Genomic DNA, 62,901 nt, shown 5'->3' with positions numbered 1-62,901 from the left:
AATTAGTGTAAAATATAAACATTTACAAATAATTTCCAAATTACTACATTTTGGAGTTATCGTTCCCATGTTATGACTGTATGATATAGTAGCGTGCAAGTGTCTCATTTTCTACTTTGACCAATAATAACTATAATTTCACATAAAATAATATGTCTATAAAATCAACAAGATTTATGATTATATCATATACTAGGATAGACGGGCGACACAAGTACACAACAGACGTTCAACTATATAAGCAGAGGTATGTATTTTTACTTACGTACCTGTAAGTACATACAGAAACCCAAAATCTAATTTATCATTTACACTCTGTCCGGAAAACCCTTGTGAATAATTTATATCCATCAACGTTATATTTCGTATCACACATGTTTATATATTATATACGTGTACTATAAATATAGCATTTCGGTACCAATGTATACTCATATATATATATATTAACATATAGTTACAACACGATCTGCTTTGTTGGCGTGCATTTAAGTACTTTCACACTCTCATATATATTTACACAATTTCTTTTGTTCTTAAATTTGTATTATTAAATTAGGTAATGTTTGTAGGTAAGCACTTATAAGTGAAAAAAAAGCGAAAAATAACTATTCAAAAAAATAGATACATATAGAGAGAGAAATACAAACAAACTGTATACTCCATTTTTGTTGAACCGCGGCGGTGTTTGATAGCAGATAAATTTTTTATGACCACAATTTGAAATTGCGCGGAAACGCTTCCAGGCGCGTCATGCAAACCGCCGTCGTCGGTGGTGCTGCTGCAGTGTTACGAATCGACCGTAACAGCTTTTCGAGTATCGCAAATCGGACAGAGTGACACGATATTTTATATATAAACACTACAGTTTACTGGTTAATAGGTGGTAGGTATATTTATAGCTAGTATATAGTAAGCCGTGTGTCGGTTTTAGGTTGACATTAGATATGTTTATCACAGATAAAGTACCTATGTTCTATAGGTAATAGTACAGTAAATACGTAGTAAATAAATGGTATAATAAATAAAATAACAATGTGTTTAAAACCCGAAGACAAAGGACGAATTTTGTTGAAAGAGTGCATAAAATCATACCTGAAATCACAATAACCATGCAAATATGCCACATAATAATGAATGAGATGTATTTTTGTTTCAAGAAACTTCAAAGCATTAAAGTTATTTTTTCATTTTTAGGCAAATATAACCATTAGCCAGCATGATTGTCATGGACATACTAGCAAAATTAATTTACAATAGTTAGTTACGTTCAGCAGAACTACAGTACATATTCTACTTCAGAATATTATGAAATAAAAAACACCTACATATGAATAAGTACTAAAATCGTTAAAAAAAAAAAGATAAAATCTGACTAATCACTATGATAAGAAAAAATATTAAAATATATGGTTTTTGTACATTATAAACAGTTTAACTACTTTCATAACTTAAATAGAAAATTTTTTCAGAAACACAAAAAATAAATATTTTAATAATATGTGTGTGTTACTGTAAAAAAGACGATAAATATATTTTTTAAATAATACTTCTAAATCTGAGATTTTTACGTCTCCATAATTAGCTTAATTCAAATTCATATTTTAAAAAATAGAAATTTAATTAATGCATCTTTATATCGAGTAATTTAATTATTTTTGTACAATAAACACTAAATGTATATAGTGTATAGTAATAATATATTATAAATATTCCAATATTCTGTGTAATTGAAATGTAATGAAAGCATTGTGCCCAGAGGTGATCTCTGCCTTCTGGGTAGCTACATCACTCTTTATGGGATTGGTCAACTGGGATATTAGTCTTATCCCCTACGGCTCGAGTTCATTTTAGGGCCTTGCGGCCCACAATCAACTATTGTGAAAAATTATAATGTACAAATACACCAATGAAAGACTGTTAAGTCTAAGTATTTAGAACTATTATTTGGACATATTAACATTTATAAATGTAATAAAATTAATAACTAAATATATCACAATGATCAATAATAGTAATAAGTAGGTAATACCAATATTGTTAATTAATATAAGAAGTTATGACTAAAGTTACTCGATTACAAACAAAATCAAATTATTTTAAGTATTGGTTATTACCAATATTAGTCTTCAATGTAATAATATACATTATGCATTATTATTTATAATTTACATAATGATTTACTATATTATACATATTACACATATATTTACAGTTTTAATCTAATTCATTATATTATATTAATTTTTTTCTTTGATATTTTTTTTACAAAATATTAAATATAATTATATTTTATTTAAGGGGAAGTAATGCTCATTTTATTCCATCTATTCTAGCAGTATAACCGATTAAAAAAAAACTATATTTTACTGAACACAATAAAATAATAATATTATAACTATTATCATTAATTAAAATTATAATAATATGTTCCGTGATAAACACAATATAAAATATAAATTCATTAATACTTTATAATATCAAATTTATTATAGTTATACCACATAAAATAGTAAATAGTATGGAATAGTTTTAATGTGATAATAATATCCAATAAACGTCTTTTAAAATAATAAACGTATAAAAACTTCCAAAGTTTTTAAGGTTAAGTTTAATTTAATACTTCTTGAATACGGAGTGGGCAAACTGTGTACGTTCATATAGGCGTTGAGAATACATCGAGTTTCGTGTGGGATACCGGTATGCCATGTGTGTAGAGGTAATTTTATTTCCATGTAAATTAATATTTATTGTATTTTGTGGGTACTGTTGAATATTAATTTTTATCTAAAAAAAAAAAAACAATTTATCTAAAAGCTAAAAAAGTAGTTCATACATAAGTATATAACATGACATATTAAATTTAATATTTTTTAGCGTGTTTATTACATATTATTATTATACAATTAAATTATTTGTCAAATTTTTTTTATAACAGTATGATTGTTACAGTATATGTGCTTAAACGCTCAGTGTACATAATAATATTAATATAAACATCTCATAGTGGTGTTTATAATGTCATCCCACACGCTATTAAATACCCATTCTAAGTCAAAAATCAATAGTCTACTAGTAAGTTATTATAGGAACATACATAAAATTTATTAACATGGTGTGAACATCGAGCTACAGCAGAATTCTAGAAAATAACAATTGAACGCTTATTGATAATAATTCAGTGAAACTTCCGAGGTATACAAGATAAATAATTCGTACTTTAGAAAAATCCCTTAAATAGAATTTAATAAATTTGGTTATAATTCTCAAAACAGAAAATCGCCATATGAAAGTTTCACTATTAATACTCTACTTATTTATGATTTTAAAAATTTAAATCAACATATAATATAATAACTATATCATATTTTTGTGGTTAAAAGACTTATAAATTCTGAGAATAGAAATATAATAAGGCCTGAGAAGTAAGAGAAACATTATTACAATATTTACAATAAATAGTATAAATAACATAATATCAAGTGATTCATTTATCAGAGAAAACTTCTTTTTTTTTTTAAACTATTAAGGTTTAGGGAAATATTTTATTAAATTTTCTACTTTTTTAAATGAAAATATACATTTTTAATTTCATATTCCATAGGAAAACATTATCAGGAGTATATCGATACATCAAATTCAAAATCAAATTTTGAATAAGTAGTTAATTGTTTAAAAGTACATAACTAAAGTTTAAGTGAATATTCCACTGTGGACTAATAATTTGTAGGACGCCCTTATGCCAACCACTTTGTTCATCGAAATTTTAAATACTCATTAAACTAATAAACTACTCGTTCAAAATGTTTTTAAATTTAAGTACTCCAAAAAATATTTTGCTTTGGAATAAACAAAATAAAAATATATATTGTAATTAAAAATTTTCTTTTAGAAAATCTATCATTGAATGCATAATAGCCAATAGGTATTTATTTAAATTCGATTTTAAAATGCGAAATCAAAATACATAACAGTTTATTGAGAACAACACACACTTTTTATTATTTTTTTTTTTTTTTGCTAAATAACTTGATAAAAGTTTTCGTTGATAGGTGGTGATCAACTAGCTGTTAAAATTACAAGAATCTATAATAAATTAAAAAGAAAATATAACCCAATATTTTACCATTATGTAAGTATATTGGTACGTACATGATAGTATACTATAACATTATGTTTCAGTCACCAGTATAGGAACTAGGAATGCCTTGGGATTTGTATAATGTAAAATCAATAATAATTTTCATTAAAAATATATCTGATCTGGTATATAAAATATTGGCCGGTGATAATAAATTTGGGTCACTTCATTTTCCATGCTGCAGCGACGATTAGAGTCTGCGCGTGTTACAGATGGAATACTGCGCAAGTACACACGTTTAACTGCATGACGTCGTCTCAGGTTTAAACAAATCGTCGTCACTCCTGAACTCTTTACCCTATATTCTACAGCCGTGATTTCGTTTATTATTTTCTTCGTTATAATCAATAGTCATAAAACTTTAATGATTTCCTCGTCCGACTTCTTAATTCATAGGTATCTGTAAATTTAAAATGTCATCATTTATAACCACCATTAACAACGTAACATAAATAATAATATAATTTTTAATACTTATTGTTACGAAACGTAGAGTGCAATCGTATAATACGATTAGATGATTAGAATCATTTAAAAAAATATTACTAACGTCTTTGTCACTATGATTTTAGTTTCACAAAAAATTATTCAGGTAAAACGGTATAAAGTATTATTAAAACATATAATCGTCACTAAACACGACGAAAGTAGATTGTAAATATTGGAATATAATACCTATATAGTATATAGGTACCTTAGATAAGAGATAAATATTTCGTATAACTTGACGGTTATAATATCGCAGTATATGACAGTGACAAACCGGATGAAAAATTCACGTATTATAATTATTTATTTTACTGGGGATTTAAAAAAAAAATAACATTATTATAACAAATTCATATTGTACACAAATGGTTACAATAAGATGGCGATGGCATATCAATAATAATTGGACATTAGGTAAACCAATAAAACGTTCGTGCAAAATAAATGTTAGTACCAACACGCCGTGTAATAGTACCTGTGTAAATTGGATGCGTATATACCACAAGTTTGCGGCCATATTTCGTTTCACGTTTTTTTTAGACATCACGAAATGTGTGTGTACATAATATATATACTTAATATTATATATAAATATATTAAGTATATTGTACGTCATATTTATTCGTACCTATGCGATTATTACATTTAAATTGTGTTTAATAATACGATATGTTGATGCATATATAGAAAACACGACTTGCGGCCATTTCGTCTTTTCGATCTCTGCTATGTCAATTAAAGAAATCTTTTTATGCTATCATCGTTCCGCCTGTATAAATATATAACATAATATCATTATAATAGAAGGGGCTATACGATTTAGATGTACAACAATTTTTCCTCTAAAGCGGTTTCGATACAATGATCTTTCGTCTCAGTATAACCTATAATTTGTACAACAGCCAACAGAGACTTAATTTTTTAACGTTTTTTAGTGATATTTAGTATTTATTTTTTATTATTTTTTTTTTTTTAAATCACAGACAACTTTAGATGAAGTTTAATATTATTAGTCTTTTAAATATAATATTATCGTAATATTCATAAAAATCAACGAACAACGAATATTTTTATCGATAAACGCGGCTTTTTTAATATTATTAATTACACGCGCGCTATTTATTGATATTGAATATTATACAAAGTTAACAGGAGAACGAATCGGCATTTTGCTTAATTTATATTTTTAAATCAGAAATACAATATTCGTATTACAGTTGTTTAACACAATATTATACACGTGTTGCTTACAGATATTAGACAATCAGAATAAATTATTATTTGTACGCATTTTAAAGGCGTAAAATGTTATCATTATTTTCACATATTATTTAGACGTCTTTTTATTACTTTTATTACAGTATTACAGCAGGAGTCGCGTGCGGTCAGTTATTTACGCGCGCGTGTACCTCTATAAAAGTCGAAATACGTCGCGCGCGTGATCGACATCATCATTGCGCCTGGTCGTTCACCACGATACGGCGCATGTGCTCTCTATCACTCCCCTGCATATTATACGTTCGCCGCAGCGGTGCCCGTTTGTTTCCGTAATTCCTCCGAGACGAGGCGTCCGACGTTCGCCTCGGAGCTCTCTCGGTTTGTTTGTTTATTTATTTTTTTATTTTTTTTTTTTTTTTACATTTTTTCCCCCGCCGCCAAAAAATAAGTTTAAATAATTTCAAGAAATAAATTAAAAATTTAAACGATTCAAAAACCGTTCGATCGCCATACAGGAAACAAAAATATTTCGACTATTGTTTTACGCTTGTGATATCATAACGTTAATATTAGTACTGATAACTTAATAAAATTATAGAAAATTTACCGCCGGCGCGCGGGCGTGTGTGAGTGTTTTTTTTTTTAAACGCGGCTTGCACAAAGAAGTATATACAGGTAAGTCGGCCGGGGTATATCGATAAATATATACCATACATGCGATAACTTCGTATAGTCGTCGTCCAACACCTACACACATACACATCGCGATGTGATGATGACGACAGTGAAACAAAAAGCGCCATTATAACTTTAAGTGAGTAACATATTAATAAATTATTACATACGAAATATAATAATATATGTATATATATATATATATATATATATCATGCGATTGTGGAATTAATACATTATATTAATGTATAACACTGCAAACAGCAATAATTATTACCTATAGGTACGTTTAAGTATTATTTACTATGCAATTCTAATGTGATTTTTTTATGCAAAAATTGATTCTATGATGTGTTTTCTCCTCGTCCACCCGCAATCGTATTTAATATGAATTTATTGTGCTGCGGCGGACTGCGAGCGACAGCTTTTCCGCGAAATACAATATCGTTATTATCTCTGGGGCTCGGTCGATATCGCGGTGTACGGACTGCTATAACTGCCACTGCACCAGACGATATTACCGTGTGCGATGATAAAAATACGATCGAATCGACGCGGATTTCCGGGTGCGCCCAATACGATTCTTCTTTTCCCGTAACGTAAACAATATTATCGTGAAGGTTTCGGTTCGATCGTGAAAATCCGCGGGCCGTGGGGTCGGTCGTATCGCGTGCGACGGTCTGTCGGCGGCGGAGTACGCCGAAAATGTGTAAGCGTCCGCATCCGCGTATGACGGCGATAATAACAATATACCTAATGATATAACGACCGTACTTAACGTGACGTTTTGTAAATTAAAAAATTATATACATTTTATTACGGTGTAACAAGTTATTATTACGTAAGCGTTTCGTGGGCTGTATTTTAGAACACACACCGGCAGCGGGGGGGTGGACGGGTCGTGGCGGGTTCGCGTGCGAAGGGATTTCCGTCGTATCGGTTGTGTGTGTGAGACGGCGGGCTAGAGGAAGGGATCAATACGTGCGAAGAGGGGGCTAGCGGCGGTGACGTCAAGTCACGCGCTTCCCGTGACGTCATGATACCCACGCCGCCATGACCCGGTCACCGGGATGAATAATGATCGGCGCAGACGGCGGCCGTTTTACCGAGCGCGCGGTGTATTACCGCGTATACCTCACCTACAGACGCTTCGGATGTCGGGTAATCGTGGTGGTCGTTCGCCGACGCTGTCGCTCGGCCGTTCGCCTTTGCACAGCGCACGTACCTACCGAATATATGGTAATAACGGTATCATCTCGCCGCGCGCGGTTGCAGACGTGGTGGTTCGGTGGCGAGCCGGGCCGGGGCCATGGACAGGGCCGACCGCCTAGCCCGGAGCTTGGAGTTGGAGAAGGCCTACGTGCACGACACTTACCAGGAGATGTACCATCCCACGCATAAGACCAAACCGTGGCCGAAGGTGACGCAGTTCCTGCACGACTTGGAGCCCGGATCACTCGTGTGCGACATCGGTGAGTGAGATATCATGATAATAATAGTACGATGCCGTCGATACCTAACCGACAAAATCAATCGCCGTGTGAATTGTGCAGCCAAACGTTTATTGTAGATGATAGACGTATAAACGTTGTAAGATGCACCGAAATTCCGGAGCACATATAGGTACATACGTGCAACGGTGGTTTTTTCTTCTCCGACCAGTTCCGTGCGTATGTGTAATTATATTGTTTCGAGCGAGATAATATTATATGATGACGATTTGGAGATATCAACGTTAAATTGTTTAAAATGTGCTGTTGTGTTTAAACGTGCACAGAACCATACCTATTTACACTTAGCAGCGTGCATGTTGCCTGTGCGTATCGAGTCAAAAAGTTATCGAAATGTTTCTCTGATATTGTGCTCTTTTGAATTCAAATTTTATTCCGCCTGAACATTCGACTGGAAAAATAGTCACGCTCGTATGACCTACAAACATCATACTATACTATATACCTAGTTTAAGATTAATAGGATTAATATTGTATAAGCCGGCCGGGTTTGTTTTAACGATAAATTTAATTAACTTCTGAGATTAAATTAACTAGAATACTATGCAAATCCTAACATTTAAAAGTTATAATGTATTCGTATATGGCGGTATACACATTATAGGATCACGTGAATTGCGAGACGTGATTTTGCTAAACTTATGGTGTCAAAAACATTAAATTTTAAAACAACGTGTCTTTTAACTTGAAGTTAAAATATATTAATTATATTTAATAAACGAGAAAATATGATTTATTGTTATATAGAATTAGTAAATTTGAGTTACGGAGTATATAATAAAAAAAAAAAACTGCGCCATATACCTGCACAGTAAACAGATGAAATTATCTTCTGCGACGGTGGTGACCCTGGGCCTTGGTTGAGGACTTGGAAGAACGGTGAATTTTCAATATCTTTGTATATAAGTATGTTTATACATTGAAATATACAAAATTTGAATATTCAATAAAAAAAAATTTGATTGTTTTAATACATTGTTAATAGATAAATTATTTTTTCTAATCTATTTTTAATCAATCTTAATAATTCATAAATTTCGTTATTTTTCATATCGGGCAACTATTCAAAATAACAAATTAATAATTATAAAATAATAATAAATACTAAAATAAATAATGGCACATGTAGTAATATAAATAATATAATATTGTATAATATAAAATCACAGTATGTTATAATCTTTTTGAATTGGTGAGTTGTATATGATACATTATCCAGTATTAAGTTACGTAAATGGCCTCTTGGTTTGTCAGCATATGATTTAGAGCAAATGTACATACAGCCTGGACACTCAAGCTGCAGGTGACTGGCGGATCATTTGCTGTTGGCTAGATAAGAGTGTCGCGTTGTCATCACTCATCATCCAATATTTCCTGTTACTTCGTGTTAACTTTACAGTATTCTACATCAGTTATTAGTTTGTTCAGATTTCCAGATCTACTATAGATTCCTATATCCAGCTAGTAAAGTTTTTCTTAGTTTAGATATAGGTCTTCTGAATTCGTTTCCACTTTTCATTTCTCTTGTATTGATTCACTTATTTAGCTTAATAGTTCTTTTTAAGAAAATATTACGTAACTTTAGCCAAAAATCGATGTTTAAGGATTTGAAGTCCATGCATAACAATGAAAGGTGTCTATTTTAATATTTGTTTTTTCCCAATCTGTTTGAACTAGGTAATCGTTTAATGTAAATTGGAGGTTACTGAATAGTATTGACAATTTTTAATTGCAGGGTTTTTTAAGCAAATTATTTTACACACTTAATTTATTATCATATCCAGTCCGTTTGTAAAAACTGAGTGATACATACTTCACTCGCATATTCCATCATAGAAAAACATAAAGATATAGCGCCAGTCGTTCTTTCAAAATATTTTATTGTTAATACTGATTCTACAAGTTTTCATAGTATACCATTCTTTACGTTTATTTTTAACTTTGTTTTTTGCAATGTTTCTTACACGTAAATAATATATTTCAACTAACACTTAAATATTCAGGATTTTAATTATTTTCAAATTCAATGCAATCCCGCCGGACATTAATTTTTACTTGGCTTCTCTAATTTTAAATAGAATGCTCATACTTCAGTTTTTATCGGGTTTAGTCGTTAATTATTTCTGTAGTCATCGCCTATCTTATTGATCGCATCACAGTTTAGATTTAACTTTTTCGAATTTATTTTCCTGTTCAATCATAGCATAGTTATTAGAGTTATTAAAGTGCTTTATGTTATGGTCATTAAATATTGGGCGATCGTTGCTTTATATATTAAATATTATAAGAGCTAAGACACTTTCTATGATAATTTATTTTTTTTAATGTAATTCCACAAAATATCGTTAGTTGTTGAGAAATGTTTCTAAAATGTTTACAAATCTGTAGCCATTTATCATCATATACAATTTTGAAAGCATTATGATTTATACTGTGGTTAACTGTATTAGGATGCATTAAGCTTCAGTTAAATCTTTTTTTTAATATTACTAGTACATAAATTCCTGGGATTAAAACCAGCTTCTTCTTTTATTAGTTTTTTTTTTTTATTTTGTGACTTGTATATAAAGTGGTTGAGATCATTTTGTTCATACAATTTTTATGTATAAAAGAACTAAGTTCCTTACTAGTAATTTTTTAGTCTGAACGCCTCTTTCCGTGGTTTTAATAGGGTGACTGTCTTAGTTTTTTTTTCATATTCTTAGTACTCTTTAGGTGTTTTTCAAATTTCACTACTAATTGCTAGTAAATAATGAAATAGTCATAGATAAAAAACTGTACCAAACAACTTAATATTAGTACATTCTATACACCTATTCTATAGATACGTACTAAATCGTTAAAATAAATTTGTAACCTAAAATTTTGAAATACCATATAAATATTACTTTGATATTAATTATTAATTATAATTTCAATTACTATACAATTCAATATTTTTCATTAATATCAAACTAATAAATAATAAATAAGTTGTAAATATTATTTTAATTTTTAGGTTGTGGTACAGGAAAATATTTATCGACCAACCCACATGTGTTCAAAGTAGGCGTTGATCGTTGCCTAAGGTTAACTGAAATAGCTAGAAGTCAAGACAGTGAAGTAAATATTGTACTTTTACACGTCTTATATACATTTAAAAAAAATGTATTGAATCGTTGTAATATTTAATTTCATTTAGAAACAATAAATTCTAAATACTAAATTGTTAATAAATTCAAATCTAGGTATTGGTGTGTGACAATCTAACCTTGCCATTCAAAGACTGTAGTTTAGATGCGGTATTATCTATAGCTGTTATTCATCATTTTTCAACAACAGAAAGACGTGTGTGTGCTTTACGAGAACTAGCTAGGGTACTTAGAATTGGTGGTCGTATAATAATTACAGTGTGGGCCATGGAACGACGCCATAGAAAAGTATTAAAAATTAATATTGTAATTTAGATTATTGCAAAAAATAATATTTAATCTTCGTAGTTTGAATCTCAAGATGTTCTAATGCCCTGGCACAAGCCCTGTAGAAATTTAGACAGTGAATCGACAGAATTTTCTACAACCACAACTACGTCTGATGAAGAATACATTAGCACGAGAAAAAAATCTAATTCCGATTCAACAACGTTAGTATTTAATTATTAATATTGTACATATTATAATAGGAACATAATATATTTAAATACTATTAATGCATAGGAGTATCCAAATGTGCTGTGAAAGAAAAAATAAGCGTAAGGAACAATCAAATTGGAGAAAAGGAATAACGAGTTCCCCGAGTAGTTCTAGTTTATCGAGTCCAGGGACTGAAACTTGCTATAGTTTTGTTCGTAAAGCAATACAGGTTAATTGTTATTATGATGATTTTAAAATATCATGTATGCGTTTAACATGGACTGGCTTTGTTACAGAAGCTTGCCGGTTCAACTAAGCGAGGTAAAGTAACATCAAAACCTTGGTTTGTTAGTTCTTGGTCATCACTTTATGGTACTGAATTACCGTCAGTGCTGCGTTCAGATCCTGAAGGATGTGAGACTTGCAACGAAGACGTACTAAATGTTCCCATAGAACTTAGACGAATGGAAGATACACCAGACTCAACAACACTATTCAATCGAACCTCTACGCACAAATCTAAGAGTTTAAGCGATATAAAAAACACTGCGGAAAAACGGATGGTAAGATCGAGGTCAAGTATACCGGAATTGGAAAAATCAATGCCATTAGCGCATTCAAAACCTAAATTAGTAAAACAAAAACAATCTTTATGTGATGAAGATGCAGAAGAAGATAGAGATAAAGCTACTGACATGAAAGATTTGGTTAATAAGTTACCTCAATTTGATGTTTGCAGTGGTTCAAAAAGATATAGATATAAAAGTAATGAAATTAAACAAAGATCCATGAATGAAGAACTTATGTCAGTGGAAAGGCTCAAGGAAAAAGAAATTGTACAAAAGAACATTCAAAGACAAGCATCATTAAACGAAGAGCTAATGTATAGCACACGTACATTAGAATCCATTAAAGATACATTACAATTGCTCAAAACAGGATTTACAAAAACATTTAAAAATCCATCCAGTCAGGTATCTGACAACATTAAAAGTGGACTTAGTAGAATGCTAGGGTATAAGGAAGGTTGTGAAGAAAAGGTTAGTGATGAAAAAAAAATAGAAATGCCAGTTCCCGCATTGGTGACAACAACGTGTTGTGACGGACGTAGAAGTTCCCGTGAAGATGGTTCTTCAGAAGATTCGTCTAAAGACAGTTTACAGAGTGATGCTAGTGTTGATTCTGAAGACAGTTTGAGTAGTTTAGCATCTGTTATCTTTGTAAATGCGACCGGTGGATCTGACAAGACATGTTCACCACCATTAGTCGAACAACAAGCACGAACAGCTCCGTGCACACCCACTGCTAAATCTCAAAGTCAATACAGGTCATCTTCACATCCAAATACGCCAAAAACAGCACCTATTCACCCATCTCATTTTAAATTACCAACTAGGTTCAACTCTCAAAATGGAAATGAACAATATCAGTTAAATTTATCAACAGAACAACAAGTAGATGATATTTTGAAGCCTATTAAATTATCACCAGTAAAAACAGCTATAGAAATGAAGCTTAAAAGAGAACAAGAAAAGGATCAAGAATTAGAACGTAGAGATCATGTTTGTGAAGGTGGAGATCATAATGCGCGGCCTAAAGAAAGAATTAGTGCAGAAAAGCTTAAACAAATTCAAGATCTTCTTTTAAATAATAAACCAGGTATATTCTTATCAAATACATTTTGATCATAATTAATTTATAAAAAAACTGTTGTTTTTTAGTAACTGGGCGTAATCGTCTACCAAAAGCAGATCGAACTTTTTCTGGTTTACGAGGTAGACACTTCATTAAAACAGTTGAAGAAACATTTCATCCAGAAATAGACGATATAGATAGTGATGTGGAATCGTCTTCCTCTGATTCTGTAAGCAGTGTTATAAGTGTAGTGGTGGACGACGAACGCAAAATTACAGGTAATTAATGTACATTAAAATATTTTCTTTATTTTTATGATAGTATTTTCATACTTATTTTTAAAACTATTGAAATCAGCACCCCAATTAAATATACTCCCATCTATTTCTAATGCTAATTCTTTTTTTCTGCTCATATTTTTGGTTATAAAATATTTCGCCATGCAATTATCTTCCTATCAGAGCCATACCTTTCTTAGCGTATTTTTAGTATCAGTGTCTATCATATAATTTTTCTCCATGCTGTTTTCTAGCGTGTAAGAAGTTTGATATGTAAATATTATACATAATTACTTAACCTTGAACATTTTTTTGTAGATATTGAGTTTGATAAACCTTTCGATGCAGAAACTTCTGCGAGACCTGAGGATGGAATTTTAATGGAATATAATAATTTAGAACAAGCTTGTTCTTCAGAATCTATAGTAATTAAAATAAATTTGAACAATAAAGAAGACCTTAGCCCTAAAGATGATTCTAGCTCGAATGAAGAGCCTAGTTTAAAAGAAAATTCCAGTCCAAAAGAAGATCCCAGTCCGAAAAAAGATCTCAGTCCGAAAGAAGATCCCAGTCCGAAAGAAGATCTCAGTCCGAAAGAAGATCCCAGTCCGAAAGAAGATCCCAGTCCAAAAAAAGATCCCAGTCCAAAAAAATATCCCAGTCCGAAAGAAGACTTCAGTCCGAAAGAAGATTCCAGTCCGAAAGAAAATCCTAGTCCGAAAGAAGATCCCAGTCCGAAAAAAGACCCAAGTCCGAAAGAAAATCTCAGTCCAAAAAAAGATCACAACCTAAAAGAAGGTCCTATTCCAAATGAAGACCATAACCTTAAAGAAGATCAACCAAATCATACTAACCGATGGAGTCTGCAAGAACATCCAAACAAAGGGACGGCAGTTCGAAATAGTCCAAGTCTCGGTTCGATTCAAAAACATAAAAAGGCCAGTAAGTGTTCTAAGGACGAGCTTTCAGATTTGCCAGAAACGTGGGACGAGGAATGTCAAAAACATCTCGTGGACTTCGCTGAAAGGTAAGTTTTTATGGTTTTTTACTATTCTATAATATATTAAAGTAATTGCTTAAAACACAAACAATTTTTTTATGTTAAAAATAAAAGATTAAACAAAGAACTGCGGGCTGCAATAGGCATGGAGCCAACAGAAGATCCAAAGAAGGTATGTGATGATGTAGTAGACAAACCTGAAAAGGTTGAGCTAATGCAGTATCTGCACCAGCTGATGCGACCCGATGAAATATTATCGGACCCGTCGTCTTCCGACGGACAGCTAGAGGACGAACAATTGGACTACCATCGGATTGAAATACTAGCCGGGTCCGAGGCACCTCGCCGGCCCAGCATTTCCGTCGAAACACAAGACTCTGTGGACAAGGTCTTACGAAGCCGGGAGGGGTTCCGATCGCGGCTGTATCGTAAGTCAGTTGAATCAGCCGAAGACCGGCACGCGTCTTTAGAATTGGAATGCGACTCAAGACGCGACACGGTTTCCAGCAGCCAGGTATCGCTTCTCCGACCTGGTAACTCACTTGAATCTAATGACACTGCAGACACGCACACCACTACGCAAAGTACGACTTCGCTAACATCCTGGAGTGACTGTAGTAAGGACACGAGGTTCGCGGATCGGAGACAAGCGCGATGCGATGGCCGATCGTCATCGGAAGAGACAGATCCTAGAAGGGCCGCCGTCCTGGTCCGTCAACACGCAGCTGTTGAAATCCAAGAAACATCTAAGAGCGACGACATTAGCAGCTTATCCACTTCACAAGAATCTCTGTCTGAACACGGTGGCGGATCTATAACGTTCCACAGGTACTATCATGTATTTAGGGAAGGTGAACTCGACCAACTGATCGAGAAACATGCCGATAATTTACATATAATTTCTTCATATTACGACCAATCGAATTGGTGCGTTATCGCCGAAAAGGTACAAGTTTGGACTATTTAGTGATACATTAGAAAAAAATAAATATTTTAAGACTTTGGTTTTTAGAATAATTTTAAAACCATATAGGTGGATATTTAAACATCAAACCTATTTGGTTTTAGAACATGTAAGTCCAACTATAATTGTTCAATATTATTGTAGATTTATGTCAGTAGCATAGCTACCAAAAAGGCGACTAAGGTTATTAATAAGGTCGTCTTATGGGGCGTAAACATTTGTTGAAGGTAATAATTTTTATCAATTATGGTGCGAAAAAAATATTTTGCCCATGTGCGCTTTTATGTGTAACTATACCACTAATGTAATACATATAATATATATATATTGTTTTTTGATGAAAATTGTACGAAGATACATTTTTCATTTGATATTGTAAAGTTTTTAGCTCATTATTTACATATAATATATTATAATAATTAATTTTCAATATCCAACTATAATATCCCTATAACTACGTTACCTGCATAAATTGTTTAGCTTTATTTAAATAGATATTATTATACCTAGTTTCCATGTTAAAAATTAAATATACAATGTGCAAATAAAATGTTTATTTGGGCCTATATTGCAGATAAATTTAAAACAATTTTTCTAAGCCACTATTGCTTAACTATAACTATAATTATAATAGCAGTCTTATACTTGACCATTTTCGGAGGATATGAGGACATAGTATCCTCTCCGTCAATCGATTATGAGTCGTGGGCATTTATTGTAACATTATTATGGTTATTATGATTTTGTTTTTTTTAATTCGTCATAAGTGTTAGTGTTTATTGTCTATTATAACACCCTCTTAAAATAGTTGATATTCCGCTACTACAGTTAATTCTGGATGTATACCTAACAAGTAAACACTGTTACATTTTTTGTCTTTTCACTATTACAATCTTATATAACGCATAGTTTTATTACCTAGTATATACTTCCTAATAAATATATAGACAGACAAACAATTTACTTAATAGTTATTCAAACCATTTTTTTTACCATTAATTAGAAAAAATTGAAATTAAAATAAGTGCCTGTTTTAAATTTTTCTCAATTTTAAAATATATAATCAAATCATTACACATAAATAAGAATTAATAATGCCAATTTTATTTAAAAATATAAATTATTATATAGTACCTAATAATATAAAAGATCATATCATAAATCAAATTATGACAGAAAACAAGATAATACGAATAAAACATTTGTACTGAGCGTATATTTATTTATATTAAATCTATCAATAGATTAAAGTATTAAATAAAAATATTTCTAAATACTTTAAAACAATTATAAAATGTTTTAAATTTAATTTAATAATGTTTCTATTTTTTCATCTAATCACCCAAAAAAATTGAGTACATTGTACCCAAAAAATGTTCGACATCTCTATGTACCTACCTAATATTTATTAGGTATCTTAAAGTATAATACTTATAATAATTTAATTTAAAATAAAATATAAAATAAACACTACAAACACCATATTTTTAAAATTTACTACTCCAGCACCACTTTCTATGAAATTAATTTCTTATAACAATCAACATTGTATACACATACAAATAAATTTAATTAAGTATTTAATTAATATTGTCAAAGTTTAATTGCACTTATTAAACATTAAAAATGAATTAATTATTTATAATTTAATTCTTTGACAAATGACTGACAACAACGGTGTTATTAATTTATTGTTATTATCGTTATATTTTTATTGTCAATAAAACGGCCTAAATCATATTAATAATATCCATAATCTACATGTTAAACATTTTAATTTTATATCTGTCTTCCAGCTATAAAAATATTCATTTTATTCATATAGTGACAGTTATTATCTAAATAGTTAACGTACAAAAAAATATGCAAAACAAATTTGATCGTTTTACATATTTTATGCCTATAACATAGTTTGAGTTATGTTATTGTGAATTGAATACCGGGCTCTTTGATTCAGACTTATACTGCCATTAATTTATAGTTGTTACTAGGTGTAAGATATAAATTTATATTGTGACTAATAATTATTATGATATTATATTAAATATAAATATATTAATGTAAGAATATAGGTGTAGTAGATACAGGATGTATTAGACCTTCAAGGATTTAAAAAACAACAGTTAATTATCTAGCTGAATGTATAGTTTAAACATTGTACTTGAATTATTACAAGTTAAAAGTACATGGTATAAATGTTTGAATTTTTTCGAACATAAACTTATTCTCAAAACATTTCTTTATTAATTGTTTATCTACTGTGATTATGACTTAGGATTATTAATTTAATATATTTATTATTATTATTATTATTATTAATATCTATATGTGAACGAATTTATACCTTTGGACTGCATTTTAACTTTAAATCTATTGTAATATTGAATCATGTTTTTAATTTACAATAAACTAAAAGATAAAACGTATAGTGTCTGCATTATTTTCCTTTTGATTGTATTCTTAGTTATTTATTTATATTAAATTAATAAATTATTAATAATCAATGTATTTAATCTAATATTTTATTTGAAATTTTATTAGTGCTATATAATGTTTTTAGTATAGTTCGCTCAAAATGGATATCAGGTATATGAATTGAAATAATTTTAAAAACTTAAGTCAAACATTTGATGGAGAAATATTAATACACGTCTTTATAATCAACTATTTCTCTATATTATTAATTATCTTTATATTATTTCAAGATATATTATCATTGCCGATGACTACTTTGTTACAGAATATTGAGTGTTGAGTTGTGATTATTATTATTTATTCGTCATTTTTTGGCGTGTCATTTACATCGTCATTACTTGATATTTCTAATAACGAATGATAACGATACAAAAATAATATTATTATCATTGCAAATGAATAATAATAATCAAATTCAGTGAAACCTCTATATATTGGACAGCCATGAGGAATTAAAAACTTCCACTATAGGTAGTTGTCTACTATTGAGAAAACATCTAAATAGTGGACATTTGCGAGAAATTACTAAATGTCCACTATAGGGAGACATTATAGACTAAAGAAAATTGATTATACATATCTATATATATATATATATATAAATTGAAATTAGTTTATATTAAAATATTAATTTATTATTTAATATTTATTATATATATATATAATATTTATGTAGTAAAAAGTGGGTATAAAAATGTTTATAACAATTTTAACGTAGGTACATTAAATATCTATATTATTTATAATGCCTAAATAATTATTAAAATATATAATGTACCTACTCAAATTTTTAGTCAGGCCTAACTGGTCTGACCCGCAGTTTCGCCTATGAATATAACTAAAGTTCATTTAAATATGCATTAATACTAATACTGTTTAAAAAAAAATGCAGACATAATATTATCATTATTATACAATTGGTTTAAATCTATGGATTTCATTAGTTTTTAAAAGATTATTACTTTTAACTAACGATTTTTAATTTTTAATAAAATCTCATCTTTGATTAATTTATTTTTAAAACAAATGACTAGTTTTCCATTATCATGTTTTGGATTCATTTGGAAGACATTAGTAATTTCATCCACCAGGCAATTGCCATTTAAAATAGGTTATACTTCTTTTATAATATCAGCTTGATTTTCATCTTTCGTCATAGAAATTCCAATTATCGTAATATAATTACCCTACAATTTTTATTCAATTTAATTATTTTCAAATTTTAATACATCTAACTGTTTTTCAAGGATCAATTAAAAAAAAAAGCATTAATCAGTTATGTGTAGTCATTATTCATTACTACAGAAATATGAACATTGTACAACTATAATTATTTATATTATGATTTAAAATATTAACAATTCATAAAATTCATATTATAAAAACAATTTTGAAATTAAATTACTTTATTTAATTCATACAGTATATTTATTCTCAGTTACATTTCTTAGTGAATAATGAATAAAAAATTTAAAAAGAAACTATATTTTTTAGTCGAATTAGTTCATCAAGGTAAGTACACCTCAGAAAGATTGTTTTAAAACATTTTATTTCCCAGACAAAATAAAACGATTTAAAAACACCGACAACTCGTGTCTCGTTAGTCATTAACATTACGCGTTCAACTAAAATGGGCAAATAGAATAACTCAAAATATAACCGAATTATTGCCGACAAAAATTGTAACTTATATATAGTTTATACTCGAGTCAAATTATACGTGTATTTTATTGAAATGTTTGAGATAAATCTATCATTTCCTTGCATTAGATAATGCAATTTACAATATTAATCTAAATTGAGAATAAGATTTAATAGTTGTACGTAAACAAGTCGTCATTTTTCAGGTTAGTATTAGCGGGTTTTCACATTTTTCGTTGTACGCAAACGAGTTGTCAGTTTACAATAATCAAATTATGTGCTCTGCACAAACAAGTATCATCGGGTTCACCAGCACCGATTTGTTCGTAAACTGAGGTACGCTAAATCCTATATCCATGTGCGCCGTATTTTATATTTGTTCAGTTTTTTTCGAGTCAAGTTAAATTTTATAGATACCATTATATTAAATATATGTTGATGTACCTAAGCTTATTTTTTTTATAATTTTATTATAACACTATATATATTAATATTATGTATATATAAGTTAATTGATTTACTTAGTATAATTTAGTTTTTTAACAGTAAATTAATAATAACCCATTTATATTATAAATAAATTCAGTATATTATTATCATACAAACAAACGCTGATGGACTGTTTTCAGAATACATTCATGTTTTTCATACTTTCTATAGTTTCTATCTTGTTTACACCACTAGCTAATAATTTTTATTCCTGTACTTATCGATCTTAACATTGGTTTATTATACATAGACCCGTATAATAAGTATTGATGAATTTTTAAAATAAAGCTATTTTTGATTATAAAATAAAATGAACCATCGAAGTACAACATATAGAGTTAAATGATAAATTATTAAAAAAAAGAAGATTTTATAAGTGCGTAGAATTTAATGAAGTCAATTTTCAACACAAACTCCTAAAATTGTTTTATTTAAATTACTTATTTATCCTTAAATCATGCATTTTTTTATGACGTCTAGCGTGTAGCTAGATAGTATAATATTAAAGGAGCAATATATAGGCATTTTAAATACCTTTTATTTGTTATTAGTGTTAACACTATATTATGTTTTTCATTGACGATTATTCATTATATTACATTATTCATTAAATATTACTAGGACTCGGAAGTTATAAAAGCTAAAACAAAAAATATATGTATTCAAATACAAACAAAAGAAATTATAAAATATACATGAAAAAATGTTAAATATGCATACTGCATAAGTATTTTACTATTACGTGTATTATAGTTTTTATTTGGTATATTCAGTAGTATATTGCCCATTTAAGGTCACGTTATAACATTCAATTATCTATAAATACATATAAATAAAAATGATTACATCATTTGGAACAAAATTATAAATTATTTTGAATAATTGATATCACAGTCTTAAAATATTATTTAAAAAATGACTGATTTAAAAAGGCGAATATTAACATTCGTGAATAAGGCTTTCACACGTGTGGGTCTCTATACTCATCCCTTAACATTTTTATTTTAAACTAAATACATTGAAAATATAACGAGAAATGGTTCTATAAAAAAATTCGTTTAACCAAACCGACATGAAAAAAACACACCGAATGTTAGCACCATACCATTGATATGGTTTATAATCCAATGCGTTTATTTTTACATTGGTTTGACAAAATACATTTCTCGTATCTAATCATTCCAAAATTTATGTCAAGTGAACATTCATTTTGGGAATAAACTATTAACTAATAATAATATTATCATATAATTGTTTTCCAATAGCGTGTTAAATACGAATTGTAGTTGTTAATTATAATTTATAACCAATTTCCATAACACATAGTGTTCATAATCTTTTATTCCTTACCTTGTCCACAGACAAGATACTATATGTCTTTATCTTAATTTCGGCCTTGTTTAATCAAATAAAAGCCCAATAAAAACAAATACAAATAATTTTAATACTATTTTCCTTCTATAATATTGTTAAATAAATATCCTATTTTTACAATAAACTCCACAAAAACGTCTTAAATTACTCCAACTCCCTAATATTCAGACATTTCAAACTAATCTAAGTATCTGTGTCACAATATTAGACAACCCACCCCATTACCTTATATGAAAATGATCTCGAAATGTCATTAACATTTCCTAAAACATATACAAAATAACATTGAAAATTGAGTTCATATTTGGAAGTACCTAGTGTCAATAATGGACGCTCCCTTTTCACACGCCGTCACACTTGGTAAAAACTTATTAACTTATTTACCCATTGTATTATTATGCATACAAATTGTAAATATTTTATTTCTGTTTTAATAAAAAAATATTGTAAAAGAAATCCATAAAAAGTACTATTTATCTAAGAAGAATATTTTTTTAGTAGGTCTCTAGTGTCTACTTATATTAGTAAATAATTATTATTTACTAATATTATAAGATGACAAATTATTTGTCTAAAAAAAACGTCTTATTATCCTAATAAACTGTGTGAACTGTTAGATTAAAAATAAATTGTAAAAAATCACTTGCTTCTGCTGTACAGTCAGTTTGAATTCAATTCATCCATCGTCGAATCGAATAGTGTACCTACAATTTTATGCAATTAGTGTCTTCTAGATATTTTAAAATTGCTACAGTAAGAACAACTTCGTAGGAATAATGTACAGATGTTGTATTTTCAAATCTTTTTTTAATTTTCGGGTTTTGAATACACCATGGAAAACTAAATAGGTATTTTTATAACATTATCTATAAAAATTTTTGATAAAGACATTTCTAGTAAAGCCAGAAAAATGTTTTTATTGAATTTTAAGTAGGTAGCTATAACTAATATCTATTATCTAATATTAGTGCCACTTATACGTATTAATCATTAGATACCCGATTTTTTGTTATGCAGATAACTCCCATAGTCCTATTCCCGTCATACACTCATACCAAATACCGATCATAAAAAATTACCTATAACTACTTACTATATTATCGTCTGTTGACTGTTGTTATAGTGAAGTTTAGGCACACCAGACATTCAGAGACACGTCGTCATCGTAGGGAATTTTAACGCGTCCAAAAATGGTTAAACTGTGGTTGTCGTAATCGGCAAACAAACTATATACATAACACAGTCAGTATAGTTACTAGCTGTCCTTAAAAAAAAAACAGGTTATCATCGTTTCTCCGTCAGTCCGACCTCCGCAAGTTCTGTCATTCTGATTGTCATCGCTTTTACGTATTTTCTTGATGCACAAGACTAGCCCATCGTTCGTGGTCATTTTGCTGGTTCTTCTATGTGCGCTACATTAAAACATTTTTATAAATAATACTGAAAATCGTAATATCTGTTCTTTTTATCATCACTTTATCGATAACCTTTACAATTTATCGAATCACTAATCACAGTCGATCATTTTTTTTTTAAAAGTCTGCGATTCCACTTTCGTTGCTATTATTATAAAATTTTTATTTTTATATTGCTCCATAGTTTATTTTTCCACATAGCTTATTCAAGCCAGTAGAGGAAGGTAAGAACAATTTCAATGAATTAGAATTTTTCATGTATCATTGATAATAGTTTTATTTTTCAGTTTTTTTCCAATAATAGTTTTAACTTCATCCAATTAATCATGTCTGAAGGCGAAGCCGGAGCAGATGGTGAAACTAGACCAAAGGGTATTGAGGCTCTTAAAGAACATGTTATCTCACATAAAGTGGAAGTATCTCTTTGGTGTACAAGATTGGCAACAATAATCTTTACATTTGCATACATTCTGCCACTTTTCTGGTAAGATTCATTTTCTTTCCCCAGTTTATATGTACACATTAACTTTGCTGTCTGATTGTATTTCAGATATAAAAAACAAGTTACTTAAAAATTCACATTATTTAGGTTAGAAATTATAGTACCTAGGTCATAGATACCTACTAAACAAATAACTTTCTATTATAGGTATTATCGTTCTTAATTAATATTCTACTATATCAAATATGTATTTTGATTGATAAAAATTGCCTGTCTTTTAATATTTTGATTAAAATAGTAAAAACATATATTTTTGACTCAATTTTTGATACTTTTATTCATAAATATTTTTTTTTTTAATGTGCTTTAGATATTCAATTATATTCTTGCATACATTTATCTCTAAAAATGAAGCTTTCAAATATTATAGTAAATGATTGTATATTGATTACAAATCAGTTCAATTACATAATCATATAATTATACTATTGATTATTTAATTAATTGAGCATATTAAACCCAGAAGTAAATCTAAGAATGTAAAAAAGGACACAAAATGACAAAATATACATTTTACTTTATTAGTTGTAGTTATAATATAAAGTTTATACTCATAGTTAAAAGTAATAACCACTAACATAATATGAAATATTTTAATTATTGTCGTAGACAAATAAATATTGCATCTTAATAATATTTTTTAATCATTAATGACAAAAAAAAAATATATATATATATATATAAAAGGGATCTTTAAAATTATAAATAATGAGAGAAGTTCAGAGTCCTGTCACTCATTTGTGTCTGCTCTTATTTAAATTTTACGTTATTATTGTGACAAAATAAAATTATTTTTTATATTGAACAGTTAGTATATAATAGTAATGCAACTAAGATGTAATAGATTAATTAATACTTTAATTTCAGTCTATAAAAAGAATATTTAACTTAAAAATACTATTGGTGATTACATTGGTATTGATTCTTCTTAGTCTAAAGTATCTATATGTTGTATAAACTGTTTATTTATATTATTATGTTCAACTTATTGAAAATGTTTATCTATTTTTTCTATTGTAAATTCTAATATAGATAACAATTTAATTTTGGTAAAAATGTAAACTTTTTTTTGTAAATTTAAGTATATTTTATATTACTTATTAAGAAATACAAAACTGAAACATAATAATTATGTTAATTAGATTCTTACTAAACATGTCATAGCATTGAACAAGGCCATTATCATAATATGACCTTAAATTTAATTACTTATTCTAAAATATTATTATTTTACCTATTTATGCTATTTAGGTACCTATCTAATTGTAATTATCAATAGGTCTTATTAAATCTAAAATTATCAATGTAACTATGATAGATAATCTATTATTTATTAATATTCATTAATTTACAATTATTCTATAATATTGTTATCTTTAGTAAATATATTAATATTTTTAAGCATTAAAAAAAATTACCGTGAATGTTGGCAAGATGTGCACCTGCCAGCTACAATAACTTCATTCATCCTACTCATAACATCACCAAGCTGACTTTTTTTAGTTGTAATAATAATAAATTGTATTTATTATATCTACAAATTATAACACTCCTGATTTAAATAATAAACCTTAATTTAATTCATTTAAAACACATTTAAATATAAGATTTTTTTTATTTTTATTTTAATTGAATTGATGGAAAATACAATATTGAAAGTTACAAAATAAATAGAATAAGAATTGTTATAATAGTTAGATTACAAGAGTTGATATAAGATATAAAAAGTATAATTGATTTATTTTATTTTTTTTATACAAAACTAAAAAGATTTATGTAAATTTATAATTTTTAGGAACCCAGCAAGTGCATATTATAGAATTTTATTGGCAAATGCAGCTACAAGTGCATTGCGTCTTCACCAACGTTTGCCAGCCATGCAAATTTCTTTACAGTTCCTGACACAATTATTCAAAGAAGACAGCTGTCATTACCTATTGTATTCAGTGATATTTTTATATGTGTCACCTAATATTCGTATCCTTTAAATATTCAACATATTTTCAAGATCTATTAAATATAATATATAATATATAATATTGTTTTTTTTTTAATTTAAATTTACATTGCAATTTATTTTTTTCCTTAACTTAGATTTATTTCAGTTGTAATCTTGCCAGTGTTTTTATTTTCAATGGTACACTTTGCCAGTTATTCTCTAACTTTACTTGATGTAAGTATAATATTTATTTAATAGCAAACATTAAAATAAAAAAAATCATTAAACATGTAAAATTTATTTTTCAGCTTCTTGGTCAAAATGCATGGTGGGGTGCTCGGCTATTGATATCTTTGGTTGAATTCCAATCACGAAGTATCTTGCGTCTAATTGCATTTTCTGAAATCTTAGTCATGCCACTTACATTATTTATGTCATTCTTTGGTCGCTCTGGATTGCTGTCTATTGTGTTCTACTATCATTTCCTCACATTACGATATGCTTCACAACGTAATCCACATACAAGACTTATGTTTACTGACCTTCGTATAGCAGCTGAAAACTTTGCAAACAAATCAGGCACACCGTCTTTTTTGCGATCTGCTATTTTATCGGGTATTGCTACCATTAGTCGGATGGCTCCCGCAGTACCACAAAATTAATAATCTTTGTCATTATTATATTTTTATTTAAGTGCATGTTGGTGGGATTTATCTAACACATGTTTCATTAGTCTTAGATATATAGAATGCCATTTGGATATACATATTAAATGTATAAAAAATATTGCTTGGATTTTTGTTTTTTTTTTTATTATTATTATTAATATTTTATTTTACTTGGTTCCGGTTCTTCTATTTAAAATAAAATGAATATTTAAATTGTTATTTTAGTATATATTATTTGTATTCAGAAATTTTTGTTTATAGTATTTTCATTATCGACTAAAGTAATTCTATATATTTTTATTTTAAATATGTTTTACAAGGGTTTGAATGTAGCCTTTTTGTTTAAAAAAAAATGCATTTGAACAAATTTAATTTGAATTACTTTAAAATAAATTTACTTTTATGGGTACATAAAGACTAAACAGTATATCTTTTATAAATTAAAAAATAACCATATTAAAATTAATATTATTTCTTAACTTTTAAGTGTTCTATAATTTAAAAAAAATAAACATAGTATTATAATTTATAAATTTTATATGTATTCGCCAAGTAAATAAGATCCCATACCTTTTTCAAATAGAATACTAAAAAAAATGCATTTAAGTTTGACTGAAACAAGTACAACGTTCAATATTGTTTTAAGACAAATAAAAAAAAAAAAAATTAATTTTTTAGAACTTTCTTCAATACATTTTAAATAATTATTTTAGAAAATATATATATTTATATATCATTTTAACCATAAAAATGTCACTTTATAGCCTTGAAAATATAATTCTAAATTTTAAAATCTTATATTTATTTAAAAGACTTAAAAATTAATATTCTTTATACCTACAATGTTGCCAAATATAACATGAATACTTACTAGTGTATGAACCATATATTGAAATTTGATTTTTATTTAAGATTATTATATATTATGTACACAGTAGGTATTTACAAGGCAATTGGTACTTGAGTATAATATTTTGTGTTAGATGCAATGTTAAGCAGTTATTTGATACCATTCTTATAAGCACTTAAGTTTACTTTATTTGTATTCTAAACTCACAAACAGTAATAGATTAATTTTATATAAATCATTGTTTTTATTCTTTTGTAAATACAAAATTTTGCCTGAATAAAATTAAGGTTTTGGTTAATATTGTATTTGTATTAATGTGTATGTGTTTGTTTACATAGCATGTAAGTTATAGAAACTCATTTAAAATGAAAAAAATTGCTTGTAATTTAATAAACAATTTCAATCCTTTTAGAAATCAACAGTTCTTTATTTTATATAATTGTTAACATAATATACTATAATTAGAAATTTCTTATAATTTATTAATCCTATAGTCATTTTAAAAAATTGAAAGAAAATATATCATTTAAAAATAACTAGATACACAAATATTTTCTTACATTTTATTTATTATAATCAACATTAGTATAAAAGTACATATTAATTTCTTAACAAACCACATAACAGTATTCTTTTGAAATATTTTTACAATTGTATAACTAGATCAACTCTGTTGAAGACAACTGTTTCAATACCAAAACTAGAGAAATATCTTATTCTTTATAAATAGTTTTTCATACATTTTTTTTTCTATTATAACTTGTTTATATTGTCATCAACTTAAAAGCTTTTAATAATCTATTACACTTCTGAGTGGGGGATTAATAAATTCAATAACAATCAATTATTCTTATGACTCATAAGCCAAGATTGCTTAATTTTATACGATTTATTCAGTTGATCAAATTGTAATTGAAATTCGTCATCTACAGTAAAAATTAAAAATTTAACAAAGTAGTTTTCATGTAAAAATTTATTGTTTTAGTTCTGAAATTGATAAAACATTATTGTTTCACTAAGTTATCATTTGTTATAACACTAATGTTGTCCACCATATTGCAATTATAATTTTAAACTATAAAAATTAATATTTTTTTTTTCTACAAATTTGAGCTGCAATACTAGTAAAAATAATATTTTAATCTTTTTAAAATGTATTAACTTGGAATTCTATAATACAATTACAATATACTATACATATTTGTTCATTTTCATGTTTATTGGTAAAAATTAGTGATGTATTATCATGTTAAGCAAGGAATACTTATTAAAAAGTTGTACACTTTCACGAAAGTAAGTAAATTTTATTGTCTTAAATTGTAATTACTTAATATAATACAAATGAGTAGTATAATAATTATTAGTAAAAAATATTTATAAAAAAACAGCCTAGTTTGTGTTTAATACTATATTTTTATAAATCTGTAGATGTCGGTGGACGTTTGGGAGTTGATAGTGTTGAGGAACGAGATAAATCGAAACTGCTGGGAGTAACATTTGAATAGACTGATGTAGTATCCGAGCCATCAGTGTCTGATGATGAATAAGAGTCCATGTTCATAATTAATTCTTGTCTATATGAACTAATAGAATCATTGAGCTGCCGTAACTGGGACAGAAGTTGTAAATCCATTTGACGTAGACTCGCCTTAAACATATAAATAATAACATAAAAAATAAAACTGGATAAATTTAATATTTCTATTATTTACCATTTCATTTCGGAGATGTGCGAGTTTTAAGTCAACAGATGACGGTTTCCTGGGTGGAACTGGTGGTTTTTCAGTTGGACGTTTATCAGAATGTTCAGATGATGGTATTGGTGACTGACGTGTTTGCTTAGGTGAGCCAACAAGTTCTGTTGATTTAGGTGAATGGCGTCGGGCAGGTTCAGGTTTAGAACGTGGAGGTACATCATACAGGCTTAAACGACTAAGGCTTTCAGGTAGAGGTGGTAGTTCGGAATCATAAGACAATGATAAAGGTGATAATAAATCTGAGTCTACTCTCGAAACTTCCACTCCTGACGACACATCGGGCACTGATGGTGTACGGACTGGGCGTTGAGCCATTTCATTATGCAATGAATGTGGAAGCAATGTGAACACTGACCCCACACTGAAACAAAATAATATTAACTGAATTAATAGAAACACTTACTTGGTTGATCATTATTAATTTATTAATTTACCTAAAGGACAATCGTCACCAGCAAACTTGCAGTCAGGACAGCAAGCTTCGAACGCCACTCGACAAATACCGCAGGTATCGTCATTGGCTACCCAGCGCCATTGTGCAACACCGAGTACGTCTAAAATATAATTTAAATTAATTAAATAGTTTATTTACAAATGATGAACAACACATATTAAATACTAATATCAAGCAGTAAATAAGACCTGATCTAGATTCAAGTTAATATTTTTTTTTAAGATCAAATTCAAATTCTGTGTAAAAATTAAAGTGTTGATTCAGTTCTAACAGATAGATAAAATTTAATTAAACAGATGTCTAAATTTTACTTTAGTTTTTATTAAATATTGTTGTTATTTTAGCATTATTATAAGGTCTTGCACATTTTACTAATTTTACAGTCAAAACTTGTTTTAAAGTTACTATATAGTATATAACAATAAAGAAGTGAAAAATATTAAATTTTAATAAAATACTTTTTACAGTTATAAAATATTATTAATTGAAAAAATTTTTTAGATTATTATTATAAAAACGACCTTAAGTATCTAAAGAAAATATCTTAAGTGTTTGAGGAGTTTTGTCATTCATATAGGTACTGAAGAGATTTTTGAAATTGTTCAACATAAATTATGGTTTGTGAATGATACAAAATAAACCACAGACAATGTAAGCTTAAACACAGAAATAAAATTATTAAAAAAACTACTTTTTTATACTAAACGATGGTAACCATTAAAATTCACAGATGAAGTACGTATGAGGTGTATTAGTAATCAAAATTATTGGTGACCACATTTTGACGATTGATATTGTTTCTTTACCTTTGACCACTACTTTCAATTTCTTTGGTGTTTCCGGCATTCGGCACACATCGAAGTTTAGCGAGTTACAAAAAATGTATACTAAGATTCAACGCTTACCTATGGTAGGTAAATAAAAATTATAAAAACTCGAGAACCGGATTTGGATGGCCGACACAAAATCGACATCGATCTGACGGCATAATTTCCTTATCATTATCAATTTTTATTCTTGGGCTATTTATTTTTTTTTTTAAAGATAATAGACGACTTGTGCGAACTCTGTCGACATAAAACGTGTAACAACTAACAACCACTCGCCCACGGGGGCACGGACTGTCGGCTGACGGCTATCAAGGATTCAGTACACCTGTACCGTGTACGTTGAGTATGATGAGAAGTTGATCGTCCGTTGTCGCCTCTCTCGTTTATAGAAAATTAACTCACGCTAGTTACTACTACCTAATATTAAGACAGTAAGAGTATGTTTTAATAAATATACAGTCGATAACAGTTGTCACCAGTCCATTTTTCAATTTACTTGCACAAATACAAATATGTTAACTGTATAATATTATATTAATAATATAATATATATTGATGATTATTTACAAGAAAGAGGGAATGACTTAATGGATGATCTATCGGTTCTTTCTAGTTTTCCTTTAGATTCTTGAAATACCTATATACAAGATATTCTACTAAAAATCTAGCAGCTCACATTTCCTGGGGAAACAACCCACGAAGCATACCTATTACCAGTACCAATTGCCCTCAAACTATACCTACTATCTTTAATCGTAATATAATTTATTGAAATAGTATGATAGTACCTTGTTTTAAAGATCGTTTAAATTCCAATCACTTTGACGTACCTACAATTTAATGTGATTAATCGTTGAAGCGTGCAAACTTTGTTTTGATTTGTTTGTCTTAGAATCTTTTTATCCACTAAGCTGTAGAAAATTATATGAAATATTGTAAGTATAAAATATATTAAAATTATAATAGTTCTACCATTCGTAATTTTCCAATAATAACTATCTATACAATTATTTAGACATTAATAATAATTATATAAATATATAATACAACTGTCTATTTGTAATATTGTTTATTGTAATATTATTTTGTTTTATAAAAACGATTTTCGTATTGATGTAAAGACAACAAAATACCTGTGAAAATAACTTTTATTAGAATAATATACATGTATTATATTATTATTTTTAAAGGGGGATTTGAGTGATTTTGGGAGGCTATAACCCCACCATATTTGTACAACTGAATTGTTATACCCATATAAGCGTTCTATAGGTACTTGTATTAGTCTTACGAACGCATAACTTGTCAAATTACATTTTCTGAATAATCCAAATTCCAATTCACTTTTTTATACATTACACTAAATACAATAGTGAATTTATGTTTTATTAAATTTAAAATTAAGAATATTATCTAATTCATTTCATTGGATTATTTTTATGTTTTAATTTTAAAGCGAGTTATGAGTATTTTAAAATTTAAAATAATTTGTATATTATCTGAAATTATTTATTAAAAAAAAAAAAACATCTTATCAACATATAAACTAAAAAAAGTCGAAAATGTCAAATGTAGATTATACAACACAAGCAATCTAATATATATATATATATATATATATTGATATATTGATATATTGATATAATTTTATAAATACCTAATATCTATATAATATATTTAGATTAAAGAATTATGTAAACCGTACATTATAATTAAGATTGATACACGCTGACACACAGACATTTAAATTATATTTTTATTTTATCTATAGAATATTTCTAAAATCATTAGATAGGTACTTACAGTCACGTAGATATTGAGATATCTGGTATAAGTAAGTAGGTATCTACCAGTTTGTATCTATATTCTATAAAATGTACGTCATTATACAAGACGTGTGTTTAAGCATTTATTTTTGAGTATATTTAAATTTTAAGGGCCAAAATATAATGTAATTAATTGACTACTGAGTTTGAAGTTGTGTATTATTATCTATTTAAAATAATAGAACCTACCGACTTACTAATCATCGATTATAATTTATAAATATAGTTTTTAATTTATAACCAATGTTATTACCTATTTATTAATATTATGGAGATTAGAGAAATATTTCATCCATTTTGATATTTACAAATTCAACCTATACCTAGTAGTTAGTATCTACTAATTTGTGTTATAAATACATAATTAATCATATTATAATATATTATATTATCTATGATATTTCAAAAGTAACCAAAGATCATATCACCAAATTCGTCCGAGTCTTTTCCATCTCATTTCTAATTATGTTATGTTATAACTTATAATCCCATTAATTTCAAAATGTAATTTTGCCATTTATTATTTTTCATTATTATATTAATATATTATACTAGTTCGCTAATTCACTTTTTATCAACAGTTTAATAGATACAGTTCCTATAGTTGCTAGTTATAGCTCTTACCAAAACCAAAAGTACTACCTACCTTATTTAGGTACTTTATTTTCTCCTATATCTAATCTTCTGTTGTCCATATGATTATATTAAAGGCATACACATTAAAGTTGAATATCTACTACCTACCAACTGGCTACTTAGATATTATACAATTATAGTACCGATTTTAGGACATTTGATGCCAGGAGTTAATAAAAATGTAGCGCTTTTAGATAGGTACATATAGTATTAACTACAAGGGTCAGTATTTTTCATATACCTACTTAAGAACACCTTTATACTAACAGCACCCGGGGCAATGGTACTCATTTGCCCTCCCCCTAGATCCAGCACACAATACAGCATACACAATATAGGTATACTTTAATCTTCATTAGAAATCTATTAGTATTCACGAACCATATACTTAAATATTTTCTTCTTATTTTATTTTTTTGACACATTAATTAATTTAATTAGTCTACTATTTAAGGTTACCTACTATAACTACCAGTTAATTGGAAGTTTTAAGTTGTAAACGTTATCTATATATTATATTATGCATGTACTTTGATGTGACTTATGTGTTTGTTACATTACATTATGTAAATATGTAATAATACTGAACTGTAATGCTAATTGGTAAAAGCTTATCAAAATTAAAAAAACATGTTATTTTATTGGTATTTTAATATGTGCTTAAAAATATCAAATCGTTGATATTTTTATAACCTTTAAACAACTAGATATTAACTATGTAGGTACTTATTAATTATTTAAATTGTTGATAACCTCTCGACTTGTTATTACCCTATTAAACCAGCCGTAACAGCATAACTCATAAGTACCGATTATAAATTATAATATTATATAGTCTGCCTTATTATTAAACCTTATTATTATAGTTTATGATTATATGCACTGTACACGTATCGTATATACTCTATAGTATATCAAATTATGTCATTATTATGTATTCATATTATGTACATTATATTATGTTTATTAAAATTAATATACGTACAATTACGCTATAGAGTATAGAGATATTTCTTTGACTTATATTTTAAACGGTGATGAGTTTAATGGAAGTGCAATAAGGGGGTATCATTAGATAATAATAAAGCTCTCCTCCTTTGAACTATGTTTTTTTTCATAATTCATTGTAATATTCTAAAATCTAAAATTATTTATACCTATGTCCTATAGTTGCATTGTTATAAGCTTGATATTTTTGCAGGAAATTTATAATTTCACATACTGTATACAAATTCTACACCAATATAAAACATTATAAATACTGCAGATAAGTAGGTAATCATATGGGTAATTTTTTTTTAAATCCTCTCCCCTGTACTGATTCAAAAAAAGTATATTCCATATTTTATTACTTACATTATAACTTTTAAGTAGGTACCTACCAATCTAACTTATCTTTAAGTTTGTGTAATAAGACTATAAGTATGTACCTAATACGTATTATATAATTTTTACTATAATATAAAATACCTATAAGATATCATATATTATATGTAGGTATCAATTATAGATGTAGTATTACTATTATTATAATTATGTATTATAGACTATAGTAGCCAGTTTTTTTCAGTAAATTATTTTTTCATTTAAAAGTTGTGGACCTAAAACCGTTGTCTATTTTAAGTAATATATTCATAACACCCACTATGATCATGTAGCTTAATTTGAGTTTTGGGATTTGAGAAGTTTTTTGTGACAAAAAATAATATTGTTATCGCAGTGGTGATTTTAAGGGAGGTACGCCTCTCCCCCTTTGTACTTGTATTATATCTGTAAGACCTTATATCAAATTTTATTTATTGTGTTCAGAAAATTAATATGAAAATTGTTGGCCACACCCCCTAAAAAAATCTTAAATCCGTCATTACGTTATCGATTTATCTCATCCCCAGACATATTTCCTAAAATTGTCTTTTAGCGTATAGGTACCTAATATTGTATTATTGTGTACATTGATTAAGTTTTATTTTGTAATTTAATTTATGTACTTTATTATTTATATTAATGACAGATCAGTTACTTAAGAAAACTAAATCAAGTTTTATAAGTACCTACGTTTGTTATATTTTCATTATTAAAAATATTATGAGTACTTAAATTGCACAAAATAACTTGAAATGCTTACTAACTAATATTAATCAAAACGAAATTTTCAGAATCTTAGTAAAACTATATATATGTATTTAATATTTATTTATTAAGTATTCTTCTTAGACTGGCAGTTTGCTCAATTACAATATTAATTAATCAATAGTATATAATTATAAAATTGTACGAGAATACGAGATAGTTATAAAATAATAAATGGTTTAGAAATAACACTATTTATAAATTTACTAAAGTCGTTGATATAGTTAAACATAGAAAAATATCAACTTCATACTTATTTATTATTTTATTAACATCATACATCTATTTACTGGATAATTTAAACATTTTAAACTATAGTTTTTGAGCTTAAATGACACGTAAAAAGTATTTTATTGTCTAATGCTACAATTAGGAATAGAGAAATTTAATTTAATCAGTAGATTAGAACAATAAATGTTTCTATTAAGTAATTTAAAAATGAAGCAGAGATCTAGAATTATTCGTCTCATTTCTAATGATTCAAAGTTTAAAAAGTCAATAGTAGTTGGGTAAGAAGATTATATAATATTGATAAATATATAAATATTTACAATTGTTATAATATTATGTTCAATTTTCAGAATGCTATTAAATTGTGATATTTTTAGTATTTCACATTCTCATGGTCATATCACGCTTTAGGCTAGGATCACACTATGCGTTTTGTCGGCAACCGAAAAATACTATCCCGATTAACCGCAATCGGGACGATCGATCATACTATGCGTTTTATCGGTAACCGAATACATACAAATGAGATTAAAAAGCCCGAAAATCGTTTTTAATTTAAATTTAAATTTTAAACTGATTTTTTATTTAAACGAAATGTATCTAGTATTATAAGTAAAAAAATAATAAAAAGGTTGTGTAATTAGAATTATTTGTTTTTATTTAAAACGTGTATCAACTAATTATGCTAATAAATAATAATATACATCTATAATATAAATAAAATATAATATATATATATATGTATATTACAAATATATTTTAAGTTTTTTAATTATTTAAATTTAAAAATGATTATTAATTATTCATAAAATTTTCAATTTCGGTTACCGATAATCCGCACAAATGTGATCGGACAAATTGCATTGCATATGTTGTGCTTTACATCCCGAAACGCAACCGGACGGTTGGGCCGCAACACGTTGCGGTCGCTTCCCGACGGTTTTTAATCGGTTCCGCAAATCGGTCTAGTCTGGCCCTGATGACGCGTTTTATATTTAAACCTATTTTATTTTAAAGTGTTGCGGTTCGGCTCCGGTTGGTCGGGAACCGACAAAACGCATAGTGTGATCCTAGCCTTATTGCTGTAAGCAATAAAATTTTAGTTATTTTAATGAAAATAGGCGTATTTTATTATTATTCCTTGTCATTTAAATTCTAGTAGATCTAGCATAACTTGTATAAACTAGCAGGCAGCAGCTATAGTAAGGTTACTAGCTTATATGATTTATGAATCACACAAGTAGGTACAAAGATAGAAACTCAGACCGTCAGATGATTAGATAGTTATGCATTTTAAATTAATTAACATATTATTTGTAATCTGATTCGTTAAATGTTAATTCCAAATATTTTTTAAAATTATTAGGATGTACCTTATTATTGCCTATTGGTTTATACCTACTATATACACAGTGTGTTTAGTTATAAATGTAAAACAACATATTTGGATGTAGATATGAGTATATGACCTTAAATATTATTCAGTTTTTTTTTTAAACAACAAAAAGAAATTCATATTATACTTATTTTAGAAAATTTTAATTTTTTAAATCTTTTTTTCCCGTGTGCACTGTAAAACATTTTTTTTTTTTTTTATCATACAAATTAGTTTATTGAAAGAGGATAAAAGTTTCGACTTAAGCATGTTGTAGATCGGTACCTATTTATTGTATTCTATTTTTTTTTTTAACATTCTATCTACACTTTTACAAAGTTTCATGTACTTCTTGATTGCAAAACCACACAACACAACTTTTAAAAATGTAGAAAACTGTTAAAAATATGATACGAATATACGATACTTATATAATATGGATGAATTGAATCTTTAACTCATTTTCAATAAGTCAACTTTTAATATAAAAAAACTTTTTAAGTCACTTGCTTAAACATTTATTTGTATTTATTTAAAATTTGAATTATAAAATGAAGGGTATAGTATTATTATTGAAAAAAAAATTGTTTTGCTGCGCATGCAAATAAGTTTCATATTAAGACATTAAGTTCTTCATACAGTAAAAAAAAAAAAGAATTAAATTCGGGGTCGTGAGTGTGAAATATTTAATGTTACCTTTATTGTTAAACATACTGTTTATACATTATGTATATTTATATAAAATAGGGCATAGTTTTATGCGAAGAGAAAAATAAGGTACTGTTAAACATTGATTAATTCATAAACCTATATCATAAATAGGTACCTACTAAAACTAGTGGATGTCCTTGTAGTCAAATAGCCAATACTACCAATATCTATTATACGCAACTAGGTATATTATAAGTAAATTAAGTAGGCAATAAACATTGGCTAATTAATTCGTAAAATTATAAATGTATACAATATAAATTTATTTTATTTATCTTGAATCAAATATTATGCAACATGCCAACAAATATGTTATTTGTTTATAAATCCGTCAAAAATAAACTTTGACTCTGTTGGTATAATTTACGCAATAAGTTTTAGTAAAATTGTTGTCGAATGTACTGTTAATCTTTAAACTTATGGGCATTACAATTTGAATCAACTTTATTTGTAATCAGCGGGTATCTACTAATTTAATTATATAAATATTGACTGAAAAATAATTGTATTCTATTCAATCTATTAAGCAACTTTATTCATTAGGGTTCCCCACTTATAGTTTAATATAAGTACCTTAATAAGTAGGTGACTGTGTAAATATGAAAAAAAATTACTGATTATGTCGGTGATTATGTAAAAATTATTAATTAATCAGTTAACCTTAAAGAAAATAAATTATTTTTTTAACTGTTGTAATTAATTTATTCAAGAAGAATGATTATCAAAGTTAAATCTTATCAAGACAAGTTCAAATTAATTGTATGATTAAAATCATGTTATAAAACAACTTATATGATTATTTATGTTAAACCTAAAAATGTATAAATGACTATGCACACGATTATTAGCTTTTACTATACCATTATGTTTGTAATTAACCTTAAGATAATTTTTACACATTTTTTGATACAATAAATACTCATAGATATACTATAATAATAAATAAAATACATTTTTTTAATGTGAATGAATTTTATTTAATAAAATAATAAGATAGTAAAATTTTAAGAAAATATAACATGCAAGTTTTATTTTTACTAATAATGACAATATGGTATGAATTTGTTGTAAGAAATACATTTTTGTGTTTTGATAAAATTTATCATCAGTCTCTCAAATTAAAGTAGTCCCCAAAATATGCAACCTACACCTAATTTTATTTGATTAATAACGTATAAATTGCTACCACCAATCAAAAAAAAAAAAAGGTATGAATTTTCTTATTTAATTATGGCACAATGATAGAAACCAAAATCTTAAAAAAAAAAAGAATAAATAAATTATTATTATTAGATAAAATAAAATAAAACATAGCCAAATATATAAACTTAAATATTTTCAGTAATTATTATTTGCATGTGAGATTTAATTTAAGTTTCAAATTTTCAGCCAATTTGTCTAAAAATTCAAATGTATTCAAATAATCAGATCTTTGAACACCGTTCATTCCTTTAATGCATATAGCCAAATCTTTAGTCATGAATCCTGCTTCTATAGTTTCAACGCAAACTTCTTCCAATTTGTTGGCAAAATCTTCCAATTTTTTATTGTTATCCAATTTTGCTCTATGCAACAATCCTCTAGTCCATGCAAAGATAGATGCAATTGGATTAGTAGATGTTTCTTTACCTTGTTGATGCATACGATAATGTCTTGTGACAGTGCCATGAGCAGCTTCTGATTCAACAGTCTTACCATCAGGACAAATCAACACAGATGTCATTAAGCCCAATGATCCATAACCCTGGGCAATAGAATCAGACTGAACATCACCGTCATAATTTTTACATGCCCACACAAATCCTCCTTCAGATTTCATAGCATAGGCCACCATGTCGTCAATTAATCTATGTTCATACCAAATACCTTTGGCTTCATACAATGGTTTGTATTGGGTATCATAAATTTCTTGGAAAATGTCTTTGAAACGACCATCATATTTTTTTAAGATGGTGTTTTTAGTACTTAAATATAATGGAAGTTCCCTAGCTAAAGCAAACTTGAATGAAGAATGTGCAAAATCAACAATAGATGCATCTGTGTTAAACATTCCTAATGCTACTCCTGCACCTTTGAAATCATTGACGACTTCTTCAATTTTATCTTTACCTGTAAACAAAAAAAAAAAATTATGTTCATATGTATTATAACACCATAGTATCATAAAAAAATTAACTAAATAGATAAATATTGACTTACCATCATTAGAGGTCCATGTCAATGTAAGTTTGCCAGCTCCAGGAACAACGAAATCTGTAGCCTTATATTGATCAGCATGAGCGTGTCTTCCGATTATAATTGGCTTTTCCCATCCAGTAACCAGCCTAGGAATATTCTTGCATATAATGGCTTCCCTGAACACCGTACCACCAAGAACGTTTCTAATTGTGCCGTTGGGGCTCTTCCACATTTTCTTCAGCTTGAATTCTTCAACTCGTTTTTCGTCAGGTGTAATTGTAGCGCATTTAATTCCGACATTATATTTCTTAACAGCTTCGGCACAGTCTAATGTCACTTGGTCGTTAGTTAAGTCTCGGTTTTCCATGCCTAAGTCATAAACATGGAGTTCGATGTCCAAAAATGGTAAGATGAGTTTTTCCTTGATCAAATCCCAGATGATGCGGGTCATCTCATCGCCCAAAATGTCAACGACGGGTCCGGCACTGATTTTCGCCATTGTGTTTGAACGATAAAAACAATACGGCTAACGTATTTAGATAATAGTCGTAACACGAGTAATTTTTTATTAAAAATTACTTTATAGAGATATTATACTATAAAGTTAGTTTGATATTCGATGCGCGAGAAACCGGAATGAACGTCTAACCAAACGGTTGGAGTGAAGTACAATGATTCAATGCTCGACTCACAACTATTTGAATTATCCTCGAGCTGACGTAGTAACACTAGTAACTAGTAATTGCGTCAATCAATTAGTTATAACGTCTATGCGGAAGGAATGATGGGGTAATGTTCGCCGTTCGGTTACATAAAATTAATGTTACGCAGCCTACGTGGAATATTTGATTAAGGACTGATCACTGATCATATGTTTGAATTTAATCAGTGTTCGATAAGAATCACTACTATTATTTCCGTGATACGGGAAAATCGTACAGTGACGCTCTGTTTGTGCAGCACGCCCGGTAGTTTTTCCCCGGTCATCCGGCACCGTCTGTTTTTAATTTAAAATGGCGTCTAAGTGATTAATATTATTATTATTATTATTATTATTATTTACATTATTATTTTTTTCACACTAAACTTGGTGTGGGTACTAGTTAGTCGGAAATCTTCTAAAAATTGGTTTGTTTGTTTAGTATTTTAGTAATTTAGTGTCACTAGAATATTTTTATATTTGTGATCCAACAATCTTCGTCCGTCGGATCCGATTCAACTCTATTTAAAGTGATTAATATATATAAATAAATAATAGTAATAATAATTAATTATGTCATCCGAGTGCGCGTCGTCTATCCTGTACACCGTCGTATCGTACAAAACAATGACAGCTCGATTGGGTATGTCATTTTATTATTATTATTGTATTATAGTTACTATAGTAAGATTCGATCGATGACCAAAAACGAACAATGTACTGTATGCTGTACCAACGTCAAATTTGTTTCTGTTGTCTATGGAATTTGATAATGTTTTGGGGGTTCTCGACATTATAGCGATTAAAAAACTCATGTTTGGATTTTCGCCTTTTAACAATTAAACGTCTAAGATGTTTTCGAAACCATTTTAATATCGTATCATTTCAAATAGGTATTTTGTAATTCGTTCCATCAGAATTTCGCTCACTAGCTTTTCCACCTACATTGATTTCCGTATTATTAACGGTATACTAGAATCTAATTCCACCTCAATTCTATGAATATCGTTGTTGGTATTTCAGTAATTTGATGATATTATCAAACGTAGAATTAAATGTTTTATTAATTTTGCTCCATTTATAGTAGGCCCCTTTGACATATTCAATATAAAGTTTGTTACTAATACGTTAATAACATTAATACCGATCAAATGTCAAATAAAATTATAGATAATTTTATAGACAATTTATTTGGAACATTAATTATGCATCAATAACTAAATCTATAATAAATCTTTGGAAAATGATAGGTATTAGATTACCTATTTCAATTGCTATAATTAATGTCTGACATATAAATCTATTCAATTAATTTTGATAAGAATATTTTAATTTATTATAGAAAAATACCTTGAAAAATATAGTAAATACAATTCTTTGCTTTTAGATTTTGTGTAGGTATTAAAAATAATATAAATTTATTTTTATAAATAATGATATAATTAATTTTTTTTTTTTTAACTTGATAGCATTATTCATTTACACATAGGTAATAGTGGTAATATATTATACTTTACATTTACAAGTTTATACCTATTCCCTAGTCCACGTTAAGCAGCATGTGACTTGAATTAACCAAAGTAGTTGATTAACATAATTTTAAATACATTTTTTTAACAATAGTAATAATTATGAAAAATTAGTCAAATTTTCATATACATTGTTATATATTTTTCAAAATTTATTTAAATTTAATATTATGATTGATTAATTTCATATTAATACGTAAGTAGTTGATGAAATAATTATTGCCCTATATTTCTATAATTATTTTCCACCAAAACTGTTTTTTGCTTAATTAATCTAAAATTACTATATTTATCCCTTTTTATATTCTATAGAATTCATATATTTTATTCATGTGCATATTTATGATAAATTTTTTGTAGTATGATTTTTCTAGTTTAAATATTTTTGATATTTTAATTAGTTTTTCTGTTTTAAGATTGTAACTATTGTGAATTTTAATTATTAATCTATGAGTTATAATTTATAAGTTATATTTAGTGAATTAAATACATTCTTATAACCTAAAAAGTTTATTACTAAAATTATAATTTTTTTGCTTAAATATATTAATTTGAATCATACATGTAGACTTGTTTCTATGTAATTTAATTAAAATGTTATCTGGTATGTTCAAACTCATTATAGTAAAAGTACTTTTTTTTTATTTAACATTAAACTATTTTTAGCCAACCATTTATTGACCATTGGCAGCCCTAAGTTAGTTTTTATTTCAACTTCAGTCTAATTATCACATTAAAAAAATAATACTGTATTTTCTGTTAAAACTAATACTTAACCATCTATTTTTAAATGTAGGTTAATAATTTTTATAGATTGAAAACAAAATAGGACCCAAAGTTATTCTATTATAAAACAAAATCTTATCTTTTGGGTTTGGTTAAGTTCTATATTAAATAAAAAAAATAGTTTTCTATAATAATTAATAGATAGACAATATAAGCTAATGAATTTAACACTAAACAATTAGAAGATTGATGGTTAAATCTAAACTAAAATTTGCAATTTCCTAATATTTTTTTTTCTTACTTATAAAATGATAGAAATATCAATAAGGATTTATTAAAGAATAAATTAACAATATAAAAATGTATGATGTATTTATGAAATCATAATTTTTACAGTATTTATGTATTTGTTTACATCAATAAAATCAATAAAAGTTATGTTTATAGTTACCTAATAGTTTTACTGGTATGAAATTTCCACTCTACTTAAATTACTCTATATATTTATTTATTTATTTATTTATACTTTTATAGAAGGTGCTAGATAACTTCAATGTATCATCCATTAATTTATAATTTTATTAATTTTTCTTTTAAATTTATCTGAATTGAACATTTTAAGTAAACTTCTAAATTGAATAAGTTATAAATTATAGTGTCAGTACAATTTAATAATACTTAATTGCATCTTAGAATAATATATTAGAAAATAGATAAATACAAAACATAAAATATTAAATTAAGCTGTATTAATAAATTGTTGCTTTTCACATATTTTAGAAATATAACTTAGAATAGGGATGAGAAACTCAAAGTTACTAAAAAGTTAAATTTTTAAATCTAGCAAGCCAGAAAATATTTAAAGCCACGATAAAAAAAAGTCAATACAATTTATAATTAACAATTATTTTTATATTTAAAATATTTTTTAATGTTAAAAAAACTTAATTAAAGTGTAGACAGTGTTAAAATTTTTTAAATTTTTTAAATTTTTTGATAATGTTACTTAGGCTAGATAAAAAAGTGACCTATGGGCTAGGTTACCGTCTCTGGTTTAGAACATAAACATTGTTTTTATTTACTTCTTGTTAAATAAGGTGTAAACATTAAACCTATAATAGGTATTTATATTCATGTGTTTTTCTTAAAAGAATTTGTTTAATGATTATGATTGTTTAAAAAATTATTTTTAGATTATATTTACACTTCTAATCTCCAAGAAAATTAATTAATTTTTTTTTTAGTCTACATATTTTATAATCTAATCTGACAGATTTCATAATGTATATATATATATAGGTAGTTTAATACTACATTATTAATTTGTAGGTAATCATTGTATTTCAACTAATTTTAATATTATCATATTTTTTCAAAAAATTGAATTAACTTTATAAATTGGGTATTTAGTTTAATATAGTATAAGTGTTATATACATTATACAAATTTATTATAATATTGGGTGATTCATTTATCAAACAACATTCATTATTTTAAAATACATTAATGTTTTTGAAAATATATTTTCATCTAATCACAAAATGTTCTAAAAGTATTTCGCTCCATAATATGAGAATAAATATGTTTGCGCATTCAAAAAAATAAAATGTAAAAACAAATAATAATGAAAAAAAAAAAAATGTTTTTATTTTGACTAGAAATTATATAAAAAAATATTTTTAAAAAGGTTAATAGATTTTAAATGTTGGATAAACAAATCATTATATATTAAAGTTTTGAATTTTAATATATATTAGTTGTATCTACTTTTTTAAATTAAAATAATAAAATATTTTATTTGGATAGTAGATAATTTTAAATTGGATTTTTGTTTTTTGTTTACTTATACGTTTATAAAATATTGAAATATAGGCACTTATCTACTAGCTAATTTAAATAGTACATTTTTATAAAAATTCTATTTTACATTTTTTTTATTACTTGTGATAATAGTTATATTTTTAAAATTATGAATTACCTTTTGTTTTAAATTTAATTTTATTCACTAATATTAATTTATTTTGTTTAGTATCTATAGGCTATAGTAATATTAAGTATATTCTCTTAAGTAGCATAGCATAATTAAGGAGATATTTTCAATGTATTATTAGTAACACTTAAATTGAATACTTCAACTCTAATCCATTAAATTAGATAATATTGTATAATTACAATTATTTAAAGCATTAGTTTTATCGATCTACATTTGTTTGTGTTAGTTCCCCAAATACATTTAAAGTATTTACCTATCTAAATAGTCTTTAATATGTTTTAAACTAGGTAGATACAATTAAGTCTTTGCATATTGAAATATAACTTATTTTGTATTCAATTTTCAGGTGCAGTTCTTTAATTTAATAGATAAAATCTATATGTAATAAAAGAAAAATTTACTAAAATGATTAAAAAGTGATTACCATAAAGAACCCGAATGAACAATGGGTTCTACCCAAGGGGAGATTAGAGTTGGGCCATCTCATCAGGTAATTTATTATTTACATTTTTATAAATGATATTTAATAAACAGTAAAATTATATTGTATAATCATAGGCTAGATTACCAGATTTTCGAACAACTGTTAACAATTTGAATGGAATAGTTGGAGAGGATAGAGAAGAAGCTCGTTGGGTATCAGGTACAGTTAGAGATCGTGATTTATTAGTTTATTTACGTGCAGCTCGCTCCATGGCTGCGTATGCTGGTATGTGTGATGGGGGATCAGCCGATGAAGGTTGTATTGCCGCATCACGTGATGATACTACAATCAATGCTTTTCACATTGTAAGTAAATAGAAAATTTAAAAAAATATTGTTCTGCATTTTATTATTAGAATTAAATTGAAATTAATAAAACTTTTTTATTGTCATAATTTTTAGCTACACGATTCTGGTTATGATCCAGGAAAAGCATTACAGGCACTAGTTAAATGTCCAATGCCTAAAGGAATTGATAAAAAATGGTCTGAAGAGGAAACGGTAATACAAGTTGTTGAGAGTTATCTAAAATATATTTTAATTATTATTTATATTTTTCTAGAAAAAATTTGTAAAAGGATTAAGGCAATATGGAAAAAATTTCCACAGAATTAGAAAAGATTTATTACCCCACAAAGATACTGTAATTATTAAAATTTAAGTTTCTTCTGAAATAATTGTTATATAAAACAATTTTATTTTAGCCGGAATTAGTTGAGTATTATTATTTATGGAAAAAAACACCCGGTGCAAACAATAATAGACCACATAGAAGAAGACGACAAGGATCACTAAGGAGAATTAGGACTACTAGAGCTACTAGACCATCAAGTGCTCAAAAAGATGAAACTAGTAATTTACAAATTAATTTATATTCATTGGTTTTCAATAAAATATAATAAATTTCAAATAATACAATTTTTAAAATTCACATTTTCATGTTTAATATTTTTTTTTTCTTTGCATTAATAATGAATTAATAGTTCAAATCATTATTATTATTATTTTTAAAGTTTAATTTTTTTCATGCTATTTAAATAATTAAATTTTTTCTAGGTACAGGTTCTCGCCCTTCTCCTATTTCAAAAGAACCTGGTTAGTAACAAAAATCATTGAGTGTTTAAAAAAATTAAATTTAATAATTGTTCTTTTCATGTACAGGTGATGGAAGTTCTGGTGTTAGTGAAGATGATGGTGGTAATACTGAAGATGACTCAGATTCCAGAGATAATACTACATTATTTCGATGTCATCATTGTTTTGCCACCAGTAAGTTTTAATAGCAAATTTTTAAATATTAATGTTTTATTTTTATTTTTCATAAATTCTATAGGCACTAGAGATTGGCAAAATGCAGCTATTGGACCTAAACAAGGCAATTTATTGTGTTTTGAATGTCGAAGTTACAATAAAAAATATGGTGAATTACCACCTACACCTCAATCACCTGCTGAGTGTCCTAGCCCAACTACTTCTGATGTTACTGTTACTGCTGAATCGCCAAGTAGAATGCGTACCCGCAATAAATCAAAAGAAACGGTATATTATAGTTTAATATTGATAAAGTAGCTCATAAATATCTTTTAGTAATTTATTTTTAATGAATGACTTTAATATTTAGCCTACAAAAAGTATACAAAGTAGATCAAAACGTAGCAGAGCAAATACACCAGAAATCAGTCAAGACATTGAAAAAAAAGAAATGTCAGCAGCGTCTCCTTCAACTGATAAATCAAAATCTAAGGTATACAGAATTACCTTTTTAAGATGTTTTAATAAATGAATTTAAAATTTAAATTAAAATATTATAATGGCCATGTGCTTAATTATATTAATTATTAATTTGAAAATTATTTACTTTTAGGGAAATTTGAATGATACTCCAAAAAAACGATCTTTAGATACTGATGGTGAAGAAGAAAGTCCACTAAAACGTGAATCAAATAATTCTGAAAGCACTAGTTCTGATGGATATTCTGGTAACGACGATGAAGCTCAAGTCGCTACTATAGCATCAAGCGAGTCTATAAATCAAGAAACAGAAGTATCTGACATTATGCAAACAGAAACACAACCTGAATCTGAATTTACTCCAGTCGTTATTCCTAAAGAGGAACCTATTCAAGAACAAAGTACTGAATCTCAACCCGATGATATGATGATGATTTCAGCTGATAATAATAGTAGTGAAAATGTATCGGTTAAAAATGAAACCAATGAAGAACCGATGAATGTTGATGTACCAGAAGAATCTCAACTATCATTAAATTCAACTGATGAAGCTGAAAAAGAATCTATAGAAAAAGTATCTTCATACTCTTTGCAAAACTCTCAGTTTGGCACTGAAAATGTGACACCTTTAGATACCGGTGTTGAAGTTAAAGAAGAATTAACAACTACTACAACTACTTCAGAAGAGATTTCTCAATCACAGGTTGAACAGCCAATTCAAGAAGAATGTATGACTTCACCAATTGCTCTAACTTCATATTCACCTAGACGTTCTGAAGCAATTAAACCACCCACTCCTAACCAATCTCAAATACTTGTACCTAATTTTCAAAACTCTTTTAATGATCAAGAGAGAATTGGAGATAAGTCAACATTAAATGTGCCTTCTGTTCCTACACCTGTGACACAATCTTTTACTACTCCATTTTATCCATATAATAATAATCAAATAACAGATAAAATACACATTCCTGTTTATGAAACACAATTGGAACCTCAAAATTTAAAAATAAAACAAGAAATATCAGATCCATTACAATCCTTAAAAGAAGTAAAAGTACCAGGTTACAATGGTCCTGGTGCAGTTTCACAACCATTACAAGCAACAAGCACTGCTATTACTGTTAATACAGATTTAGCTAATATGTCAGTTGAAACTATTAAAAAGGAACCAGAACTAAAATCTCCATTGCAAGTCAAAACACATACTCAAACCTCATCAGCCCCAATATTTGCTCCGCCATCGTCTATTCCTCAACCTGTAATGCATCCTTCACAGCAAATTTCTCAATTAAGTCGAATATCTCCAGCAGGTGGGGTCCCTCCCCATCATCCTTTTGCTGCTATGCATCCACATCATCCTTTATTACACCCACATTCAATATTTGCTGCTGCCGCAGCTGCACATGCAGTTCTCCATAATCCTTATCATCCTCATGCTCATCCTGCGTATGCAGGATATCCACCATATGGGTTTCCATATGCACCTTATCCTATTCCGCCACCAAGTAAGCGAGGTCCTGATGAAACAACAACAATGACAGCTCATCATCATCATTCAGTTAGTACTAGCAGCCGCCTAGATGAAGAAATTACTCATCACTCTAGCTCAACATCAGTTCAACATCTTTCAAGTTCTACAGATAAACATACTTTATCCCATTCGACCACTTCATCTTCTCAATTGGTACAACATAAGTTAAAAAGAGGAAACAGTCCTCAATCAGGTTCAAGTCATATATCAGCAACTCTATCACACACCACGTCTTCATCATTATCTACTCATGGTGGTGCTGGTAATACAGGAAATGGTAGTCATACGCACCATCATCAGCATACTCATCACCATCAACATGCGTCATCGTCTGTCCATGGTAAATTATAATAAATCATTATTTTTTTCTATTATATATCTATATATAATATAATTACATTATATTTAGGATCAAGTCGGAGTTTACCTCCCCAACCAAGTGCTATTAAAGGTATGCCACATCATACACCATTATCTTTGGAAGCTCTGAGAGCTCATACAGCAATTCATGGTAAGAATTTAAATTAAATTTGTTTGGGTTTACTGGGTGTATTTACATATTTATTACTTTTATGCCTGTGGAAAATTACCACTTAAAGTAACTAAATAATTGTAATGCTCAGACTAAAATAACATAGAATTTTTCATCTTTAATTTTTAAAAAAAAATTAAGTAAAATTAAATTATTTAGGTAAGCCAAACATATTTTACTTGTATATTAATAATTAAAACTTAAAGAGTTAAAAAATATATATATATATATTAATTAGTAATAACTAAAGCGCGGATTTTTATGCACTTAAAAGTATCGAAATATGGCATATAATATGCAGTAAAAATAATGAAAATATGTAGTCAAAATTATGAAAATATGCAAAAATATACAAGAATTTTTTATTTATTTAAAATTTACAATAAAACTTATAATAATTAATTACTTAAATACTTAATAATAAATAATTTAGGAAATTTTCTAAACTTAATTTATTTTTAAAATTGTATTTATTATTAAAATTAATAATCATATGCATTTCAAGTTTTTCTTCTGTGAAGTTGTATCATTTATCGATTAACATATTTTTAAAGACTGAGAACGAACGTTTGACGTCAACCGAAGTTATTGGGGCATATTTGAAGCAACTTAGTATTGTCGGATCTTGATAAAGATCTTCAAGATGAACGTTTTCACTTAATAACACTGAATTAATTTTTCGTAGAATTTTCAGACCTTCATTTTTATTGGAAAGCTCGTTTAATTTTGTTGTAAGTGTTACACCTTTCAATCCAGGAATAGAATGCATTTTTTCTTTCGTTTCGTCAATTATTGAAAAGCTTAGATATAAAGTCATATTTCGAGTTTCCAGTTTTTTTTATGACTATTTTTATCACTAAAAATGCCAAATGAATAGATATAAATTTTAAATCATTCTACTTGACAAAATATTATCCTATACATTTTTTTAAATTTTCGCTTCAATATGCAATAAATTTTGAATTTTGTCAAAATATGCAAAAATATGCAATAACCTTCAAATATGCAGAAATATGCAAAAAAAAATTTCACCATTAGCTTCAAATTATGATAATTCGTGGAGATAACTGACAAAAATCCAAAAATATTAAAAGGAAAAAAATATGCAATAGCATAGAAATCCGCGCTCTAGTAATAACAAAATATTTGTATATATTTAAATTTGATAATTATTATTATTTAATTGTTTGATTAACGTAACAATTGGGTTCTTGCAAAGTTCTTCAGTTAAATCTTAACTTTTTAATTTACTTAACATTTCATTATTTTTGTCTGTATGAATATTTAAATACTCAAAATTCAAAAATATTATTTTTATTTAAGAGGATTTTATTTGGATGCATTTTAGTATCCAATATCCTCATCTTACAAATATACATCAAAGAAAATTTGTGTTCAGCAAAACCAATTTTTATTATTTACTTCAATAAAGGAATTAATTAAACGGTAATCAAATTTCAATGTAAAAACTTAATTTGTGTTTGTTTGTTGAATTTTATGATATTTTAATTTGTATTCGACACATAAACATATTGTAAATTATAATAATTTTATAGAAAAAAACAATGCAGTACAGTAGAACTTCGATTAACCGTCACTGTCGGGACCGGGGCTATGACGGTTAATCGAATAGACGGTTAACAGAAATTTTACAAAAAAAAATGTGTACATACATATACACACATTTATTATATTTTTTACGTGTGTGTACTTTAAAAATAATACATATAAAAAAAATATAACATATAAATTAATTATTATAACACATATAAATTATAAACATCTCGTACATACCACACTTATTATAAAAAAAAATCTGTAATTTTAGTTTGTTTTTTTGATTGAATCCTAATACAACACGTTTCCTCTTTTCTGCCATTTTCGAAACACGACACATAAACTACGAAAATACTAATACACACGGTACAAACTTACATGTTAGGCTGTTTGTCGGTCACTGATTAAATTACACATTTAATTCTGCTAAACAAAAATCTATCTGTAGGATGTAAACAACTTTTCATGTAGATATTACATCTTTTTTAACCCAACTAAACTTGGTTTTAATATTTTGAGCTCCTTAAAAATAAATAATTTATTGAATAAAAATAAATATTTAAAAACCTTAAAATTTCTACATTTTTTGACTATAAGATATTTAAAAGTAGTTTTAAAATTATTATTTATGATAACAGGTTATATGGGAGCTATGGAGTTAGCCACAGGAATGCCCCCTGGAATGGAAATGATAAAACCAGATCAAATGATGAGTCAAAGCACTGATGATGGTAACAATGAAGAAGAGAGTTCACCAAGTCCAAACTTGCATGTACCACATGGTCCATCTCCTGAACCTAAAATTGAAGATAGTGAATGTCATCGTAGTCAAAGTGCAATGTAAAAAACTATACTTAATTTTTTTATATATATATATTTAATTTTAAATATTTTAATTTAGATTTTTGAGGCATTGGAACAGAGGTGATTATAATTCTTGTTGTCGTACTGATCTTACATTTAAACCAGTTCCTGAGTCCAAACTAAGTAGAAAGCGTGAAGAACGAACTAGGCGACAAGCTGAGAAGGAACGTGATGAACGAGATAAATCTCATTCGGTAATTGTTTCTAATTTCTAGTTTTTTTTTTTTTTTATTAAGTATATTAAAAATATTTTTAGAGGAAAAATTCAAACAATGATAAACATATGCAAGCTCCTAATGAACAGATAACTAAGCCACCTTCTCGTGGTAGTATTGAAGCACTTCAATCACCATATGATAGGGTTAATAGTTATCAACACAGAGGTGCACCAGCAAATACTCCAATGTACCCAGATACTCCTGCATTACGACAGTTAAGGTAAACATTTTTATACTATATCTTATAAACCATTTAAATCATTATTTTTATGTAAATATTATTTATTATTTAGTGAATATGCACGACCACATGCTGGTTTTTCACCAGTGTCCTTACCACGATCAGCACCAGGATTAGGTTTGCCACCACATTGCATTGATCCAATGTTACATTATCAATTTAATATGTATCCACGAGACAGGTAAGTTAAATAAAAGCTTAATTGTTGAGTTCAGTTTATTAGTTCCTATTATTTTTTAGATTTGAATATGAACAAATGGAACGTGAAAAACGTGAAAGAGAATTGAGAGAACTCCGTGAAAAAGAATTAAATGATAGACTTAAGGATGAATTTTTAAAGTCTGGATCATCTGGTCCACCCAGAATTGACCCACATTGGATTGAACTTCAGCGTCGCTATGGGGGAACACCTGGTATACATCCATTTGGTTTATATACATCACCTGGAGCTCCTAGTCAGTCTAGTACTCCTAGCAACATGAATCCATTAGATAGAGAACGTATGGACAGACTTGGTAAAATTATTAATAAACTCAAACTTGTTAAAATATTAATTTAATTGTAAATTATTAATATTTATAGCTGGTGGGCCAAATGGAAATTCAAACCAAAATAATTCTAGTGGTGGTCCTCCTGGCCCATCTGCTGAGGAAGCAAATCGTCTAGCATTAGCAACAGATCCTATGGTCAGATTGCAGTTGGCTGGAATTTCACCTGAATACCATGCACATACACATGCACATTCTCATACTCATCTACATTTACATCCAGGACAGCAAGCAGCTGCTGCTGCTGCTGCAGCTGCAGCTGCTGATAGCTCAGCTTCTGCTTCTTCGCCTTCAGTTTATCCACTTGGTTGTGAGTAACTTTCTATTTTTATTTGTACTTTATGTATATGTTGTATATATAAAACAGCTTGATATTTTATTTTTATATTAAATCTAAAAAGATATTTTTTATTAAGTTGAACTAAAATGCGTCAATTGTAACTCATCAGGTAAATTATTTTTATTGTTTTACTAAGCAATATAAAATAAAAATGTCAAATAAACTCCTTAAAGTTATAATTTATATTATATAATATAGGTAAAATAAAAAAGAAGATTTACAAACATTTATTTAAAGGTAAATAATTATTACATGATCTGTGTACATAATGTAACAGCTACATTTTTTAATAGAAAATTATCTTATGGGATATCATAGAACAAATATTTATTTGATCTTTACTATTATTAATTCATCATACTCTCATTTGTTTGTCCTCGTCTTACTAACAGACATTGCAAATCTACATTCAATAGTTTCAATTTTTGTTGTTAGTTTCACTATTAAATTTACCTATGATTAAACTTAGAAGTAAAAATATTATCCATTATTTTTACAATATTTTAATTCAATTTCTAAATGTATTTTAAGCATTTTTAATATTTTACATATTTATAAATTTAAATTATGAAAAACTAATTTTAGAACATTGATAAAAATTTGATAATGGGTAATTTATAATTTTTTTAAATATTTAAGGTTACAGCAAAAAATTGAAATGGCTGGAACGTATTTTTTAGAGTGTTATGTGTTTATAAGATAACAGTTACAATACTTCCAGTTATGACAAAAATTATTAATTGCATTAACGTTTAAAATTACTTTTTATATTCAATTACTATTCTCATTTCAAGAATATTCATTTAAATATTCTTTTAATACTATTATTTGTTAAATTGAATTATAGTATACATATTTAAACATTTTAATCATACAGAATGTGAATTATATTTGTATGATTATACTGTCATGTTTGTTTATAAAAATGACAATTAAAAAGTATAGAATTTTTGATTTTGGTACACTAAAATAAAAAGATTTTGTTAATTTGAATGTTTTTACTATTTATTGCAGTTTACTAATATAAGTTAAATTAAAATAAATTTTAGCTTCTGGCGGTTATCCTCGTCCAAATCTTATACCTGGCCGTGATCCTACATTAGGACTTCATCATCCAAGTGATGTCTTAGCCCGGCCATTTGCAGATCAAGTAAGACCATTTCCAGATCAAGTTAGACCATTTCCTGATCAAGTAAGACCATTTAATATTAAGTTCAAAGTTTAAAATATAACTAATATTTTTTTGGTATAAGAATATGAAACTTAATAAAACTAGTTAAAATTTGTGTTTTTAAATCTTATTTATAATTTAATATAAAAACATTTTAATAGGTCGCACATGAACATTTTCAAAGACAAATGATGATGGAACGTGAACGTTTTCCACATCCAGCTTTAATGGCCCATGAAGAATTTATTAGGTATGTTAAAAAAATGTTATAGATAGTAAGTCATAATGAGCTTCATTTAATATTGTGTAGGTGTTTTTTTTTTTTTACTGAATTCTAAAAAATAGCATTATTGGGCTTACTAAAATAAGTTTTAATTGGGTATATATTATATTGTATTGATTTAAGATTAATTATTGATTAAAAATCAATTGATTATTTTTCTTCAAAAGCGAAGTAAAAATTGGGATACTTGGTTGGTACTTAGTGTGAGTAGTTCAAATAGTTAAACGTAAATATAATTAAGTAATCTAATTGTAATTTTTGTGAATAGATTTTCTGTTATAACTTATGAACGTATCATATTTAAAATCAGTAAAAAATAAGTTGTGAGTACGTACAATTTTGGAATATTAAAATTTAAGTATAAAACCTGATGTATAAACTTAACCTTTATAATTAGATGATGGAGGTTAATTACTTTTAACACATTCAAAACTTACAACAATGGATTGGTTTTGAACATCAATTTTGATGTTGTACATATTTTGTATGATATTTAGAAACAATGTATGCAATAAATATCCTAAATATCTAGTTTCTGTATCCTATTATTTTAATAATTATTATCTAATTACATTATAAATTTGATTAATGTATTATTTCTTTTATATAAGTACATCATTAATATTTTCTCTTATAGCCTATATAAATACTATATCAATAAACCAAGTTCAAGTGACAAATATACTTGAGAAATTTAAATTTTTAAATTTTTTCTTATTCCAATACAAGTTAGAAGTTAAAAATTGATATTTTTTTAAGACATTTTTGTATGGGTATTTGATTTTTAGACTAGACTTTTTAAATAGTGTTATTAGTCAATAATACTTATACTTTGTTATATTTTAGACAACAACAACAAAGAGAGCGAGAGATGAAAGTCCGTGCACTTGAAGAAGCTGCACGAGGAAGGCCATAATTTTTTAATTTTGTTTTCAACACACGGGTAAAATATTGAAAAATTTTTGTTCTAAAAAAAATTACAAAAAAACCACAAGGGTAATTAATGAAAATTAACAATTATTAATAATATCTTATACTATGATTAAGTTTAATTTTTAAAGTTGTACTAAATTGTTTCATTAAATTTAATAAAAGAAGAAAAATATTATAATTTTTTTTATTATCATTATTTATATTATATATATATATTTTTTTTTTAATGTAAATATCCAATTTATGCTTACCCAATTATTAGGCAAATGGTAATTTAACAAGTCATATGTGTAGTAGCACAATATAATATTAATATTAGTTATTATATGACTAATTATTAAGTATATGCAATTTTTGGTACATATTTTGTATGTTATCTATTAAATATTTTAAGTTTATTTATAGACTTTTCAAGTTAAATTAAATTATGCACTTAATTAAATGTAAAAATAAAATGCAATAAAATTTTTAATTTATGTTTAATTTTGACAAATTTATATTGTATTTAAATATAATAACTTTCAATTTTTTTAGTTTAAGATATATCCTTTTATTAAACTGTTTTAATTAAAAACAATTTATTAAGATTGTACTTATAAGTACTTAATTTAAAATAATTAGTAACTAGTTAAAAAAAAAATAATAATAATAATTGCAAATATATATTTATATTTGCAGCACCCTTATCAAAATCAATCCGTCGCATTTCTAGAGATTACTTAATACTAGTCCCTTTAAATTAATGCATATAAATTATTAATCAACCCCAATGCACAAAATGAGTTGTTCTGATTTTATAATATTTTAATTAAATTCTTTTGAAAAAAAAAGTTTATGATTAACAACTTATTTTAATTTTTAAATAAACATTATAAACTACAATTTATTAGAATTGTTAAATTTAATTTATTTCTACCAACATTTTATAACCCTTGTATAATAGAAAAAATATTATGTAATTACTGAACTATTAAAGTACATTTTACTGCTCAAATCATACTATAATTATTATTTATCAATAACCATATTTAATAATTATTATTATTATTATTATTATCATCATAAAAAATTTAATTATTAATATCAGTTACAAATTACACATTTTATTAACACACTTTTCTTGCATGGAAAAATGAATTTTCAAAACCTTTTTTTTTATTCTAAATTATTAATCAAATGTAATATAGAAATGTTTACCAAAAAATATGGTGCTATTTTAAAGTAGCAAAAATGATTTTTCTTGTTAACTTTAATTAGTTTAAAAGCAATTAATATATATTACATAAGTAATTTGTCTTTAATGTAATAAAAAATATAGTACAGAAAATATCAAATTGTAGTATTTAAATCAAATTTATTTTTTGGAGATAAAAATAATCAACCAAATGTTACATGATCGTTTACAGTAACAGATTATATATAAATTGGTTTTGTTTTTTAGTGTTCCTGTTTGGTTAATTTTAGTTTGTGCTTTATTTTACCGTGCACATAATATATGTACATATTTACAGTATATATATATATATTTTTTTTTTTTGAATTTAAATGTAAATACACTTAGCTTTAACTATATTACTCACATAATTTATAAATGAAAAAAACAAAATTATAAATAATTATACATAATATGATATAGATTATAAAATAAATACATATTGGTGAAATATATAAGGAGTTTGTTTTTTGTATACTATTCAAGAATTAAATTTATTTGTCAAACAAAATATACATACATCATAGAAGCTGTGTTCTTGTTCGCTGCCTTTTCCTAAACAAAAATTATAGATGTTACAAAAATAATAAACCTGTAAATATTATATATTATTTTATTAATGTTTGAAAACCACACATAATATGTTATAGTAAACAGTGGTGATTAATGATATAATTTATGAAAAATAGAAGTCAAATGATTGATTTTCTGGAAGTATTCTATAAAGTCATTAGTGATTTGAAAAAAAACGTCTGATTAAAATAATTTTTAAACGTACTATATAGGTAAACATATTGTTTTTAGGGACACATTGTTTTGTTGTATAATAGTAGTTCAAAAACCTAAGGTCTTTGTTTTTTTAACAGAAAAATTAGTAAAAATTACGTATCAACTTATTTAAAACTGATAATTCAGAATCGTCAAAATGACAACATAGTTATACTCATACACTAATATCCAAGTATTGGATCTTTTAAAAATAAAAGTTATCACTACATAAAGTAAATAATTATTATTTATGCATTACACTTTAACCATAATTATATAATAATTAATTAATTTGTTATCTATTATGAATTTACTTTCTATTATATTTAAAAAATGTTTTTAATATATATGTTTATGATAATTTATCAATATTTTTTGTATACTTGATGAAGAATGGGGATAATAAATAATTTTGACTATCAAGATATATTTACCAGGAGTTAGGATCTGGGACAGATGACTAATGTATTTCGTGGCTAACTGTAATGTTTCTATTTTGGATAGTTTGCGGTCTGGAGGGTCAATAGGTATCATAGCCCGTAGTACATCAAATGCTGAGTTAACACTAAATAACAAAAATTTAAACATGAAAAATTTCGTAATCTCAACAATTCATAGGTATAACTAATAACTGGTAATTAAATATTCTTTACCTTTGAGTTCGGTCACGTTCTCTAGCATTGGCACCCGATCTGATTCTTTTCTTCAAAGGCGCTTCATTTAATTTATCTAAAAAAAAATTTAAAAAAATACGTACATATTAGTGTATATATATAACGACAATACGTTGTTATGTAGCTATATGTACAATCACTTGATCGTATCTGAAAGTTATTTGAACCGTTATCGAATTCCATGTTGTTATTGGATGAAAAACAATTTTATTACAATATATTTGTATATAATGTTATGTAATTTTTGTTATGTTTTGCTTTCACACTTTGAACTCGAATGATGAACAAACCGATTCGTTCGGTCATAAAAATGCATAATAATAATTAATAATACAACATGGTAATCTAAAGTCTAAACTGTGAGCGATCAAGGAATATTCTCTGTGCATTAGGTGTGGTTCAAACGATGCAGTGAAAACGCACTTAAATAGACTTGACCCCCCGGCCCATGTTGTGCAGCCGTGCAGGCAATCTGTCTTGGTCGTCGAGATTAAATAATAATGAATTATTGTCAGAAGAACGTTATGGGTCTATATTCCGATGTATAAGTGTATCAACACGTGTGCGTGCATCAAAACAATATTATAAATGTATATTATTGTACAAATCATACTGTATAATAATATTACGAGAGAAAATAATGGTTTTATGTTTTCAATGTTTCCAGTCTTCGACGATCGCCGATAAAATATAATATGTTTTACATTCCGATTAGGTACATGAAAGGTCGAGATGATTAGACGTCGATTTATAACTCTGTTGTTTTTGGATGCTGAACGACTAACAGCAGAAATATACTAAGTTCATTATAATAAAGCGTATATACTTATTAATAATCTTTATATGCATATTATATTATAGTCATCGGCGTCGGGCGTACGTCGTATATTATAAAAAATATACACGTAAACATAAAATAGGTATAATATTATGATATAATATGATGATAAAAACAATGTGTACAGTTATCCGACACCGGTTTGAAGCCGTCCAAATGACGGATGGATTTCTAGAGAGGATCGTAGTAGTGTGAACAACTGCATTATAGTATAGTGCTCGAACTTCAGAGTTCAGTCTTCAGTGCGCCGTCGTCCACCATTAAACTATCAATAAGTAATAATTATCATCGTACAAGAATAATAACACTGACGCTTTTAATAATATATGAGTGTGTAATTTACGCGTGTTAAACGAGTACCGTATAGTGATGCCGGCGACTTTTCGTGCTGTATAATATTACGTATGAGTATAGAACCCTAAACTAAATTTAACTCTACACTAATACTACCCGCCGCTTATTTTACTTTTTGCGATGGAAGAAAACGCGCCGGGCCCCAGTACACCGGTCGAACCGCCGGTTGTGGTAAACGTATACGTCCAAAAACCATTGAATAATTCTTCAGCGACCCAGGTAATGTGCAGACGTGCTTACTTTATATTATCATGCATAGGAAAAGTACCTATTTACAGTGGCTACATTTTCGAGAAGGGTTCCTGGGTTTCGACCCCCCCTCCCCAGAAGAAAAAAGAAGGTTCGAAAGTTATAGTATAATTATTACTTCATACAACTCGCGTGAGTTATATTTTTTATAATATTGTTGACTAACTTCATTTTTAGACATTCCACCCCCTCCAAAAAAAAAATGAAAATACGCCACTGGGTATCTGTACTTATGTATTGAGACTCTTTAGACTATATATTGTGAACTTATGACGAACGTACGGTGATTTCGTTTTTTTATTTACAGGGATTTTTAGCCGTGATATCGTTGTTACCGTGTGTGATTTCGGGGGTCATTTTGGGATTTACTGGTGTGTCGATGTGGAATTTGCCTCTATCGTATCGAAATTCGACTTGGTTTGGTGAGTTTTACTAAATCGTAATTTATGATAGTTTATTATTACAAATTAAAATATATTAAGTAATAGATTGCGGGTATAATAATAAAATTAATGGAATGCTCAGACTCTATCGGAATTATTGTTTATTTTTGTGTGAGCAATAGTGGTTTTAATTTAAAAAAGCCTATTGATAGGTAAATTCATTATGATAAATGATAATATACATCATTACTTTATATAGTTGTTTTTCCCACGCCTTTATTTTTTTTTATTTTTTTATAAACTCGTACTAGTTATCCTTCGTGGATATATAAAAACACTCAAATAGTATACACATTACACATGAGCTTATTCAATATTGTATTATTGCATTTGCATCAGGTTTACGAATTCAAACTTAGTTTCTTAGGTATACATAATGAAATACATCTATGTGTTACGTAACGCGTGGGTACTGGGTTGTCATTTTGTGATATTCTGTTGTAATTTAATTAAAGGTATTAGGTATAGTAAAATATAGCGTCGAATTATTACGTACAATATCGTAGAAAATATTTTTCAAATAATTAATGTTATCGAAAACGCTAAAACCTTTGTACCTCTAAAGTGTAAATAATTCAAAAGTATTAAATTAGACTAATAATTGGCCGATTTAGGTTATTTAGGACTAGATTATAGATATTAGTATAGTAGTACAGGCAGCGCAGCGTAATTATAGATGATTCTCAAAATAATATCTTTTAATCGTTTTTCAAGACATAAAAAATATAACCCAAGTTTACATATAAAAATTATTAACAAAATAAGTGAAACACTATTGGTATATCTTCTGCGTTTGAGACATTAGTATCCCCCACTCTTTCATCTGATTATTGCGTAATATGTTACAATGTTACATCACAACAATAATATTGTTTACGTATTTTATTGATCGCTAGTCGTTTTACAATATTATTAATAAGTATTAAACAATTGTTATTTGTTACACTTTTAAATTTTAATTAAAATATAAATGTATCATACGTCTACAATTTAAAATTTCAATATAGTATAAAAAACACCTAACATTTACAAATATTTAACGTTGACTGTGTAGAGAGTAAATTAAGTACAAACTAGTATAATTATAAAAATAATAGGAATATAAATAAAATTATATAACATATTATAAATTATAAATATATTATAGTCAACCGTCAACCATCTAAGAAATATTACTGAGAAAAAATGTATAAAAATGTTTTTTATTCTACGAATAAGCCACTTTGTAATGTGATTATTTAAAATTTATTCATTTTGTTTTCGATATTATCATCTTAAAAAAAATATCTGAAATAAACTGTATGTTTGTGTCGCTGTGTCAATCATTATTATTTATCAATGATTACTTAATAAATTATTACCGTTATTATTTATTAATAATTAATTAATGATTTATCGTCATTATTTCTTAGTAATTAGTTATTAATAATTTATTACCTTTATTACAGATTATCATATGTCTTTGACAAATTTTAATTTTTTTTTTAACAAAATCTCATATCGTTTGCTTCAACAACAAAACGTTGTTGAAAATTTGTCGTTATTCATTACTTCACGAATCACGAAAATTAATGAATTTAGTAACGTAAGTACTTATCAGCCCATTCACCGCAACGAAACATTTTTAATTATTAGTTTGTCTTCTAAAATCGAGAATCAACTGCATTCATTTCGTATACATAATCTATTTATAACTCTGTATACCTATTGCGCATTATTTAAAACTTGAAATCGGCACACAGTTAATTTATTCTAAATACAACTTGATAATGGTATAAGTTGTAACTTACTAACTCGTAAGTCGTGTATCTACCAGTCTTAAACTAAATGTCGGGAAGTTAAATCAAATACATTTTTCAAATTATAGTTTTGCTTGTACTCTATTTATTCGAATAGCAAAAGTGTACGATTGATAAGCGCAATGCATTTTTGACCATAAAAGATATTATACATTAGAAACGTAGGTACATATAAAAAAGTTTTGGAGGGTGTTTTTGATAATCAGTTATTTAAAAATAGAACTTTTTTTAATAAATATAAGAAATACACAATAATAGGTATATCTAATGGAAAATATGCCAATATACAATAGGTATAATTTTATTTTATTTCTCAATCCTGTTTAAGTATTTTTATTTTTTATCAAATTATTTATTAAAGTTTTAATTTGTTAGTATTAAATTTTTATTTTGCTTTAGCCGATTTTTCACAAACACAATGTAATATATTATATCTGTCTAAAAGTATATAATATGACGACTTATATTAAAATTGAATAAGTAAATAATCATATACAAATAACCAAATATTTCGGGGGAGAGGGGTGTTCGCACACCCAAAACACTCTCCTGTGTACGTCCCTGCTATATTATATTATTGTATACCCAATCGGCTGTTTTGGGAATAGAATAGTGACGAGAAAATTTCGTTGTTTTCGGTTCTGTACAACCGTATAGAAAATAACAAACCGATATCTGCGAGTCTTAGCGTTAAGCCTTTACGTTTACGATATATTATTATTATGCACCGTGGCCGTTTATTATATCATATTTTTTGTACTTTATTTTTACTAACAAACGATTTTCATCGATCGTGTGTGTGTTCGCAGTTAGCATGGCCCCCCTGGGCGCGGCTGTCGGATGCCTGATCTCGCACAGCCTGATGGACTCGTTCGGGCCCCGAGGATCTGTGCTGCTGAGCCACGTGGTCTGCGCCATCGGCTGGTTGATGACGTTCAGCAGTTGGAGCACCACCAACCTGCTGGTGGGCCGCGCGCTCACCGGCGTGTTCGTGGGCGTCGTGTCCGTGGCCGCCACCGCGCACAGTTCCGAATGTTTCCCGTCCCGGCCGTCCGCCCGGCCGGTCGTCTACACCGCCGTCGGCGTGCTGTGCGTGTACCTGGCCGGGTCGCTGCTCAGCTACGCGCAGACGGCCGCCGTGGCCATGGTGACCACAGTAGTCTCGTTCGTGCTGGTCCGGACGTTTGTGCCCGAGAGCCCGGATTGGCTGGATAGCCGCGGCCGCACCGGCGACGCCGAATACTCCAGGCTCAAGTTGAGGGTCCAGCGGTTGGCGGACGTGGAACCGTGCGCGCCGCACTGTGCCCCCGGAGACCGAGTGGCCGAGGCCATCTACCGCCGCCTCCACCAACCGGATGTCTACCGGCCGCTGCTGGCGCTCAGCCTGCACCTGGCCCTCCAGCAAATGTCCGGCCCGCTGGTGTTGGTGTCGTACGCCACGCACGTGGTGGACGACGCGGGCGTGCGCGTGCTCAACAACCACTTCGTGGCCGCGGTGCTGGCCGCGTTCCTGGTGGCCGGCGCGTTCGTGTCCACCGCCATGAACCACCGGGAATCGTCGGCCACGCTCGCGGCGGCCGGCACGCTGACGGCCGGCGTCGTCATCGCCGTCTACAACCTCGCCCGCCGGCTGTTCCTCAACCGGCTCGGCTCGCAGCTGCTGAGCTTCATCCCGCTGTTTGGCCTGATCGTGTTCTCCACGTCCAGCAGCGTCGGTCTGGTGCCCCACTCGCCCGTCCCGCGGTACGCGCCCGGCGAGCACGTGGCCCTGGCGTTCGGCTACGCCGTCGCCTTCGCCGCCGTCAAGTGCTATCCGTACGTGTACGCCGCCGTCGGCTGGTGGGTGTTCGCCGTTTTTGCGGTCGCGGCCGCGCTGAACATCGTTTACGGCGTGCTCACGTTCACCGAACCGGAGTTCACCGCCAAACAGCAGCCAAACGCCGCGGCGGCCGAACGGTCATCGGCCGAACCGGCCGTTTAGTTGACGACTCGTGTCATGCTGTATACGTGCCGGCGGTCGTCCACACGGCGCCGTCCGCATGAATATAATATTTTATGCCGTTATAAACGTTCTGCCGTACTCTCGAACGCCATCACGTGCTCCGAGTACGACACGATAAGACGATTTAGAGCAATAAACACACGCGTACACACACACACACACACACACACACACA

The 62,901-nt window shown here is 28.0% G+C and overlaps 7 protein-coding genes across 12 annotated transcripts; 4 read left to right on the top strand and 3 right to left on the bottom strand.

Moving 5' to 3' along the window:
• Positions 1–6,193: 6,193 nt before the first annotated feature.
• Positions 6,194–15,894, top strand: LOC112602945 (neurofilament heavy polypeptide). 3 transcript variants are annotated; one of them, XM_025351319.1, is made up of 11 exons: positions 6,194–6,662; positions 7,799–7,995; positions 11,033–11,136; positions 11,262–11,453; positions 11,514–11,656; positions 11,730–11,874; positions 11,942–13,304; positions 13,367–13,558; positions 13,877–14,086; positions 14,123–14,585; positions 14,673–15,894. In XM_025351319.1, exons 2-11 carry the CDS (start codon positions 7,833–7,835, stop codon positions 15,523–15,525), a joined length of 3,828 nt encoding a protein of 1,275 aa, XP_025207104.1. In that variant the 5' UTR covers positions 6,194–6,662; positions 7,799–7,832; the 3' UTR covers positions 15,526–15,894. The 3 variants fall into 3 exon arrangements, with proteins under 3 accessions (XP_025207104.1, XP_025207103.1, XP_025207102.1); XM_025351318.1 differs by having other exon boundaries at positions 11,945–13,304; positions 13,877–14,585; XM_025351317.1 differs by having other exon boundaries at positions 13,877–14,585.
• Positions 15,895–22,743: 6,849 nt separating this feature from the next.
• Positions 22,744–26,152, top strand: LOC112602957 (Krueppel homolog 2). Of its 2 annotated transcripts, none has more exons than XM_025351334.1 (5): positions 22,744–23,140; positions 23,204–23,400; positions 25,214–25,395; positions 25,524–25,591; positions 25,666–26,152. In XM_025351334.1, exons 2-5 carry the CDS (start codon positions 23,243–23,245, stop codon positions 26,017–26,019), a joined length of 762 nt encoding a protein of 253 aa, XP_025207119.1. In that variant the 5' UTR covers positions 22,744–23,140; positions 23,204–23,242; the 3' UTR covers positions 26,020–26,152. The 2 variants fall into 2 exon arrangements, with proteins under 2 accessions (XP_025207119.1, XP_025207120.1); XM_025351335.1 differs by having other exon boundaries at positions 23,191–23,400.
• Positions 26,153–28,223: 2,071 nt separating this feature from the next.
• LOC112602961 (leucine repeat adapter protein 25-like) lies at positions 28,224–29,159 on the bottom strand. The gene is made up of 3 exons (XM_025351342.1): positions 29,067–29,159; positions 28,588–28,993; positions 28,224–28,523 (listed from the first exon to the last, which is right to left on the bottom strand). Exons 2-3 carry the CDS (start codon positions 28,945–28,947, stop codon positions 28,290–28,292), a joined length of 594 nt encoding a protein of 197 aa, XP_025207127.1. The 5' UTR covers positions 28,948–28,993; positions 29,067–29,159; the 3' UTR covers positions 28,224–28,289.
• A 9,014-nt stretch (positions 29,160–38,173) lies between these two features.
• On the bottom strand, positions 38,174–39,837 carry LOC112602987 (isocitrate dehydrogenase [NADP] cytoplasmic). Its single transcript, XM_025351379.1, has 2 exons — positions 39,025–39,837; positions 38,174–38,934 (listed from the first exon to the last, which is right to left on the bottom strand). Exons 1-2 carry the CDS (start codon positions 39,500–39,502, stop codon positions 38,174–38,176), a joined length of 1,239 nt encoding a protein of 412 aa, XP_025207164.1. The 5' UTR covers positions 39,503–39,837.
• Positions 39,838–40,073: 236 nt separating this feature from the next.
• On the top strand, positions 40,074–54,442 carry LOC112602986 (arginine-glutamic acid dipeptide repeats protein). 2 transcript variants are annotated; one of them, XM_025351377.1, is made up of 21 exons: positions 40,074–40,346; positions 44,298–44,441; positions 44,510–44,740; positions 44,837–44,935; positions 44,997–45,077; positions 45,139–45,286; positions 45,491–45,529; positions 45,596–45,703; positions 45,768–45,973; positions 46,056–46,178; positions 46,299–48,039; positions 48,109–48,210; positions 50,427–50,628; positions 50,690–50,846; positions 50,909–51,090; positions 51,164–51,292; positions 51,352–51,626; positions 51,694–51,969; positions 53,049–53,191; positions 53,332–53,420; positions 54,300–54,442. In XM_025351377.1, exons 2-21 carry the CDS (start codon positions 44,397–44,399, stop codon positions 54,367–54,369), a joined length of 4,446 nt encoding a protein of 1,481 aa, XP_025207162.1. In that variant the 5' UTR covers positions 40,074–40,346; positions 44,298–44,396; the 3' UTR covers positions 54,370–54,442. The 2 variants fall into 2 exon arrangements, with proteins under 2 accessions (XP_025207162.1, XP_025207163.1); XM_025351378.1 differs by having other exon boundaries at positions 51,352–51,611; positions 54,300–54,386.
• A 1,606-nt stretch (positions 54,443–56,048) lies between these two features.
• LOC112602977 (transcription factor 15-like) lies at positions 56,049–57,483 on the bottom strand. 2 transcript variants are annotated; one of them, XM_025351369.1, is made up of 4 exons: positions 57,182–57,483; positions 57,021–57,096; positions 56,802–56,932; positions 56,049–56,154 (listed from the first exon to the last, which is right to left on the bottom strand). In XM_025351369.1, the coding sequence occupies exons 1-4, from the start codon at positions 57,222–57,224 to the stop codon at positions 56,081–56,083; spliced, it is 324 nt and encodes a 107-aa protein (XP_025207154.1). In that variant the 5' UTR covers positions 57,225–57,483; the 3' UTR covers positions 56,049–56,080. The 2 variants fall into 2 exon arrangements, with proteins under 2 accessions (XP_025207154.1, XP_025207153.1); XM_025351368.1 differs by having other exon boundaries at positions 57,176–57,481.
• Positions 57,484–57,949: 466 nt separating this feature from the next.
• Positions 57,950–62,895, top strand: LOC112602981 (facilitated trehalose transporter Tret1-like). The gene is made up of 3 exons (XM_025351374.1): positions 57,950–58,452; positions 58,790–58,904; positions 61,534–62,895. The coding sequence occupies exons 1-3, from the start codon at positions 58,354–58,356 to the stop codon at positions 62,703–62,705; spliced, it is 1,386 nt and encodes a 461-aa protein (XP_025207159.1). The 5' UTR covers positions 57,950–58,353; the 3' UTR covers positions 62,706–62,895.
• The last annotated feature ends 6 nt before the right edge of the window (positions 62,896–62,901 follow it).

The sequence above is a fragment of the Melanaphis sacchari genome, unplaced genomic scaffold (genome assembly GCF_002803265.2).
Source record: "Melanaphis sacchari strain LSU unplaced genomic scaffold, SCAv2.0 Contig92_pilon_pilon, whole genome shotgun sequence".
NCBI lineage: Eukaryota > Metazoa > Arthropoda > Insecta > Hemiptera > Aphididae > Melanaphis > Melanaphis sacchari.
This window is presented reverse-complemented; position numbering and strand designations above follow the sequence as displayed.

What these genes read in the sequence shown, in the direction of transcription:
- LOC112602987 (XM_025351379.1), bottom strand. Translation starts at nt 39,502, where the DNA reads ATGGCGAAAATCAGTGCCGGACCCGTCGTTGACATTTTGGGCGATGAG. An exon ending in GACATGGACCTCTAATGATG is followed by an intron (nt 38,935 to 39,024) that starts GTAAGTCAATAT and finishes TTTTGTTTACAG; the next exon opens with GTAAAGATAAAATTGAAGAA.
- LOC112602957 (XM_025351334.1), top strand. Translation starts at nt 23,243, where the DNA reads ATGTCTGAAGGCGAAGCCGGAGCAGATGGTGAAACTAGACCAAAGGGT. An exon ending in TACATTCTGCCACTTTTCTG is followed by an intron (nt 23,401 to 25,213) that starts GTAAGATTCATT and finishes TATAATTTTTAG; the next exon opens with GAACCCAGCAAGTGCATATT. An exon ending in ATATGTGTCACCTAATATTC is followed by an intron (nt 25,396 to 25,523) that starts GTATCCTTTAAA and finishes GATTTATTTCAG; the next exon opens with TTGTAATCTTGCCAGTGTTT.
- LOC112602986 (XM_025351377.1), top strand. Translation starts at nt 44,397, where the DNA reads ATGGGTTCTACCCAAGGGGAGATTAGAGTTGGGCCATCTCATCAG. An exon ending in GCAATAAATCAAAAGAAACG is followed by an intron (nt 45,974 to 46,055) that starts GTATATTATAGT and finishes TTTAATATTTAG; the next exon opens with CCTACAAAAAGTATACAAAG. An exon ending in AACGAGATAAATCTCATTCG is followed by an intron (nt 50,847 to 50,908) that starts GTAATTGTTTCT and finishes AAATATTTTTAG; the next exon opens with AGGAAAAATTCAAACAATGA.
- LOC112602977 (XM_025351368.1), bottom strand. Translation starts at nt 57,224, where the DNA reads ATGGAATTCGATAACGGTTCAAATAACTTTCAGATACGATCAAGTGAT. An exon ending in TCAGATACGATCAAGTGATT is followed by an intron (nt 57,097 to 57,175) that starts GTACATATAGCT and finishes ATTTTTTTTTAG; the next exon opens with ATAAATTAAATGAAGCGCCT. An exon ending in GTCCCAGATCCTAACTCCTG is followed by an intron (nt 56,155 to 56,801) that starts GTAAATATATCT and finishes ATTTTTGTTTAG; the next exon opens with GAAAAGGCAGCGAACAAGAA.
- LOC112602961 (XM_025351342.1), bottom strand. Translation starts at nt 28,947, where the DNA reads ATGGCTCAACGCCCAGTCCGTACACCATCAGTGCCCGATGTGTCGTCA. An exon ending in CACATCTCCGAAATGAAATG is followed by an intron (nt 28,524 to 28,587) that starts GTAAATAATAGA and finishes TATATGTTTAAG; the next exon opens with GCGAGTCTACGTCAAATGGA.
- LOC112602981 (XM_025351374.1), top strand. Translation starts at nt 58,354, where the DNA reads ATGGAAGAAAACGCGCCGGGCCCCAGTACACCGGTCGAACCGCCGGTT. An exon ending in ATAATTCTTCAGCGACCCAG is followed by an intron (nt 58,453 to 58,789) that starts GTAATGTGCAGA and finishes TTTTATTTACAG; the next exon opens with GGATTTTTAGCCGTGATATC. An exon ending in TCGAAATTCGACTTGGTTTG is followed by an intron (nt 58,905 to 61,533) that starts GTGAGTTTTACT and finishes GTGTGTTCGCAG; the next exon opens with TTAGCATGGCCCCCCTGGGC.
- LOC112602945 (XM_025351317.1), top strand. Translation starts at nt 7,833, where the DNA reads ATGGACAGGGCCGACCGCCTAGCCCGGAGCTTGGAGTTGGAGAAGGCC. An exon ending in TGGAACGACGCCATAGAAAA is followed by an intron (nt 11,454 to 11,513) that starts GTATTAAAAATT and finishes TAATCTTCGTAG; the next exon opens with TTTGAATCTCAAGATGTTCT. An exon ending in CGACGAACGCAAAATTACAG is followed by an intron (nt 13,559 to 13,876) that starts GTAATTAATGTA and finishes ATTTTTTTGTAG; the next exon opens with ATATTGAGTTTGATAAACCT.